Source organism: Gorilla gorilla, chromosome 4, assembly GCF_029281585.2.
Source record: "Gorilla gorilla gorilla isolate KB3781 chromosome 4, NHGRI_mGorGor1-v2.1_pri, whole genome shotgun sequence".
Classification (NCBI taxonomy): Eukaryota; Metazoa; Chordata; class Mammalia; order Primates; family Hominidae; genus Gorilla; species Gorilla gorilla.
The window spans coordinates 26,928,059-27,000,147 of NC_073228.2; the positions used below are offsets into that span (position 1 = coordinate 26,928,059).

Consider the following 72,089-nt stretch of genomic DNA (forward strand, 5'->3'; position numbering starts at 1 on the left):
GGAAGGAAGGAAGGAAGGAAGGAAGGAAGGAAGGAAGGAAGGAAGGAAGGAGGGAAGGAAGGAAGGAGGGAAGGAAGGAAGGAAGGAAGGAAGGGAGGAAGGAAGGAGAGAGAGAAAGAGAGAGAGAAGAGAGAGAGAGGAAGGGAGGGAGGGAAGGAGGAAGGAAAGGAAAGGAAAGGAAAGAAAATGGAAAATGCTGTTATTTTAAGAGAAGACTAGGTTGAGGGATGGAGGCAAAGGCATTGTAGAAATACTTCATCGTTTCTGCCTATTGATAAAGTGATCACTACTATTATTTGTTCCCTCGTTTATGTCAAGGATTAAGTAATTAAGAATAGGACCATTGAGGGTCAAATCTTTCAGGAAACAAGACATAAAATTGTTAAGTATGTAGTTTGTTTAGATTTTCCATCAGAACTCATTTTGCTCTCCTTGGTGAATCTATTGGGTGAAGAGTGTTTGTCCCAAGAGGAATTAAATAGCATCCCTTTTCCCAATTCCTTAATTGTTGTGACAAATTAGCCCACAGTCTCTGTGGATCTGTGATCCTTAGAAAACCATCTAAGGCAATAGGTGTTAATTTTTTCTTTTTCTTTTTTTTTTTTTTTTTTGAGACGGAGCCTTGCTCTGTCCCCCAGGCTGCTCTCTGCAACCTCCCCACCCAGGTTCAAGCGATTCTCCTGCCTCAGCCCCTGGAGTAGCTGGGATTACAAGCATGCACCACCACACCTGGCTAATTTTTGTATTTTTAGTAGAGACGGGTTTCACCATGTTGACCAAGCTGGTCTTGAACTCCTGACCTCAGATGATCCACCCTCCTCGGCCTCCCAAAGTGCTGGGATTACAGGCATGAACCACCGCGCCCATGCCCGGCCTGTAGGTATTAATCTTTATAAATCTGAGCACCTTGCACCTTCCACTCTTCTGAATGCCTACACTAAGCTCATAAATCATGGAGGAGGAAAAGCCTTAAGGGCTTCACACCCTACCTCAGGGTAGAACTCTCACCTCCTCTTGAAGTGTGTTTAATTCCTTGAGGGTAACTTTCTCCCTTAGCAGAAATCCAGGGTAACAGAATAACTGAGGGATAGTCCAAAATGCATTTTGTATCTGCTGTTCTATAAAGTGCCCTTTGGGTTCTTGCCCCGGGTAGTCTTGGGAAGGAGAGTGACAACAGGAGCCTCAGCAGGCTCCCACGGGAAGGGCACAGACAGTCCCCTGCCAAGCTCTGGCTACTGCATGAATCCAGTGCAATGTTTCAGCCGAGCATTCAGTGTCCCTATTGGGATCCATTTCGAGAGTCTTGGAACTTGGAGGTCTAGTTCAGCCCTGGACAAACAGGGGCAATTTAGATGCTATTGCATTATGTCTTCCCAGCCAGTACCACTCTTAGCTCCAGGCAACAGAGGCCCCTGCCCGCCTGTGCTTTAGAGGATCCTGCTCTGGCCCTCGCCTGGTGCTACCCCTACGCATGGGGCAATGCCAAGGGACTTACCAGAGCCTGTACTTCCCCTCAGACCAAACCCTAGGTACCGGGGACTACAAGGCTATTCATTCAAGCAGGCCAAGGTCTGGGTGTAGGGCTGTGCTGAGGGAGGACTGCACCACTGATGTACCCATCCTAAGCCTGAGGGCTGACCAGTGGCAGCTGCTGGGGGTGAAGGAGTGCACAGAGCATGGGCGTGCGGGCTGACTCATCCACATTCATGCCCATGAGGCACCCCCCATTGCCCATGACCTTGATGGCATAGATACCAGTCCATCAACTGGACAATAAGCACTTAGATAGAAGAAAACATGGTAACATGGATACCCTGCTCTTTTATATAACCCCTACAAAACCCTCTGAAATTATGATGTCCAGTTTCCAGATTAGAATACAAAGCCCAGGCCTGGTGCAGTGGCTCACGCCTGTAATTCCAGCACTTCAGGAGGCTGAGGTGGGCAGATCATTTGAGGTCAGAAGTTTGAGACCAGCCTGGCTAACGTGGTGAAACCCCATCTCTACTAAAAATACAAAAAAATTAGCCGGGCATGGTGGCGCACATCTGTGATCCCAGCAACTAGGGAGGCTGAGGCAGGAGAATTGCTTGAACCCAGGAGGCAGAGGTTGCAGTGAGCCGAGATCGTGCCACTACACTCCAGGCTGGGCAACAGAGTGAGACTCTGTCTCCAAAAAAAAAAAAAGAATACAAAACCCACTCCTTTTTTTTTCCCCTTTTGCGCAAGCCCCCCACCCCCTCAGATAAAAGCTCTTGCTCTTACTGTACTGTGCCAGCATCCCTACTCGAACCTCTGCTCTTTGGCTGAAGAAGTGATTCCTTAGGCTTGTGGGAATTAGTAAATCTTTCCTCTCTTCAGAGTTGAGATTCTGGATATAACCCCAAATAGGCATTTTTTTTTTTTTCTTATTGCTGCATCAGGCCCTTTCCACTAGAAACAGATCCTGTTTGGGGACACACCTGTGGCTGTGAGTGAGTCTGAGCATGAGAAAGAGAGCAACTATGTTTAAATCATAAAAGGAAGGGCTTTGGAAAGATACAGAGAGAGCATTCTGACAGTGACAACATTGCTAAACCTTCAAAGGGCTTTTAAAGAAGTTTTGTTGTTCCTTCCTCAAAAAATCTAAAACGGAACCTCCCATTTATGGACAAACACTGAGTCTGGGGGTTCTATAATTTAATCCTACAATAAATCTGTGTGTGTAACTCCCAGTTTACAGATAAGAAAGGCAAGGCTCTGTTCTATTAACTGAGTTCTCCCTGGGGTTCTCCCCACTGTACTACATCCTTCTCTGGAAAACCAAATGAATAGCAAACAATCTGATATGGGCCGGGTGCAGTGGCTCAAGCCTGTAATCCCAGCACTTTGGGAGACTGAGGCGGGCAGATCACAAGGTCAGGAGTTTGAGACCAGTCTGACCAACATGGTGAAACTCCATCTCTACTAAAAATATAAAAATTAGCCAGGCGTGGTGGCGCACATCTATAATCTCAGCTACTCAGGAGGCTGAGGCAGGAGAATCGCTTGAACTTGGGAGGCAGAGGTTGCAGTGAACTGAGATCGCACCATTGCACTGCAGCCTGGGTGACAGAGCAAGACTCCATCTCAAAAAAAAAAAAAAAATCTGATATGATCCATACTGGTTTCCACAGAAAAGTTGATTCCCTCGTTATCTTTAAAAATATATATATGTATGTATAGATGTACGTATATATGTACGTATACGTATATATTTGATATAGAGATGGGATCTCGCCATGTTGCCCAGGCTGGTCTCAAACTCCTGGGTTCAAGTAATCCTCCCACCTTGGCCTCCCAAAATGCTGGAATTACAGGTGTTAGCCACCATACCCAGTATCTCACTATCTTAAGGGAGCTTTTCCTATTATAGTTCTGTTAATTAGCAAAGAAAGGGGAAACAATCACAAATACACAATTGCTTGCCACACCCCCAGCACCTTCCTTTGTTTTTATTTTCTCCTCTTCTCTTTGGGCCTGGCATAACCTTTCCACAACCAGGAGAAAGCTAATAACTAAAGCAAATGAGGGCCAGGTGCATTGGCTCATGCCTGTAATCCCAGCACTTTGGGAGACTGAGGTGGGTGGAACGCTTGAGCCCAGGAGTTCGAGATCAGCCTGGGTAACATAGTGAGATGCTCCTCCATCCCTACAAAAAATTTAAAAATTAGCAGGGCATGGTGGCATGTGCCTGTGGTCACAGCTACTTGGGAGGCTGAGGAAAGAGGATTGTTTGAGCCTAGCAGGTAAGGCTGCAGTGAGCAGTGACCTCACCACTACATTCCAGCCTGGCGACAGAGCAAGACCCTGTTTCTAAATAAACAAAGTAAATGAGGGACCTCAGCTACCGTGCCTCATCTGCTAAGCCCTTTAATTCTGTCATTCTGACTCAGCAGTTGCTGCCTTTCCCTGAATCCTATCGTGAGCAGGCCTTTCTTTTCTGTAGCAGCTGACACAGGAGTTTAAAGAAAACTTATGATATTATTTGCACTGGGAGCCCACGTGTTATGGTCTGACAAAGGCTGCATGGACCATTTCTCAGCACCCTCTGAGCCCTTACTGCTCGATGATAAACTCAACCAGAGGACATGCCCTGGCATTTTGCACTGAGGTAAAGGCCAGGTCTACAGGCCATGATATGTGATGCTACCTGTAGACAGAGCAAGCTAGCCAGGAGTGTGGCTGCTGGAAGGGGCAGGTCCAAGCTTGCTAATCCAGTGTTCCGAGGGAAAGAAAACTGCTGTCTGCTGCCGGGTTGTGAGCAGAAGATCTTTACATGGAGGAATGAACTGAGACTGCCAACTTGAACTTCACTGGAGAAACAGAATTTACATTCAAGCATCCTTAGGCCAGGCACAGTGACTCTCCTCTGTAGTCACAGCACTTTTTGAGACCGAGGTGGTAGGCTCACTTGAGGCCAGGAGCTCAAGACCAGCCTGGACAACAAAGTGAGAACCTGTCTCTACAAAACATAATTAGTTGGGTGTGGTGGTCTGTAGTCCCAGCTACTTGGGAGGCTGAGGTAGGCCCCTTGAGCCTAGAAGTTGGAGGCTGCAGTAAGCTGTGATCATTGCACTCTAGCCTGGGTGACAGAGTGAAACTCTGTCTCATAAAAATAAATACATAAATAATTTAAAAGTATTGTTATCCGTTTCTGGCAAGGCACAGCGCATTGACAGGCAATAAAATACTAAAAATGTATCCCTCTGCTTTAAAAGCTGTAAGTAAAAATAAAGGAGAGGGGGTGAGCATGATGTTTTGAGTTTTTCCGAATCTCAGATTTACAGGCAAAGCCTTGTGATGAGTGTTACATACAGATTGCCCTTAAACCTATCTGACGCAGTAAGCAAGGTGGAAGGATTTTAGGAGTGCCAGTGTGCCTTTAAGACAGTACCAGCTTCTGACTTTGGAGGAGCTGAAGTCTCAGCTGGTCAACAGCAGCCCATAGGTCTTTTTTGGAGGCTGAGAAAAAATACAACCAATAATTAAAGTCATGTTTTTGGTTATTAACAACAACAAACAAAACCACCACCAATTTGATTCCACATGTCTAGTTTCATACAAAATTTTCCACATCAGAGGCTTATTCTGGTAAAGGCAACGTCAAATTTCATTACACACACACACACACACACACACACAAAAGGGTTTCTTTTTAAATCTTCCTTACGGTAAGTGAAAAATATGTGGGGCTTGTGCATCATACAAATAAACAAACAAACAAGCTTGGCTCCTCTTTTCTTATTTCTCCATCAGCCACCTGGAATATTTTACAAACCAGAGCCTGAGTTCAAAGTACAGAACATCTTACCAGGATCTGTCTGAGCTGGGGAACTTCAAGATGGCAGTCAGCCTGAAAGGGGCTGGAAAAATAATAAAGAAAGTACTGAACTCTATGGTGCCTGGAGGTTAAGTCCAGTTAGCTACTTGTCTCAGGTTTGAAATTTGTACACTTGGGCATTCTGGGCACTACGGCAATTTTTGTACATCAAAAAGAGCACAGTGGGCCAGGCATAGTGGCTCATGCCTGTAATCTCAGCACTTTGGGAGGCTGTGGTGGGAGGATAGCTTGTGGCCCGGAGTTCCAGACCAGCCTGAACAACATAGTGAGAGCCTGTCTCTTAAACAACAACAACAACAACAGAAAAAGTCAAGAACACTGGGGCAGGGTGCAGTCATTCATGTCTATAATCCCAGCACTGTGGGAGGCCAAGGCAGGAGGATCACTTGAGCCCAGGAGTTCAAAATCAACCAGGGCAACATATTAAAAATTAAAAAATTTGCCTGGCCTGATAGGGCACACCTGTAGTCCTAGCTACTCAGGAGGCTGAGGTGGGAGAATCGAGGCTGCAGTGAGCTATGATAGTGCCACTGCACTGCAGCCTGGGCAACAGAGCGAGATCTTATCTCCTAACAAAAAAAAAAAAAAAAAAAGCACTGGACTAAGCAGCTTCCAGTTCCAGCTCTGCAACTGGCCACAGTGAATGAGGCTTTCAGAGAGTCATTTGCTAAATGGGAGCGAGGTTAATGTTGGGTGTTCCTAGTCAGGCTACTGTGAGCAGAGAATGAGATAAAGTAGGTCAAAGTGCTTTGAGGCATTTAAAACATGACACAAATGCAAGGGATTTGTATTTTGGGAGGGCTTGGGAATTCCCTTCCTTTCCCTATGGAAGGTAAGAAAAGTCTACGCCTGTTTTATCTGTAAGGAAGGGTTAGAATCCACCTATTTTGTACTGATGGTGAGACAAAAGAGAGTTTTGTAATAAGAAGGCTGGATTAACACAAGGTTTAACCATCAAGTAATGTGACAGATTTTTTAAATAAACATATCTAAATGGGCGTTGTCTCATCTTGAGTAGTGAGTAGTCACCTTGGCAGGGGAAACACTTATTTAAATTATATTTCCCATCAAAAAAAAATTTTTAACACCTCTTTTGGAACTGTTCCTAGAGCCTTTGGCACATTCTTCTGAACATGTCTGAGGGTGACACATTTTTTGTCCTTTGTGGATGATTCTGATTTTTGTAAACAGCCCATAGTTATTTGGCACAAAGATTGGCAAATAAGCTAAGTAAGACCTTTTTTTTTTAATTGAAAATAAACTGTAACTATAAGAATCCTATCTTTCCAGAAGAGTTAGAAATAGATTTCAAGACTGGCAGTATTGTTGGAAAGAGCTTGTTTCTTTCTAAGGTGACAAGAGGAGAAAAGCTATTTGGAAATGAATTTCGTTTTTAGTCACACCTTTAATTATTTATCTTGCAAGACGGACACTGAACTGAGTTTCCAGAAAGAAACGAACATTGCAACTAATCAACTGCTGCAATTATTTTATCACAGCTCCACAGGGCATCTGAATATATTTGCATATGGATTAACTGGCTGGCAACAATACAGACGCTTCCCATGAGTTAACATCTGGGTCTGTTGGAAATATAGCATCCAGCAGATTCAATTCTAACTAGTAGACTTTACACTCCCTTAAAAAGTTTGGATTTTTTTTAAGTTACAAAACAATGTATCTGAAAATGAAAATATCATTAATATGATTACAATGTAACCTGAAGCAATGGCTAGATTTCCTTCTGTTGCAAAGAATTTCAATTGCTAGTATTATTTTGAAATAAACACAATGGCATTTGCATTCTTTGAATGTTGCACACTGTGAGCACTTCAACCTTAAATGATGCCAATGACTTTTTAAAGAAAATATTTTTCTGGCTGGGCAGGGTGGTTCACGCCTGTAATCCCAGCACTTTGGGAAGCCAAGGTGGGTGGATCACCAGGTCAGGAGTTTCAGACCAGCCTGGCCAACATGGTCAAACCCTGTTTCTACTAAAAAACAAAAATTAGCCTGCCATGGTGGCGGCGCCTGTGATCCCAGCTACTCGGGAGGCTGAGGCAGAATTGCTTGAACCTGGGAGGCGGACTAAAAATACAAAAACTAGCAGGGCATGGTGGCAGCTCCTGTGTTCCCAGCTACTCCAGAGGCTGAGGCAGGAGAATTGCTTAAACCCGGGAGGCAGAGGTTGCAGTGAGCCGAGATCACGCCACTGCACGCTAGCTCTAGATGACAGAGCAAGACTCTGTCTTGGAAAAAAATAATAATAATTTAAAAATAAAATAAAATAAAAAATATATATTTATATTATATATAATATAAATATATAACATAGATTTTTTTCCCCAATTCATTTTTTTATTGTGGCAAAATTCACATAACATAAAATTAATCATGTGATCACTTTACAGTGTAGAATTCAGTGGCATTTAGTACATTCACAATGTTCTCCAACCATCATCACTATCTATTTCCAAAAACATTCTCGTCATCCCAAAACGAAACTCTGTACCGTTAAGCAGTCTCCCCACAACTTCCCTCACCCCATCTGCTTTCTGTTTTATGGATTTGCCTATTCTGGACATTTCACATAAGTGGAACCTTATAATATGGGGCCTTTTGTTTCACTTAGCCTAGTATTTTCAAAGTTCATTCATGTTGCAGCATGTGTCAGCACCTCATTCCTTTTTATAGCTGAATAATTGCAATGTATAGATATGCGACATTTGGTTTATCTATTCATTCATCGATGGACATTTGGACACCTTTTGGCTATTCCTTTTTTGTTGTTGTGGGTTTTTTTTAACTTTTATTTTAGGTTTAGGAGTACATATGCAGGTTTGTTATACAGGTAAACTGCTCATCTCGAGTTTGGCGTACAGATTATTTAGTCACTCAGGTAATAAGTATAGTATGCGATATGTTTTTTGTTTTGTTTCGTTTTATTTTGTTTTTTGAGACGGAGTTTCGCTCTTGCTGCCCAGGCTAGAGTGCAATGGCATGATCTAGGCTCACTGCAACCTCTGCCTCCCAGGTTCAAACAATTCTCCTGTCTCAGCCTCCTGAGGAGCTGGGGTTACAGGCGCGTGCCACCATGCCCGCCTAATTTTTGGTATTTTTAGTAGAGACGGGGTTTCATCATATTGGCCAGGCTGGTCTCAAACTCCTGACCTCAGGTGATTCGCCCGCCTTGGCCTCCCAAATTGCTGGGATTATAGGCGTGAACCACTGCACCCGACCAGGTATTTTTTTTTTAATCCTCTCCCTCCTCCTGCCTTCCACCCTCAAGTAGGTCCCAGTGTCTGTTGTTCCCCTCTTTGTGTCTTGTTTTTTAGAGACACGGTCTCACTCTGTCACACAGACTAGAGTTCAGTGGCACGATCATAGCTCACTGTAGCCTTGAGCTCCTGCATTTAAGCAATCTTCCTGCCTCAGCCTCCTGAGTAGCTAGAACTACAGCTATGTGCCACCACATCTGGCTATTTTTTTTTTTTTTTTTTTTGAGACAGGGTCTGGCTCTGATCCCCAGGCTGAAGTGCAGTGGTGCAATTTTGGCTCACTGCAGCCTCCGCTTCCTGGACTCAAGCGATTTTCCCACCTCAGCCTTCTGAGTAGCTAGGACCACAGGTGCACACCACCTTCCCCTACTTTTTATATATTTTTTTGTAGACAGGGTTTCACCATGTTGCCCAGGCTGCTCTTAAACTCCTGGCTTAAGTGTTTGGATTACAGGCATGAACCACTGCAGCCGGCTAATCTCTTGGCTACCATAAATGGTGCTGCCATGAACGTGGGTATACAAGTTTTTGTTTGAACACTGTTTTCAATTATTTTTAGTATTTTGGGGGGTATACCCAGGATAAAATTACTGGGTCATATGGCAATTCTATGTTCAACTCTTTGAGAAACCACCAAGTCTCTAACTCATTTTTATGTTTACAATTTACAAGGTGTCTTGATCACCAGTTAGAAGAAGCTGGACAGCTGCAGCCAAACCCCAGGTTGGACCCAAAGAGGTCTCTTTTTCTTTCTTTCATTCATTCATTCTTTTTCTTTCTTTTTTTTTTTTTTTTTTTTTGAGACAGAGAGTCTCACTCTGTCACCCATGCTGGAGTGCAGTGGCCTGATCTCGGCTCACTGCAACCTCTGCCTCCCACGTTCAAGCAATTCTCCTGCCTCAGCCTCCCGAGTAGCTGGGACTACAGGCGCCCACCACCACACCCCACTAATTTTTGTATTTTTAGTAGAGATGAAGTTTCGCCATGTTGGCCAGGCTGGTCTCGAACTCCTGGGCTCAAGTCATCTGCCTGCATCAGCCTCCCGAAGTGCTGGGATTACAGGCATGAGCTACTGTGCCCGGCCTTCTTTTTCTTTCTTTCTTCCTTCCTCTTTCCTCCTCCTTCTTCTTCTTCCTTCATTTGACTTTCAGGTCAAAGAGGTCTCTTTTTAAAAACTACACTGACTAGAACAGCCAGACTCGATGTGAGCCAAGTTTGTTCCAAGGCAAGCTTACACGCAGGGCTTTAAACAGCTTTCTCTGCTGCTCTGCATGTCACGACGTGAACTGGCTGGGCAGGAATACCTTCCTGCCTCCTAGGCATTCTTGGTTTTCCATTGTTACACACACTTCTGAAAAAAGATGTTAACTACCTAACTTACAAGTTTCTCTCCTCTTTGTTGGAGTTCAGATTAGCACCTGGGGTCAATGCAGAAACAGTGCTCGGGGACAGGTTCTATGCCCCAATCCTGGGAGAGGCGAGTCCTTGCATGGTTAGAGAACAGGGCCTCCCAAACACTAGATGAGATGATGGAAAAATTCTCCATCCAGGGCAGGCTTTTACTATATATTTTGCCTGACAGCACTGCTCAGTGATTCTGACTCTTATCAATCCACAGATATTGGAGGTGAGCCTACTCTACTTGTATATTGTAGGTTGTCCACCCTCCGGGCTTGCCAGAGCCACAGGAGATAATCCTACTACAGGCATTGTTTACTGCAGCCAATCTACTGAGTCGAGGCTTCTCGGTCATTAACCCAACCCCAGGGAGTAACTGATTAGTACCGATTTTAAAATTTAAACCTGTTCGGGAGTTTCTTGGAATGCTGACCTCTTACCTCCGCTCCCTTATACATACGAAGTTTATGAGCCACGGGAGCCCAAAGCTACGTTGCATTGCCCAAAACAGGGACAGACCAAAGTGGCTTTTTCCACTTGAAACTAAATACTAAGAATGAAGAGGTCGGCTCTCGGGGGTCCCGGTTAAGCAGTTTCTCTGCCAACCCACAGCTGTCACTTGCGGCTTGTCTCCTGGCCTCCTTTCAGGTGTCCTGGCCTGAATCTGCTGTTAGGACAGAAAAAAAGTCCCTGGACGGGTCATATCCTCTGTAATCTGGCAGGAAAGCTAAAATTTGCGTGCTCCCATTCCTTGTTGTGTTTGTGTATCTGCTTCCTTGTTGGGAAGAGCCTACATCACAGTGTCCGGTGTAGGGGATTTTCACCATGACCTCACCCTCCTGCTGCCACTTGTACTAATTCCGGCGCGGCCAAGCGTCCCCGAAGTCACATCACAGCCCAGGTGGAATGCATATGAGTGAGCCATTAAAAGCCCCTGGTAGCACGTCTCAGGTGAACATCAACTCCAGTTCTTTCCCCACAGAGAGCCCTGGCAGGGGTCTGAAAATGCCAGAAAGAGCTGGAAGTGGGGGTGGACGACGTCTGGTTACCGTTCTGGGATTCGGAGACTAGAAGGTCAAGGGAGTCCCTTTAAGAAAACACACCAGGCCAGGGCCTGGTGGCTCTGTCTGGAATCCCTGCACTGTGGGAGGCCGAGGCTAGAGGATCGCTTGAGCTCAGGAGTTCGAGACCAGCCTGGGCAACATAGGGGGGAGCCCCTGTATCTAAAAATAAATACAAAAAATTTAGCCGGGTGTGATGGCACACGCCTGTACTCCCAGCTACTCGGGAGGCTGAGGCGGGGAGGATGGCTTGAACCTGGGAGGCGGAGGTTGCAGTGAGTCGAGATGGAGCCAATGCACTCCAGCCTGGGCGACAGGGTGAGACTCCGTCTCAAAAAAGAAAAAATAAAATGAAATAAAGAAAATGCACCAAAGGCCTGCTAGGCTCACGCCGGCTGTTCTGTTCGAATAACTTTCGAGTCCGTGGCCTCGAAATGGGTCGGGTGGGCGGTGACAGCGGGCAGCGGGCGCGCAACGCGGGAGAAAGGGAGGCTAAGTGGGAGCCCAAAAAACCGCGTCCGGGACCTGGTCTCCGGCCTCCCGGCCTTGGGGAAGGAGCCCTTCTGCCCACAAGTGGGCTCAGGCCATGAAAGGGAAACAAAAAGTCGGGCTCCCCAGCCTGGCCCACGTGACCGCGGTTCCTCAGCCCTCCCCGCGCGCGCCCGGCCGCGGCTGCGGGCGCGGGCACCCGAGCGACACATCGAGCTCGTGACTCGCCGCCCAGGGAGGGAGGCGGGGAAGCGGCCGCGGCGTGCGCGCGCGCCTCCGGGAGGCAGCGGGAGCGCGCACGCTCCGGGGCCACCGCCCCTCGGGGGCCGGGCCCGCCCTCCTTCCCTCCCTCCCTCCCTCCCCCGCTGTCCTGGCCCGCCCTGCCCGGCCCGCCCTGCGAGTCAGTTCGCTGGTTCCCTCCCTCCCTGGGCGCGCTCGGGCCGCCGCCGCGCTCCCCGCCCTCGAGCCTCGGTGCCGGAGCCGCCCGCCGCCGGAGGAGGAGGTGGAGGGAGCCGGAGGGGCCCGCCGAGGCGGCGGCGGCGGCGGCAAGATGGCGGACTTCCTGCCGTCGCGGTCCGTGCTGTCCGTGTGCTTCCCCGGCTGCCTGCTGACGAGCGGCGAGGCCGAGCAGCAACGCAAGTCCAAGGAGATCGACAAATGCCTGTCTCGGGAAAAGACCTATGTGAAGCGGCTGGTGAAGATCCTGCTGCTGGGCGCGGGCGAGAGCGGCAAGTCCACCTTCCTGAAGCAGATGCGGATCATCCACGGGCAGGACTTCGACCAGCGCGCGCGCGAGGAGTTCCGCCCCACCATCTACAGCAACGTGATCAAAGGTGCCGGGCCGGGAATGGGGGCCGGGGGTTAAGGGCAGGGGGGCTGGGGCGGCGGCGGGCGCGGGGCCGGGCACCGCCCTCGTCCGCTGTGTCGATGGCGAAGGAACGGGCCCGGCGGGCGGGCTGGCGGGAAGGGGGCGCGCCCCGGGAACTGGCCCTGCCCGCCCGGGGTGCCCTGGCGCCCCAGGCGAGGGGATGCTCAGGGTCGCCCTGCTCTCCCGCTTGTCTCCCCGGTGGGCGTCACGGCCATTCCCCCACCCCCCACCGCGTCCTGTTCTCTCCTCCTGCGAGAGGGAAGTGGGGCGAGCTGGGTGCTGCCTCGGGGTGTGGGGAGACCTCTCCTGTCCTCCCCGCTGCGGATGAGGCAGGAACACCAACAGCAGCCCTAGCCGCTTCACCCCCATCCCCTGCTCGGGCGATGTGGGCCGAACCTCGCTACCCTGGCTGGGTGACCCGAGTCACATGGGGTCGCATGCGCTCCCAACTCCCTGCTTCCTTGGCCGTCTCCTAAGCAAGCGAGTTCTGGAACCGTCGCAATAAGGGAACTTTTTGCCCGAGACTTCTTGTCAAGGGCGTAGGGTGACAGCCTCCTTTTGGGCGAGAATATGAAACTTGAGGAGTGTCAGGTTGACTGTACTGGAATCAGGAGAGAGTGGACCCATACAGTTAGTATGAAAAAGTAGCATCTGTGCTTTTTCGCCCCAGTGTCACGGTCAGGTAGGATGTTTACGTGTAATTTCTGTGCAACACGTTCCACGCTCCTTTTCGCTAAGTAACTGGGGGCTGGCAGGAAGGGAGTACCACTGCTTCTATTTACATGAAATGTAGTAGTAAGAAGACTGGCCTAAAAGTCATGTGGATCCTGTACAGATGGAGACAATGAATGAGTGTTGAGTTAGATAATTGGCTCTGCTCTTTATTGACAGTAGTTTTAAAATTAAACTTTGTTCTTAAGTGAAAAATAAACAAGTTTATTTCTGGGCATTCAAAGAAATCGAAAAGATGGTTTTTATTTTGTCATTTGAAAGATAAATAAAACTCATGTTTCTGCGTGTCAACTATGTTCTATAGAAAAGGCATTTTGGCAAAATTTAGGTGCAGCGCCTGGTAACTCAGGTGCATCTGGATTTTATTTTATCTGGGGAGCAGTTTAGGAGTTTGCTACAGATTGCAGGTCTTTTTAAGTGGGATTTTTGTTCAGGAAGTACATAAGGGACTTCTGCATGTCACCCCCCTCCCCAACCGCCTCCCGAGCTTCCAGCGTTTGGGTAAAGGAAAACTGCCTGAAGAGCCAGGCATTATGGAGTAATGGATTAGAGAGAATCACTAGACCACAGCCAGCTCTAGTCCTAGTACCTCTGCAGTTAAACTATAAAGAACAGTTGTATTTATCCCGCTGTAATGTTTAGCTCAAAACTAATTAAGGTCTCTTTCAAGGCTGCAGACTGCCTTGATAGTCCTTAATTGAAGGTACCTTTGTAACCTAATGCAGCTGAACTTAAGGAATTATGTTAATGAATAGCATCAACATGTTAACTGATTGTGAGCTTGGTAAACACCTCGTTCTTAATGTACACTGAGTTGTAAGTGTGATCTATGTTGAGCATTGATTATGAGATGATGTAAGTCATCAGGAATCTAGTTTTTTCAAGTTGACATGAAATTTGACAGTAGAACAGTTTCTCAGGCTGGGCGTGGTGGCTCACTCCTGCAGTCCCAGCACTTTGGGAGGCCAAAGTGGGAGGATGGCTTGAGTCCAGGAGTTCCAGACCAGCTGGGCTACATAGCCAGACCTCGTCTCTATTTAAAAAAAAAAAAAAAAAACCCCACCAGTTTTTCAGTTATTCAGATGACTTCCTAATAGCCAAGTGACTGTTCAGATTCATCAAACGTAATAAAAGTAATAGATCAGTGATAGGAAAAATGAGTTTCAGCTAACCTCTGTGAGTTGGAGTCCGATTTTGTATTATTTTGCAGTTGATCTTCCTCCCTTTTAGGGAAATTGAAGGCCATCCTGTAACTTAAACTGGATTGAAACTTGGGCTGGAAGAAGTTTTTAAATTTTGAATGTGTTGCTAGAAGACTCAATGTTGGGTTAGGGTGCCGAAGCAACAAACAGAACGTGGAGCTATGGTAGTTGGTTCTTAGTGTTTCATAAATGAACATCTTTTAGGCTCATAAAACCTTGGTTGTGTCTGTTTTCTTCTGAGCTTGGACATTGTTGGTCTGTGCAGCATAACTTCTTTTTCTTTCTTGAGTTAGATTCTTTTTTGACTGCCTTCTAACCTAGAAGTTATTTTATAAATTGGAACATGTTAAAAATCCTTCAGAAAGAGGAATTGTGCTAATAGTATTTGCTTTTCAAGGCTCTAATTTTAAGACAGTGAGCAACTGTTATTTTTTTTAACCTCTGAGAAGTTACATTTGTTTTCGATGTTGGTCTTCATTTTTGAAGAAGGTTTGTCTAGGTTAATTCAGAAGTATAAGGAAATAATACTGGAATAAAAACTTATGATAATATGTAATGACTCCTCTCCATACATTTTTTTTTCTTCTTTTTAAACAAAGGTATGAGGGTGCTGGTTGATGCTCGAGAGAAGCTTCATATTCCCTGGGGAGACAACTCAAACCAACAACATGGAGATAAGATGATGTCGTTTGATACCCGGGCCCCCATGGCAGCCCAAGGAATGGTGGAAACAAGGGTTTTCTTACAATATCTTCCTGCTATAAGAGCATTATGGGCAGACAGCGGCATACAGAATGCCTATGACAGGCGTCGAGAATTTCAACTGGTAAGAGATTTGCTCTTTTAAAACGTGTGGTTTTATTTTAATGATGTTTAGTAATACAGGTTGCACATCCCTAATGCGAAAATTCGAAATGCCCCCAAATCTAAGTATTTGAGATGGAGGAACAGACTGAAAGGCTAAGGCACAGACCTAATGTGTCCTAGTCTCTAATGACTACGTGTAAAAATAGTGTATAAAATTACCTTTAGGCTACATATCTTAAGGTATATATGAAACATAAATGAATTTCTAGTTTAGACTTGAGTCCCATTCCCAGCATATCTCATATGTATGCAGATATTTCAAAAATCTGAAAAAATTCAAAATCCAAAACACTTCTGGTCCCAGGCATTCGGATAAGGGATACTCAACCTGTATCTGATTTTAGCACACTTTTTTCACTGACTTCCATAATTTAATGTATCTATCCAAAATTGTAGCCTCAGAAATTTGTTTTTTTGTTTTTGGGGGGTTTGTTTTGAGACGGAGTCTCTGTTGCCCAGGCTGGAGTGCAGTGGCGTGATCTTGGCCCACTGCAGCCTCTGCCCCCAGGGTTCAAGCAACTCTCCTGCCTCAGCCTCCTGTGTAGCTGGGTCTATAGGCGCGTGCCACCACACCTAGCTAATTTTTGTCTTTTTAGTAGAGGCAGTTTCGCCATGTTGGCCAGGCTGATCTCGAACTCCTGACCTCAGGTGATGTGCTCACTTTGACCTCCCAAATTGCTGGCATTATGCCAGGCATTTTTCCCCTTTTTTCTTTAACGAGACTACCCATAAAATGCTTTGTAGCTGTTACACAGCATTGAAGACAGGTTTGGAATAAAAGTATCCAATCCAGGTTAAAGATACAGAATACAGTTGAAACAAATTTTTAATCAAGTGTTTTGTAATTTAACTGTGAATGCTGTGATTGGGTTTTATTTGCCAAAGATCAGAAAGATTCCAGCATTGATAGAAATCTAGACTGTGTGCAATTTGGAGGTAGTTCAGATCTGAAGTGTTTTACTCTAATATGATTAAAATGAAGTGACAGTTAAAAGTAAAACTGCTGGCTGGGCACGGTGGCTCATGCCTGTAATCCCGGCACTTTGGGAGTCTGAGGCGGGTGGATCACCTGATGTCAGAAGTTTGAAACCAGCCTGGCCAACATGGTGAAACACCGTCTCTTCTAAAAATACAAAAATTAGCCAGGTGTGGTGGCAGGCACCTGTAATCCCAGCTACTCAGGAGGCTGAGGCAGGAGACTCGCTTGAACTCTGGAAGCGGAGGTTGCGGTAAGCCGAGTTCGCGCCACTCCACTCCAGCCTGGGCAACAAGAGCAGAACTCCATCTCCAAAAAAAAAAAAAATAAGCTGCTTAGGAAGTTGTTTGATGATGTCACCAACATTAATCCACATTAATGGGTGTGGCTGCAAAGTGATGTACAACCAGCAGTCCTTGCTGTTATTATTTATACTTAGAAGCAGTCTTGCCTTTTAAAAGTTCCAGGAAAGTGTTCACGATAGCTTTTTATAAAACTGACACCTTAATTTTGACTATATCTGAATTATGGCTTTTATATCTGTCATTCAACTAGCATTTGATTATTTACCATCTTGTATAGTTCTCTTCTATCATGTTTGTATCTTGTCTTTTCAAGTAATGTGTTTATTTCTGAAAGGCAGGGACTGTCTCACATTATTGTTAAAATTAAGTAGCTGCCAGTATTGCATGTTGAAAATGATGAATTTAACTTGACAAATGACCTCCATCCAATTCCCAGATTTCTGGTTAGTTTTGTCCTTTGATCAATGTTTATTACTTTATTTTTGGTAGACTTGCTTGCATGAGTTCTTCCATATACCCCTTTCCATCGCCCATCACTCTACCTTCTGTTTTTTGTTTTTTTTGCGTTTTTTTGAGAGACAGTTTTGTTCTTGTTGCCCAGGCTGGAGTGCAGTGGCGCGATCTTGGCTCACCTCCGCCTCCTGGGTTCAGGCGATTCTCCTGCCTCAGCCTCCCGAGTAGCTGAGATTACAGGCATGCGCCACCACACCTGGCTAATTTTGTATTTTTAGTAGAGACAGTGTTTCTCCATGTTTGTCAAGCTGGTCTCTAACTCCTGACCTCAGGTGATCTGCCTGCCTTGCCCTCCCAAAGTGCTGGGATTACAGGCGTGAGCCTCTGTGCCTGGCCATCTACCTCCTGTTTTTAAGTGCTGCTTATTCTCCTTTCTTCTTAGTTCATTTTCTCAACAAACCACACACTTTCAACTCAATTTTGTCAGGCTCTATTCATCCTTCCAGGTCAGAGAAGAAACATTCATCTGTAATAAGCATACAGTGCATATGGATTAAATGAATAAATAAAGAACTGCATACCTGAAAGTTCTCTGTGGGGAAGTTCCGTATTTGCCCTAAGTCCATTTAATTAAAGTTGTGTTTCATGGACAATTTTTTAATTTGGAAGCTGACATCTAACTGTCTCACGTCAGGACTGTCATGTCCTCATTGTTGAGAAAGCATCCCTAAGTATATCTTTGTGATTAAGAACGAATAGGTAAAACCACTCAGGATGAGGACCTGCTTGTTGTTGACTCGAGCCAGTTGATCCTTAAGGAGCAAAGAAGTCCTCAAAGATGAGGAGAGATAAGTTCCAGAAATACTTTTTTCCATGATGAAAAGTAGCGACAAGAAAAGAGGAACAGAGCAAGACCTAATTTTAAACTTCTGGAGGACAGAGATTCTTTTTTCCTGAGTCTACGCTCAGCATTGTTTTTTGTTTTTTTGTTTTTGTTTTTTAAGAGAAGGTCTCACTGTTGCCTAGGCTGGAGTGCCCTGTTGTGATCATAGCTCACTGTAGACTCAACTCCTGGGCTCAAGTGATTCTCCAGCTTCAGTCTTTCAAGTAGCTAGGACTACAGGTGTGTGCCGTCACACCCAGCTAATTAAAAAAAAAAATTTTGTAGAGACGGAGTCTTGCTATGTTGCCAGTGCTGGTCTTGGACTCCTGACCTCAAGCAGTCCTCCTGCCTTGGCTTCCCAAAATGTTGGGATTATAGGCATGAACCACTGTGCGTGGCTTCAGCATTGTTAATAGCACCTGACACATATAGATGCTCCATTATGATGTTGACTTAATGACTCTTAAACTCTTGGATGTGCTGTGGTGCTTGGCATAGTGTCAGGCACTGAGAAGGCACTTGGCTTACTTAAAATTTTCCTCAAAGTCATCATCAATTCCATCTACTCATCTACATGCAGCAGCTCCCCAACTTCTGATTTTTCTACCTCTGTAACGTCTCTTGCATTCATTCCCTCCTTTCCTCTATTTTGTGTCCTGCTACCTCTTGCTTGGACTCCAAGGCAGTCTTGTTCAAACACGGCATTGGTTTGCTCAGAAAGCTTTGGTGGCTCACCATTGTCTTCAGAACAGAGCTCAGCTTTTTTGTGGGAGTCAAGACTCTAGCTAGCTTACCTGTGATTCCAGCAATATATTTCATTAGACCACTGGACATACTCTGTAATCTCTTGATTCCCACATACCCTAATTTTTTGCTTCTATAGCTCTCGTCATGCGTAGTCCCTCTGCCAGAATTATTCTTTACCCTATCTGTTACTAGGTCTTACCCTTCACTTAATGTAGTGATAATCACACTAAGTGTGGCCCATGGACCCCATGGACTGGAATGCTTGTTAAAACAAACAAGCAGATGCTCAGACTTCATACCTGAGGATCTGATTCTGGATTCTGGGATGGGACCCAGTGATGTGTGTTTTCAGCAAATAGCCATAGGTGGTTTGGATGAATTTGCTCCATGCCCCCTCCCTTTCCCCAGGAACAGTGCCTCAGGGGCTGTGTCTCTTTATTTGAAGCATCTCCAGTCTTCTTGGCTAGAATGGAGATCTCCGTGTCCTTTGCTTTCCCTAGCATGCTTACTCCTGTCACTCCTCACAGTACCCATTATGTATGTTAGAGTCACAGCTTTCATGTGTGGCTGTCAGTCATGTAGAAGTCCTTTGGTATGCCTAGTTTGTCTTTTTCTCTCCCACTAGCATAGTGCCTGACACTTTTATTTCCTCATTTTTCAGACATTCTTAATTACAAAGATCTTCTAAAAAAATAAAATACCTGTAATCCCAGCTCTTTGGGAGGCTGAGGCAGGCAGATCACTTGAGGTCAGGAGTTGGAAACCAGCCTGGCTGACATGGTGAAACCCCATCTCTACCAAAAACCAAAACCAAAACCAAAAATTAGCCAGGCATGGTGGCATGTACCTGTAGTCCTGGCTACTCAGGAGACTGAGGCACGAGAATCGCTTGAACTCAGGAGGTGGAGGTTGCAGTGAGTGGAGATCATGCCACTGCACTCCAGCTTGAACGTCAGAGTGAGACCCTGTCTCAAAAAAATAAAAATTAAAAAATATATAATATAATTTAATTCTACATTAAGTTCCTTCTGGGAAATATGGATTATTTCTATAATAGTTTCCTAATTTTCTAGGAAGTGGACAGTTCTTGTGTAATTATTTTTATTTGGGGGGGTTGAAATGTGTTTTTGTTATGTTTAGCAACATATTTTTGAATTTTGGATAGGAAAGGTAAACATCAGAAGAAATAGAGGTTAGCAGATAAAGTAACTAAAATTAAAATTAACCTTTTCGTTTTAACTAATGATTTGATTATTAAACTTATTAATGCAAATTAAAAACTGACAGGTTTTAAGGCCCTACATGACTTAACATTTTGCCTAAGATGAACAACTGCCCTTTAATCAATTTCGGGACAAGGGATAGGGTGTTGATAACACAGCTTAGGTTTTTAGCAGACTACTCATTTGTTAGTAATAACTTTGGGTGTAAACATGAATGTTTTTCTTTCTAAGTTCCCGAAGGCAAACATTTCCTTTTTTGGTTAGTTCCATCATGGGTCAGCTAAATAGCTTACTGTGGAAAAGAAAAATATAAGATTCACATTCTTGTTATAACTTAAGGTACCTTTCTAGTTATTATAAATTAGCATACTGAGGATAATAGATTGTAAGAAGTGGCCTGTTTTGGTACTGAATTAAATATTTGAAATACTCTACTCTGGCTGTACATTCAACATAGCCTGCCACTGCACTTTTGAGTTACCCTGTCTTTAGAAAACCTTCTTATGTGACAATAGCTAGATAATTTGGTAACTCAGATGAATAAAGAGATGGGAGTCAGGGGTTGGCTGGATGATACAATTGGAGATATGGATGAAAACTGACAAAATGGCTAGGAGTCATTTCCAACTATTTTTTTTTGTTTAATTTGTATTCACTTATTGAGAAATATAAGCAACACTTGTTACGTAGGACAGGATAGTGTGTGTGACAGTGGGAGGAACATCCCACAGCTTCCTACTTTCTGTAAACAGTTTAACATTGTCAGCATTAATACAACTTCCTGTAATGGCCAGTCTGTCTTTGCAATTCCTGAAACCAAAGTGTTTTTGCTAATCATGGTACCTTCAGTTAGACTTAATTCTTTTCTTTTTGTGCTTGAGGTTACTCTTCTTGAAGCCGATAAGATAGTGTACTACCTCAATCTGTGTAACAAAGTAACCATTTAGCTCCATGATTAGCCTGTAAAAAGGGGAGGTCCAACTAAGTATTCTAGAAACTTCAGTTTCAGCTAATTTTATTTATTTATTTGCACTGCAGCATGTATTGGAAATATAATACAATCAAGAGTCATTTGAAGCTCCTGTAGTCCCAGCTTCTGGGGAGACAGGAGGATTGCTTGAGCTCAAGAGTTCAAGTCCAATGTGGGCAACATAGTGAGGACAGCCCCCTCCCTCTTAAAAAAAAAAAAAAAAGAATCAGAGTCATTTATTAATTAATGCTAATTTGGATTTGCTTTAAATATTAAAGAATTGCTACTTTCAGTTGTAAAATACTATGTTTCTTTTGGATGATTGGTCCATTTTCTCTATAAGTATAGTCAAGCAAGGACTTTGAGTTGCTAAAAACCTATTGGGTATCTTTTGATTCTAGGATTAGTGTTAAATATTTCATCCCATATAAAATAAAAGATTATATATAACATTAGAGATAGTAGAGGTTTTTATCTTACTTTATTAATATTTTTTAGAGACAGAGTCTCACTCTGTTACACAGGCTGGAGTGCAGTGGTGTGATCATAGTTCACTGTAACCTTGGGACTCCTGGGCTCAAGTGATCCTCCTGCTTCAGCCTCCTAAAGTGCTGGGATTACAGTAGTGAGCCACCTCACCCAGCCAGAGATAGTAGAGATTTTAAAGTTGAGTTTAATTTCCTTTTGATGAAATTGATCAGATGTCAGAGTGGTTACATTTTATCCAAATCTTGTAAACCCCGAGCTTTATGTTTATTTACGTTAAAAATGAAGTTTTTTTCTTTTTAATTAATTTCTTTTTTAAAATTTCCATCAGTTCCTTTAAGTTTACACTTATAGTTTTAATACAACTTTGTGAGGTGTGTGTGCATGCACACATAGGTGGTATCACTTGTATTCTATTATGTTGAAATTTTCATGTTCGCATTTTTTTGGGTGAAAACTTGACTGGCTGTAGGATGTCTGGGTTCTTGGTGCTAAGGCGGAATTGGAAAATACTGTGCTGCTTTCTATATTACCTTTTATTGCTAAACAAAGCTAGGGGCACAATAATTTATGATTCTCTGGAAATGTTTATTAAACAACTAAGAGATGGAACAAGTAAATAGTTTTGTTATGAAAAGTAGACTTTAGTTTCAGAACTCTTTACCTAGAGTGTGGACCTAACCCAGGAAAAAGGTTTGTGAGCTTACTTTAAAGAAAAGCATAATGGCCAAAGGACTCCTTGGATTGAATGTTCCCGCTTATCTTTCACAGATATGCGCAGCCAACCAAGTTGGGGTATCCAGTCCTATTAGCGCAAAACAGGTGCCAATTTCTTTCTTCAGAAAATTAATTCAGGCTGAGGAATGCTTGAGGCCAAGAATTCCAGAACGGCCTGGCCAACATAGCAAGATCCTGTCTCTACAAATAATTTTAAAAATTAGCCAAGCGCAGTGGCACGTGCCTGTAGTCCCACCTACTTGGGAGGTTGAGAGAAGGAGATCGCTTGAGCGCAGGAGTTTGAGGTTGCAGTGAGCTATGATAGCACCATTGCACTCCAGCCTGGCCAACAGAGTGAGATCCTGTCTCAAAAATAAATAAAAATAAAATTAATTCATAGTACTGATAATTATAATAATTGTTTAATATAATTATAATAATTGTTTGATATCTTACGTTTTATAACAACATTTGCTTTGCACTTTTCAAATCCCTATCACATTCATGATCATATAGTGCTATATTTAAAAAGGAGAAAGAATCCTGAAGTGTCAGGTCCACAAAAAAGCAAAACAAGATATATTGTTATCCGCATTTCACAGATTAAAAAATGGAGACTCAGAAAGATTCCTTGAGATGCTTCAGTTCACAGACCTAGTAAATAATAATAGAATAGACATCGCAGTCCCAATCTACTGACTCCTAGTCCACTGCTCTGGCCACCAAACCATTTTACTAGCACTCAGACATGGCATCTGTGGAGCATTCTTCTTGTCTTTCATTCCCAACTTCTTCTGACCACCACCCATACATACAAATAATTAACACTCCCCTATTAAGTTTTAGCACATTATTTTAAGTGCATGTAAGGTTTTATTTAAGAATGTTTGGTGTTACACTGATAGTCACATAGTTATTTTTATATCCTGAACTTTCCTAATATGCTTGTACCATTTCTTCTTTCTTTATTATAGTAATGATATAAGTGATCTTAAGCAATGTTTAATAGTAAATTTACTAACTTTGAATGGTACATTTTATCCTAATCACTATTCAGCTTGGTAAAGGTTCAGTTTGAATCTTTACCTCCTTGCAAACTAACTGTAATAGTGATTCTCAACTGATGTTTCATCAGTGGAAACAGTTTGTTTTTTTTGTTTTTTTGTTTTTTTGTTTTTTGAGACAGAGTCTTGATCTGTTGCCCAGGCTGGAGTGCATGATCCCAGCTCATTGCATCTTCCACTTCCCAGGTTCAAGCCCTGACCCAGCCTCCCAAGTAATTGGGACTACAAGCGTGCACCACCATACCCAGCTAATTTTTGTATTTTTAGTAGAGATGGGGTTTCACCATGTTGGCCAGGCTGGTCTCGAACTCCTGACCTCAGGTAATCTGCACGTCTTAGCCTCCCAAAGTGCTGGGATGACAGGTGTGAGCCGCCGTGCCTGGCTGAACACAGTTTTTAATGTATTCTGAAAAATAGAAGTTTAATGGCAACCAGTTAGCTGAAAGAGATTGCCAACATTTTTCTAGGACAGTGCCATCTTTAGTGCCTGTCTTGTATGTAATTGGTCAGATTTGCTTTTGTTTTAGAGAAGGGGACACCAGAACACTTTTTCTTTTCTTTTCTTTTTTTTTTTTTTTTTTTGAGATGGAGTCTCACTTTGTTGCCCACGCTAGAGTGCAGTGGCGTGATCTTGGCTCACTGAAACCTCCACCTCCCAGGCTCAGCCAGTTCTCCTGCCTCAGCCTCCCGAGTACCTGGGATTACAGGTATGGGCCACCATGCCTGGCTAATTTTTGTATTTTTAGTAGAGACAGGGTTTCACCATGTTGGCCGGGCTCGTCTTGAACTCTTGACCTCAAGTGATCTGTCCGCCTTAGCCTCCCAAAATGTTGGGATTACAGGCGTGAGCCCGGCCTATTGTTAACTTTTTATGAACTCCTTTGAAATGCTTCTCATGTAATCATGTCACAGTTTTCATACTGCCTGTGAGCACTCGAGATTGCAGTTTCTCACAGAGTTTTTTCTTTTCTTTTTTTCCTTTTTTTTTAAGAGATGGGGTTTTTGCTGGGTTGCCCAGGCTGGTCTTGAATTCCTGGGTTCGATTAATTCTCCCACCTTGGCCTCCCAAAGTGCTGGGACTACAGGCGTGAGCCACCACCGTGCCTGGCTTGTCACAAATTTTTTTCCAGTTAAAAGTGACCTAATTTTTTTTTAAGTGTGTATTTCTGGAAATTAGAAGTGATTTTTATTTCCCTGCTTGAAAGTATTTCGTTTTTCCCTAGCTATATACTATTCACCTTTGTCTATATTGTGAACCTATCTTGTTTACAAGATGCCTTTTATTCAAAAGAACTTGTTATAGCCACATTAGCAGAGCAGTATTAGAATGAGCTGATATGGATCAAGAAAATAGTTTTGTTTTGAGAACTGAACTTTAGTGCACTTGGCCAAAGTACCAGTCTGTTGCGTTGATGGTAGCTATTTATCTTAATCTTCCAAATATAATCACTCTTCCTTTGGCAAAATGAACTGAAAGTATTTTTTCTTTTTTTTTTTTTTACTTTTTGAGACAGGGTCTTGCTCTGTTCCCCAGGCCAATGTGCAGTGGCACAGTCATGGCTTACTGTATGTAGCCTTGACCTCCCCAGCTCAAGCAACCTTCCCACCTCAATCTCCCGAGTAGCTGAGATTACTGGCTCATACTACCACACCCGGCTAGTTTTTTTGTTATTTTCAGAAATGAGGTCTCACTGTGTTGACCAGGATGGCCTTGAACTCCTGGCCTCAAATGATTCTCCCATCTTGGCCTCCTGCAGTGCTGGGATTTCAGGCGTGACCACTGTGCCCCGCCTCAAAAGGATTTTTAAATCCATGCAGTGGGTAAACTTTTTCATCCCCATCTACTCTGCAGTAGATCCAGAATACTTTAGTGGAACTCTTCATTGATTTTTGTTTTTTTTGGTTCTTGTTTTCATTTTTTATCAGTCCTGGCCTACAGATATTTTTGTTTTTTAATCTAAATAGTAAAATCTGCGTGCTTGGTTGTGCTATCTGTGACTTTTTAAAAGCTTTTATCTTCCATACAAATTAAAATGAACCACATTCAGTCCAAGCGCAGTGGCTCACACCTGTAACCTCAGCACTTTGGAAGGCTGAGGTGAGCAGATTGCTTGAGTCCAGGAGTTTGAGACCAGCCTGGGCAACATGCTAAAACCCTGCCTCTACAAAATACACAAAAATTAGTTGAGCATGGTGGTGCACACCTGTGGTCCCAGCTACTCGGGGGTCTGAAACAAGAGGACTGCTTGACCCTGGGAGGCAGAGTTGCAGTGACCTGAGATTGCACCACTGCACTCCAGCCTGGGAGACAGAGCAAGACCTTGTCTCAAAAAAAAAAAAAATTAATAAACATGTTCAAACTTAATGATTGTATATATTGCAAAACATTTTTACATTTGGTTTCATGTGATGGCCTTAAAAGATTGGATTTGGTTTTGTGCCATGCTGTGGGATAAAGTGGAGTAAGGCAGCAGCCAGAGTTCGTCTTCCGGCTGCCACTTGCTGTGTGAGCTCAGGCAAGTCCTTCGGCCTCTGAATTTCTAATTCTGCAACTGTAAAATGAGAATGATCTATTATTAGGGACCTACTGTTATTATTGTGACAAGGACATGAGATAACCCATGTAAAGCCCCACAGTACCTGACTTGTATTAACCATATTATTAATATTAGTTATTAATATTCCTAATGGGCTTTATGCACCTAAGTAGCTGCATAGAAAAATAAAGCAGTGTAAACTTTGATTTGATTTACTCTCTAAACCTGATTACCAACATAAAAAATTCTGAATAATGTAGAATATATTACTTGTGTTTTCTTATTAGACTGTATGTTGTCTCTAGGACCACATGTTGAAGAGAGATTTGAAGTTTTCCTTGTTACATTAGTTCTCTTTTTTTGAGATGGAGTCTCGCTCTGTTGCCCAGGCTGGAGTGCAGTGGCGTGGTCTTGGCTCACTGCAGCCTCCCTCTCCCGGGTTCAAGTGATTCTCCTGCCTTGGCCTCCCAAGTAGCTGGGACTACGGGCCCACACCACCATGCCCGGCTAATTTTTGTATTTTTGGTAGAGATGGGGTTTCACCGTGTTTGGCCATGCTGGTCTGAAACTCCTGACCTCGATTGATCCGCCCACCTCAGCCTCCCAAAGTGTTGGGATTATAGGCTTGAGCTACCGTGCCCAGCCACAGTGTTACATTCGTTCTTATTGCCTAGTGATACCGCTTTGCTTGATTTTTAGATCAAAAACTTATGATGTGGTTCTTCTTTTTTTTTTTTTGAGACGGAGTTTCGCTCTTGTTACCCAGGCTGGAGTGCAGTGGCGTGATCTCAGCTCATGGCAACCTCTGCCTCCCGGGTTCAAGCAATTCTCCTGCCTCAGGCTCCCGAGTAGCTGGGATTACATGCATGTGCCACCACACCTGGCTAATTTTGTATTTTTAGTAGAGACAAGGTTTCTCCATTTTGGTCAGGCTGGCCTTGAACTCCTGACCTCAGGTGACCCACCTGCCTTGGCCTCCCTAAGTGCGGGGATTACAGGCGTGAGCCACCGCGGCTGGCTGGTTCTTCATTTTTTCACAGTACCTTTTTAAACAAGTGAAAACATTTTACAAACAATGGGTCTATATTTTTATGGCTAGTCCTTGTATGTCTTTGTAAATGTAAAAACTTACAACTCTAAAGAATCAAATGTCATTTGAAAATAATAGAGTGTTATATAGATGGTTGGTGAAACTAACCAGTATTGATCCTTCTCATCACGATGACATTTGTAGCCAGAATTATTTGATTGTTTGGAGAATGTGTTCCTGAAATGCCTCAGATGTACCAGAGTGAGACAAGTCATTTATCTTCCTGCTGGAGGCATGGGGAGATAACCTCTGGCTCAGGTGCAGAGTGCTCACCACTCCCACTGAATGTGCTGCTTTCATCCCCTCTTCCTTCACCTTTGTCTCTGAGGTGCTCCCCACACCCCTTCCACACGCACACACAGACGTACTCTTTCCCTTTCTGTCATTTCTCTGCCCTGTGACTTAGCAGAGGCGTTGAGAGTACTTAGTTAAAGAGGGTGTTAGAGCTTCATTTCCAAGGTAAAAAAATTCATATGTTCACAAAATACATATTTTTTTTTAGATTCCATGTTTTTTGTGAGATATTAAAACTTCTGACTATTTTGTATAAAAACCAACTAAAAAGTCTAGAGAATATCTACTTTTTCTCATGGAGCAAAATTAGCAAATTTCAAATTTGCTCCCCTCAAAGAAAAAAGTATTGATTTTAGCATTTAAAAACAAAACTCTTCTATACCACCTCCCTCTCCCCAAAAAACATAAAACAATGTCATTGGGTTATTTGAGCCAAGGCAGCTATATTTAGCTTGTAAATAGGCCATTCCTTTTCTCTTTAAACTCTTTTGGAAAGATTAAAGAAAAAGAGCTGGAATAATGAATAATTGGGGTGAGAGACTTTCACTTTCCTTTTCAACATCTTGGTTACTGTTTTCTTAGTCTCTTTTTAAAAAATTATTTTTCTGCTAAATAGGATGAATTGGCTCAGAAGTTATATAGAAAATCAGATATATCATCATGTGATTTTTATTTAAGCATCATGATGTGAAATGTGGTTGTATCTTTTCATTGATATTAAATAAAAGAAACATTTATGGAAGCTACTAGCAATGAGCAGCTGCCCCAGAATTTCCATGTTGCTAGAGAGTTGCTCACAAGTTATTGCCTGGCCAACTGCTACAGTAAGCCTAACACATGAGAGAATGTACGGGGGTATACTTTAGACAGATAAAGTTGCTATTCAACTAATGGGTTTTTAAAAACCTAAATTATTGGCTGGGCAGAGTGGCTCATGCCTGTAATCCCAGCACTTTGGGAGTCCAAGGCAGGCAGATCACAAGGTCAGGAAAGTGAGACCATCCTGGCGAAGATGGTGAAACCCATCTCTACTAAAAATATAAAAATTAGCTGGGCGTGGTGGCGGGCACCTGTAATCCCAGCTACTTGGGAGGCTGAGGCTTGAACCAGGGAGTTGGAGGTTGCAGTGAGCCAAGGTCGTGCCACGGCACTCCAGCCTGGTGACAGAGCAAGACTCCGTCTCAAAAAAAACAAAACCTAAATAATACTGTATGTTCACAAAGTTGCAAATACCGTTTATCCTAATTGCAGATTTTAAAAAGAAAATGTGATTTATCCAATTCAGTTAAAAATATTGTAATACAAATGATTTGCTATTTTTAACTGTTACCAGCTTGCCACATTTACTGTTAAACTATTTGCCACAGCTTCAAACATGGTAGGGACTTTAAACTGTTTCCATAAAGATAATATACATTTCAACTCTAGACTAGAACAAGGAGAATTATACTTGCTTCCATTTTTTCTTGACTTTTCCAATTATGGTATGTTATGATTAAATGTTGCAACCAATTTTAAAGTTGGTGTTTAGTTTAATAGTTTAGTAAGAGAACCAAGGTTCCCCTTGTTGTACAGTATTTTGCACAGTTGGCCTTACTGTGTCTTTTTTTTTGAAAAAGTGTTTTATTAAAAAGCTTCATTCTATAGAAATACTTTTTCTGGTAAGAATATGTTCATGTGATATTTGTATATGTAATTATATTTTGTTCTATATGAAAAGTAACTAGCGAATGTAAAAAGTGGTGAGGAGACAAGAAAGCCCTAGGTAGTGGATTACAGGAAATGTGTTATTCTGAAACAGGTCTGGTAACAGTTCACTGGTAGCTTTCAGCAGCCATGCAGTCACGTGTTACTGAACACCTATTAATGAGTCAGTTACCTTTTTGTGGGCTAGGTGTTTGCTAGTGAACCAAATGAAAGTAATCTCTGCGTTGACGTTAGATGCTAGTCGGAGTAGTCTACATGAAATATGCAAACAAATATGTAATTACACATGTGGTAAATGCTGTGAAGGAAGAGAAACAATGAGAGACCAAGAGGATGGTCTGAGGAGGCAACATTTAGGTTCAGATCCCATGGATGAGAAAGTCCTCCAGGAAAGGAGGGGGAAGAATGCTCCAGGCAGAATGAGCACCATGTGCAAAGTTGGAAAAAAACTTACTGCTGGTCAGAAAACATGATCCAGGCCAGGGTGGAGGAGTGAGTGAGGGAGAACTGAGGTGGAAGAGGCAGGCAGCAGCCTGTGACTGCCAGGCCTTGTAGCCCATGTTGAGAAGTTTGGGGTTTCTCTGACTGCCCTGGGAAGCCACCAAAGGATTTTAAGCAAGATCACTCAGGCTGCTGTGTGGAAGTTAGAGGGGAGTGAGGGAGAACCTTTGCACCAGATACTGTTCTTCGTCCTAACCAGTTCCAGAGTTTGGAGACTATTGCAGAGCAAACAGCTTGTCGTCAGGTGGTGGCTGTAGAGATAAGAGAAGAAAATGGATTCAGGATATACTTTGTAGGGAAAATCATTGGGATCCGCTAGATTGGATGTGGGGTAGGGAAGAAAGGCATATATTAAGAGTGACTCAAGTTTCTGGCTTTATCAACTAGGTGGATATTGGTGCTATTTACTCAAATCACAGGATCATGGGAGAATGATATTTCAGGGGGATGATTAAGAGTTTAGTTTGGGCATACAGACAGTCCCTGGTTTACTGTGGTTTGACTTAACGATTTTTTTACTTTATGGTGGTGTAAATGCGATACACATTTAGTAGAAAACTGCACTTCAGGTACCCATACAGCCATTATGTTTTTCACTTTCAGTATGGTATTCAGTAAACGTTGTGAGATATTCAACACTTTATTATAAAATAAGCTTTGTGCTAGATGATTTTGCCCAACTATCAACTGATGTAAGTATTCCAAGCATGTTTAAGGGAGGCTAGGCTAAGCTGTGATGCTTGGTGGGTTAGATGTATTAAATGTATTTTTGGGCCGGGCACAGTGGCTCACGCCTGTAATCCCAACACATTGGGAGGCCAAGGTGGGCGGATTGCTTGAACTCAAGAGCTCGAGACCAGCCTCGCCAACATGGTGAGAAACTCCCCCCCGCAACCCCGTCTCTACTAAAAATACAAAAAAATAGTTGGGTATGGTGGTGTATGCCTGTGGTCCCAGCTACTCAGAGCTGAGGTCGGAGCATCCCTTGAGCCCAGGAGGTTGAGGCTGCAGTGAGCCATGATTATGCCACTGTACTCAAGCCTGAGTGACAAAGCAAGACCCTGTCTCTAAAAATAAATGGTTTTTTTTTTTTTTAGATGGTGTCTTGCTCTGTTGCCCAGGCTAGAGTGCAGTGGTGCAATCTCGGCTCACTGCAACCTCTGCCTCCGAGCTTCAAGCGATTCTCCTACCTCAGCTTCCCGAGTAGCTGAGATTACAGGCACGTGCCACCAGGCCCAGTGAATTTTTGTATTTTTAGTAGAGACAGGGTTTCACCATATTGGCCAGGCTGGTCTCGAACTCCTGACATTGTGATCTGTCTGCCTCGGCCTCCCAACGTGCTGGGATTACAGGCATGAGCCACTGCACCCGGCCATAAATGTGGTTTTGACTTAACGATATTTTCATCTTAAGTGATGGGTTTGTTGAGGCATAACCCTGTTGGAAGTCAACGAGCTTAAGTACTAGGTTGAGATCTCTGTGAGATGTATGGGTGGAGATACCAGGTTGACAGCTTGATACATGAGTTTTGAATCCAGAACAGTTTGGGGCTAGAGATAGAAATTGAGGAGATGTTTGTATCTAGGAGATATTTAATGTCTGTGAAATAATTACTGAGTATAATTTTTCTGATATGATTACTCAGGGAAAGGGGGTAAAAAGAAGAGATGAGGGCTCACGGTAGAGTCTTTTTGTCTTTTTTTTTTTTTTTTTTTTTTCATTTTTGTAGAGGCCGGGTCTCTCTCCATGTTGCCTAGGCTGGTCTCGAACTCCTGGGCTCAAGCAGTCTGCCTCTCTCGGCCTCCCAATGTGTTGGGATTGCAGGTGTGAGCCACTGTGCTCAGTCTGACAGTAGAGTCTTGAGAAATCTCCACATCTTTTGAGAATGTTCAGAGGAGGAGATCCTAGCAGAAGTGGCCAGAAAGGTAGGAGAAATGTAGGCACATGTCACGTCATGGAAGCCAGGAAAGTGTTTCAAGAAGAAAAAAGTGGTCAGTGGTGTCCTGTGCCATTGAGAGGTCTAGGAAGAATGACATGTTCATCGATGTTGGCACAGGAAAGTTGGATATGCTGACTATGGCAGCAGGTGCCCTGGTGAGGGAGAGGCCAGCCTAGAAGGGCTTAAGAGGAGAGAGAGGCGAGGAAGTGGAGAAGATTCAGTTGAAGTCAAGCTCACTGTTCTCTTTTCCCTTTTACAGTACTTTCAACCCTCTGGCTTAGTAAGTTGTGGTTTTTCTGACCTTTTTAAAGTTTGAGAGGACATTGTATTTATATTAACCAATTTATTTGAATTTCAGTCTCAGAAGTATTAAATATTAGTTCATAAGATTGTTAATCTGTTAGGCAAATACAGAAGAGTTTTTCACTTTATTCTTGATTATTTTACTTATGATCATTTCCAATTTAGTTGGGGTAATAACCTGATCAGTTATATACATTGCACTCATTCATTCTTCAGCAAACATGTACTGAATACCTGCCCCTAGTATGTTCTTGGCCCAGACTAGGCCCTAGCAACCCAAGTGAACTGCCTGTCTGGCTGCCTTAATGGGGGCTCCCAATCTAGTGGGGAGCAAATGAAATGAACAGTGCGATCATTTACTGCACTAGCAGCTGTTCTGCCAAGAGTGTGCAGAATCACTCTTTATTAACCTAGAAATGACCTGAGAGAGCATGTAGTCGAGTTCTGTTCATTTTGTAAGTAAAGCATATGGCCACAGAGGTGAAGGACACATAGAGGCTAAGGTCACAGCTAGTTTTATTTATTTATATGTTTATTTATTTGGGACATGGTCTCACTCTTTCACCCAGGCTGGAGTGCAGTGGCATGATGTAGGCTCACTCCAACCTCTGTCTTGTAGATTGAAGCGATTCTTATGCCTCACCTTCCTGAGTAGCTGGGACTACAGGCACGCACCACAACACCCACCTAATTTTTGTAGTTTTAATAGAGACAGGGTTTTGCCATGTTGGCCAGGGTGATCTCAAACTCCTGGCCTCAAGCAATCCACCCACCTTGGTCTCCCAAAGTGCTGGGATTACAGGCGTGAGCCACCGTGCCTGGCCCAGCTAGTTTTAGTGATAGAGCCAAGATTCAGACTCCGGGTTGTAGGATTCCAAAGCCCGAGGCTGATACTCAGCTGCCTTGCTTTATTGCTTCCTTAGTAACAAAATTGACCAAATCGGGACTTGGGAACAGGAACTGATGTGCCAGTATACATTTTGAGCTAATTTTCACATTCATCAGCTTTTGAAAATATTTACAGGTTGGCTTGCTTTGCTGCCTGACTGTGAAGGATAAGAACGGGAAAGTATTTAGTGCTCCTTATAGGCTGTGTGGAAATTTTCTGCTGGAGAGAGTTTGGTTGGGATAATGATTGAACTCTAAACTGGGAATAAAGTCATCTGGGTTTTCCTTTCACCTGTTTTTGTGATCGTAGGCGTAGAATTACCTTATTAATTAGTGTTGATTATTGTGTAATATTTGAGTTATAGGGTATTTTTTAGCACATCATCACAGCAGAATTTTCCACCTGGAGTGCATTCACGAGGACTGCGGGGTATTATGAAGCGCTCTTATAGGCGCCTCTGTTTAGATAGTGGAGGAATTGAAACTGTATTTGGGAAGTATGTCCTGTGTTGGAAAACAGCATATACTTTTTTTCTGTTTAACAGTTGAAGTCATTGCTTTTTGGGAATCCAAAAAAAAAAAAAATTTACAACGAAGGGTTCTAGTTCTGACAAAGCTAACTATTTCTTGATATGCTGATGGGATTATATATGATTGGCCCTTTTCGAAAAAGTATTTTAACCTTGAGGGATTTTTCAAGGCTCAGAATTCTTAAGCTTTCTGTTGTTATCATTATGTGAAAACTGAAGAGTAGGAAAGTGGTTTGTCTGTTCATGACTTACAGGCTCCAGAACCTTAATTAGCTTGTTTTTTTTTAAGTTTAAAATTTTAAAACATACATGGTTCATTGTAAAATATCATCCAGTTAGCCACTATCCTACCACCTCAGGACATCTCCACTGACATTTTGGTGTATTTCCTTCCAGTATTTGAATACGATATTGGATGTTGAGATAAGCTTGTTTGTACTTTCTGTACAACTTTATATCCTGTTCATTTAATGTTGCATCATGAGCATTTCCTGGAGGAGGTGATTTTCTCAGAGGAACAGCAAGGCATTTTTTAGAAATAGATATGGATTTTTTATTTAAATGGAAAATTCTTCCCGCTATATATGTATTTTTTTAGCCAACAGAAGATAGTGGTGCTAAATGGTAACATGGAACAAATATGGGGTAAATATTACCATGTTGCTACCTGATCAGCAATATATATGATGTCAGAGCTGACCCATTTCTGCAGTATTAAACTCCTTTCTCACATTTAAAATTTGTACTTAATTTTGTTAAGTACCGTGGCTCACGCCTGTAATCCTAACACTTTGGGAGGCCAAGGCGGGTGGATCACCTGAGGTCGGGCGTTCAAGACCAGCCTGACAAACATGGAGAAACTCCATCTCTACTAAAAATACAAAATTAGCCAGGCGTGGTGTTACATGCCTGTAATCCCAGGTGCTCAGGAGGCTGAGGCAGGAGAATCGCTTGAACCAGGGAGGCGGAGGTTTCAGTGAGCTGAGATCGTGCCATTGCACTCCAGCCTGGGCAACAAGAGCAAAACTCCATCTCAAAAAAATAAAATAAAATAAATACTAAACATATGGCTAAAACTTTTTTCTCTGTTTCTCCACGATGAAGCATTTTAGTAAGGTCCTTTTTTTGTGACTTCTGTAGTAGGAGAATTACTAAACTGCGTTGTACATTTTGTGTTAACATTTGATAGGACTACGGGAATACTCCTAGAACACTTGGATCATTAAGATTATTAGCCTTGGGCCAGGCACGGTGGCTTACGCCTGTAATCCCAACACTTTGGGAGGCCGAGGCGGGTGGATCACAAGGTCAGGAGATCGAGACCATCCTGGCTAACAGGGTGAAACCCCGTCTCTACTAAAAATACAAAAAATTAGCTGGGCGTGGTGGCGGGTGTCTGTAGTCCCAGCTACTCCGGAGGCTGAGGCAGGAAAATGGCGTGAACCTGGGAGGCGGAGATTGCAGTGACCTGAGATAGCGCCACTGCACTCCAGCCTGGGCGACAGAGCGAGACTCCATCTCAAAAAAAAAAAAAAAAATTATTAGCCTTAAATTATTTTTGTGATAAGGCCAACACAAAAACTTGATATAAAGAGGAATTTATTAATTTGTGAGCAGCAACAAGAAAAAGGCAATTTCTAGAATAATGTAATAAGTTCTTTCCAAAAAAGCTCTTATTTCATGTGCAGTAGTTTATTTTTGTAGCTTATATGCTAGAAAACATTGAAATAACTTATCTCAGTGAGATAAAGGTAGTATTCTACTTATGCTATTATAGACTGTCTTACATTGGTCTGGAAAGATACTTAGTTTGAAAAAGAAATTTTCAAATATTGGAATGGTTTATGATGTAACTGACTAATTTTGGTTCTTTTGGATTTTTTTTTTTTTGAGACGGAGTCCTGCTCTGTTGCCCAGGCTGGAGTGTAGTAGGTTGATCTTGGCTCACTGCAACCTCCGCCTCCTGAGTTCAAGTGATTCTCCTGCCTCAGCCTCTCGAGTAGCTGGGACTACAGGCGCCCACCACCACGCCCAGCTAATTTTTGTATTTTTAGTAGAGACGGGGTTTCACCATATTGGCCAGGCTGGTCTCAAACTCCTGACCTTGTGATCCGCCCACCTCGGCCTCCCAAAGTGTTGGGATCACAGGTGTGAGCCACCAAGCCCGGCCTCTTTTGGAAATTTTAACTGATGTACATAGAAATTGCTGGCAAGAAATTTGGAACTGTGTATTCACTTGGAGTCTGCTTAATTTTTATGTATCTACACAGCAAAGGAAAATGGCTTGTCAGCTATAAGTTTTGTTCCTCATGAACTGAACATTTTACTCCTCCTGAACTAAACAGAAAGGCATGACTGGTGGTACTTTGAGTATGCTGTAATTTAAAAAAATTTTTTTTTAATTATTTTTTTTAAAGGCAGGGTCTCATTTTGTCACCCAGGCTGGAGTGCAGTGGTGCAATCATAGCTCACTATGGCCTTGCACATCTGGGCTCAGGCAATCCTTCTGCTTCAGCCTCCTAGTAGCTGGACTACAGGTCTACCACACACCCACACCCAGCTGATTTCTTCTTTTTTTTAGAGATGGGGTCTTGTTTTGTTGCCCAGGCTGGTCTCGAACTCCTGGGCTCAAGTGATCCTCCCACCTTGGCCTCCCAAAGCATTGGGATTACAGGTGTCAGCCAGTGTGTCCAGCCTAACTATGCTCTAATGATAATGATGACAGTATTACCCTCATTGAAAACATATCCTATACATCACATCAAGTACTGTGATTTTTTTTTTTTAATGGAGTCTCGCTCTGTTGCCCAGGCTAGAGTGCAGTGGCACGATCTTGGCTCACTGCAACCTCTGCCTCCTGGTTTCAAGCAATTCTCCTGCCTCAGCCTCCTGAGTAGCTGGGATTACAGGTGCCAGCCACCACGCCCGGCTAATTTTTGCATTTTGAGTAGAGACGGGGTTTCACCAAGTTGGCCAGGCTAGTGTAGAACTCCTGACCTCAGGTGATCCACCTATCTCAGCCTCCCAAAGTGCTAGGATTACAGACATGAGCCGCCACACCCAGCCTAATACTGTGTTTTTTTCCAGAGAAAAATGGAGTCATAGAGAAAGCCATGGGGCAGAAAAGGCAATATCAAAGATAAAGACCAATAGAATAGGTCCCTTGTGACAACCAAGCAAAATGAAAATGTTGGAAAGGCATTAAATAAAAGAAGTGAAACTGGTCCATGGTAAGCTCTGAGAACCAGGAGGAGAGTTTTGTATGCTGTGTGTAAAGCCAGCCTCTGGACTGGGAAGACCTTCTCAAGTCATTCTTTATCACACTTAATTTGAAATAAAAATTAAAGGGAGAAAGACCTAGGATAAGAGGTAGTATATTTCAAATGTTTGAAATAGGATGGTTCCAAGATTTTTTAACTTTAAAATCATTTTCAAAGCTGTGAATAAACTTAAAATGTAATCAGGCCTGGTTTTGTATTTACTGTCTTTAAGGAATTGCATGTAATAGATTTCAGATAGTGTGGGCAGAACAATATCATGGTATATTTCATATTTTTATGTTAATATGTGGAGAGACGAGAGAGAAAGGACAGATAGGGTGGGAAATTGAGTGTAAGTACTAATAAATATTACCTTCTGTCTTTTTACTAGCCATATCCTCGGGTTGAATCGAAAAGTCTTGGTTGATTAACCAGCCTTAACCCCAGAGTTTTCCATTTTGTATCTATTTATGTTTGGCATTTAATTCTTGCTGAAAACTATGTAAGTACATGCTAGATGGAATGGCTTCTGAGTAGACTTCATTATAAGCCTACTGTTATAATGAACAGCTCCTTATTTATATATGACTTTATCAAGATGTTTCCAGGACTGAAATTATTAGTGTATACATATGCGAATTATTGATAAAAGCCTATATCTAGGTCTCTTTTATACACACACACACACACACACTCTCTCTCTCTCTCTTTCTCTCTCTCTCTCTCTCTCTTTCTCTCTCTCTCTCTATGTTGTCCAGGTTGGTGTAGAACTCCTGGGCTCAATAGTTCCCCCTACCTCAGCCTCCTGAGTAGCTGGAATTACAGGCATGCACCACCATGCCCAACTCTTAGGTCTCTTTTAAAAAAGCAAGTTAATAAGTTTGCTATTGAATAGCTTTCCCCAAGCATATTCTTAATGAGTCCTGCCTAATAAATATTTAGAAAACGTTTTGACCTGGATTTGTTTTGGGATTGTAACACTGATGGAAATTAAAAGTATATTATAGGTATATAAAAACCTTACGCTAATAAAAGTAACTCACAGTTGTGATTAAGTATGAATAAACTTAGATTTCCAGTTTTCTCTGATATCACTTGATTCTTTTCCCTCTTTGAAATGTTCCAAACTTGCAAAACAAAGGACTTATATATGCATGGGAAGTGTGTAAACCATTTAAACCATTGGGCTTAGCTATTTTAGAACACAGACATTTACAGTCGTGTGCCAGGAAGATGTTTTGGTCAAGGACTGACTGCATATAAAATGGCGGCCCTGTAAGATGATAAGGGAGCTGCCCTATACAGGTGTAGCAGTTTTAAAATCTTTTGTAGTATATCTTTACTGTACCTTTCCTATGTTTAGATACACGAATACTTACCATTGTATTACAGCTGCCTACCCTATTCAGTACAGTAACGTGCTGTACAGGTTTGTAGCCTAGAAGCAATAGGCCATGCCATATAGCCGAGCTATGTAGTAGGCTGTGTATGCTAGTAATTAAGATGTTCTGCTCTTTATAGCACTTGGTTGGTTCTCTATAAAGAAAAACTGGATATTAACTTTGAATTATACTTTCATTTTTGGAATCACATGTATACTTAGGTTTCAGAAGAAACTCTACTTAATTATCTTGGTAATATAGATTTTCTTTTACTTTCAATATTTTTTGAGTTGTTTACTTTTAAAAGACACTTGTAGGTGATGTTAGCCTCATAACTAAAGAGATCTCAACACATAAAAATTGGATACTTTTTAAAAAAAATTGAGATGGGGTCTTGCTATGTTGCCCAGGCTGGTCTTGAACTCCTGGGCTCAAAAAGTCCTCTGACCTTGGCCTCCCAAAGTGCCAAGATTACAAGCATGAGCAGCCATGCCCAGCCAAAATTGGAAACTTTTTAATTCACTTTATTTTGTCCTTTATGGTTGGCTTGTTTTTTTCAAAGTGAAATTTCTGCCATTTACATACATTCTTAATTGGCCTGCAATTAAATTCTGGACATTTTACAAGATTAAGCAGTGATGTTTTATTTTAGTAGCAAACAAACTTTTGAATAGCCTACTTGAGTGTGATAGTCTTCTGACCTTCATTATAGTCTATAAAATCCAGTAAAATGAAGTTAATTACATGTGTGATGCATATTATTACCTAACATTCTCATTATCAGAATTTGTCCTTTGTCAGATTTCCGGTATTAATCATTAGAACATATACTATCTATGACAAAAACAAACCTTTCAAATTCTGCATGATCTGTGATTCTTCACCAGCATCTGGAGATCTAGTCTTGGAGTAGTTAATAGCCCTGCTTGGTCATTACTTTGAATTTGGATCTGCTGAAACTTCAGGATTATAAATATTCTGAAAGTTTCTAAATCTGCTCAGAGAAAAAGCAGTTAGGAAGATTTGTCATCATCTTTGCTCCTTCCAAATTCTATCTTTATATTATTCTCTTCGAACTACCAGGATACTTTATCACCTTTATGGGATGTCTTTTTGATTGATGTTAACACTGAATGGTTACTTACATGCAGTAGGAGCTTCCCATTTTGTCTTAGCATCTTCCCGTACCACTGCCTACAGTGCTCTTCAAAGCATTCAGACTTATTGAAAAGAGTCACGCACTTTATGCCACTGAAGATCTTTGCCATGTACATTTGAGTTGATCTCTTTTCTGTCTTTAGCATTTACATTTATAAACAAGTGGAATTTAGTGGCAGAAAGTTGCCTTTAAAAAAAAAACCTTCCCGTTCAATGTATTATGCTTGTGACAACTCTGACATTTGTAGAAATAATAAGATGGAAACAGGATGTCATAAAGGGGAAGTTATAATACAAAAAATTCAACAGATGTTTATGTAGCTATTGCTCTGTACAGGGTAAAATTGCTATCCTAGGATACAGGGAGGTGTAGCAAAGAGATTTCGAGTCTAAATTTGACATGTAGGACTACATATAAAAATAAAGAAGTGCCATGAGTGGTATAAACCATAAGTGCAAAAGATATTGAGTGAAGAGTATGATTACCGAGAGTTGGGAAGTTGCAGTGGAGGTAGGGGAAAAATAAGAATCAGGATACATTAAATTCTTGGTTCTGCCACTGAAACAGTTTTGTTGGCTAAGCCACCTAACTTCCCTGACTCTTAGGCTTCTCATCTGTAAAATGGAGCATAAGGTTACTTGTTCTCCAAGCTGTCTTCCAACTTAAAATTTATCTTTGCTCCCTGTATAATAGTAAGAACTCCAGAAGGAGAGATGGAAGCAGAGGCGTGTGGGGGAAATGGTGTTAGGTAGAGGAGGTAGGAATATGCACAGAATTTTCCAGAAGCATGGGGAGATGGGCATGGAGCTTGTTTCATAGGGAAAAGTAGGAGATAATGTTGGAGATAGTCAGTTGGGACTAGCTGGAGACTTCAAACACGAGACATGCTAACTGCATAACTAATTCAGCATTTTATCAGATACTATTATATTTCTCCTATTTTAGGTAGTTCTTGGTAAATACTTTTTGACTCAGCAGCACAACTGAACAGTATCCTTGATCCTTCAGTGTTCACCAAGTTTTTCCCAACATCCTTAATGTTTTTCATTCAGGTGAACTTCTCAGTATTATATCAGTAACTCTGCCTCCTTTTTTTTTTCTTTTTGTTTTTACCTCCTTTTTAAGAAACAAAATCCATAGTATTCCTCTTTAAGGAAACTGTCACCTAGTTGGGGAAGGCTAGATTCTAGAGACTGCATGTAGAGGCTGTAGCTCTCTGGAAGGTGTGTAGGTGGGGGAAGTGGAGGCTGCAGATTGGAAGAAGAAGGTGGTGTGGAGCTGAAGAGTAAAGTAGGGAGGCAGGAATTAGAGATAGTTTGATCTGTATTCCTTGACTTTCATCTTTCTTGATGACCTGAAAGTTGCTTAAGGTTGTGGCGCTATCATCCTAGTGTTGAGGCCAAGACAAGTGATCTGCAGTCATACCTCTCATGACACATGAAACAGTCTTCTTAGGCTCAAGTATTTCATGAAATGCCCTAAGTACCAGTGAGCTAATTACAAGAGGCAACTGCTACCATTTAGGAAAATTATAATTACAGTGGTTCTTGCAAGTAGATGATGAGCAACCTTAAGAATCACCTGTGAAGTGGGGGGTTTTTTTCCACTTTCTTCCTTATATGGTAGGTGGTTTTTTTTTTTTTTTTTTGGAGACAGTCTCACTCTGTCGCTCAGGCTGGAGTGCAGTGGCGTGATCTCAACTCACTGCAACCTCTGCCTCCCGGATTCAAGCAGTTCTCCTGCCTCAACCTCCCTCCCAAGTAGCTGAGACTACAGAAGCCCATCGCTATGCCCGCCTGATGGTTGTACTTTTGTTTTGTTTTGTTTTTTGAGACGGAGTCTCGCTCTGTCACCCAGGCTGGAGTGCAGTGACGCGATCTCAGCTCACTGCAAGCTCCGCCTCCCGGGTTCACGCCATTCTCCTGCCTCAGCCTCCCGAGTAGCTGGGACTACAGGCACCCGCCACCGCGCCCGGCTAATTTTTTGTATTTTTAGTAGAGACGGGGTTTCACCGTGGGCTCGATTTCCTGACCTCGTGATCCGTCCACCTCGGCCTCCCAGAGTACTGGGATTACAGGCGTGAGCCACCGTGCCCAGCCTAATGTTTGTACTTTTAGTAGATGGGATTTCACCATGTTGGCCAGACTGGTCTTAAACTCCTGGCCTCAAGTGATCTGCCCACCTTGACCTCTCAAAGTGCTGGGATTACAGGCCTGAGCCACCACGCCCAGCCTTGTTTTCTTAACTGATAGAAGTTTTGAATATTTGGTTTTGTTTTGGCCTCTCCCATCATTCTTAGGAAAGCCTTTTGTTGTAAAGGAGAAATTAGCATGTCAGTGTTCCTAGTTTCAAAGAGAGTCCAATTCTGTGATACTCACTTTTTTCAAACATACATATTATTTAACACTATATGCAAATATTTAGAGGGATACAGTGACTAAGAAGGCAAAAACTGTCCCCAGGAACAATACACTGTAGAAAAGGAAATAAAACAAGTACACAGATGATTGCATACGAGGTAGAAAATGACTCACGCCATAGGAGGTGCTGATAAAACCACTATGGAAATTTAAGCAAAAGATTTTCTTAGATTTTTAAAGGGCCCCCAGTGGCTGCTTGTGGTGGTACGCCTGTAATCCCAGCTACTTGGAAGGCTGAGGCAGGAGGACTGCTTGAGCCCAGGAATTTGAGACCAGCCTGGGAAACATAGTGAAAACCTATCTCTTTAAAAAAAAAAAAAAAAAAAAAAAGGCAGGGGAGGGGTGTGAGGTGGGAATTTGGCTTTACTATATAAATAAATCTGGATGATTTGAGAAAGACAGGTGCACTTTGGATTTCTGAGGCAAGAGAAAGGACACAAAAGTGCTAGTGTTAAGATCAGAATTGTAGAAAAATTATTAGGAAGTCAGTAAACTAGATTTTCATAAAATGGTTTCTTTCCTTCTGCTTCAGGAAGTAGTGAGCCTTAAGAATATGCTGGGAAAAGAGGCCGGGCGCGGTGGCTCACGCCTGTAATCCCAGCATTTTGGGAGGCCAAGGTGGGCGGATCACCTGAGGCCGGGAGTTCGAGACTAGCCTGACCAACATAGAGAAACCCTGTCTCCACTAAAAATACAAAATTAACTGGTCATGGTGGCTCATGCTTGTAATCCCAGCTACTCGGAAGGCTGAGGCAGAAGAATCGCTGGAACCTGGGAGGCGGAGGTTGTGGTGAGCCAGGATCCTGCCATTGTACCCCAGCCTGGGCAACAAGAGCGAAACTCCGTCTCAAAAAAACAAACGAACAAACAAAAAATCGAATATGCTTGGAAAAGGTTCATGTATATGTCTTTATAACCACTGTTACATTTTGATGAGTTTCCTTATAATCTCATTTTCTATGCAATTTTCTTAAAAGGGGGTTCATACTGTATTAGATCTTGAATGATCTAGAAGTTCTGTATTTTAATGAACCCCCTCTGCTTCATATTTTTTGATGAATTTGTGATTCTTTAGTGTAAGATTCATTTGGCAAAAAATTATTTCTTTAATTATACTTACTTTGGAAACGGCTTTATTTTACAGCCTATATAAACTTGGCTTATGATTTGTGAAAATGAGTACTGTTTTGTTTTTGTTTTTAATGGAAAGTCTTACATCTAAGCCATAGAGTATTTTCTAGTCATGGCTTCCTGATATAACTATAGATCATCATTCCCTTTGGGGATCAGATGATAAAGTGATAAATTGTATTTGTCAATTATGTTGGTATTGGGACTCTGACCTGACTCAGAGGGATAGTGTAGTCTTGATTTGAAGGATTTGAGGTTTGTTTAAGGGTTGGATGTGATTTTTGTTTTGTCTTATGGTTTTTTTTTTTTATCTTGGTGGAGAGTAGTGATTTGGTCTTATTTTGGGAGTATAAAATATAGAAAATTGTATAGTTTTTGGGTTTTTAGTGATGATTAACTAATATATAAAATCATAATAATGTTTGGCAGAGTAGGCCTCTCATTTTAACTCTGAAAATTAAAACCTTATACATTACTTATTATTTTTTTTTGTTGTGTCTTATCTGCTGTTTTCATCATAGTGCAGTTTTTTTACCTGTTTACCACGTAAAACGATGGAGAGTGCTGCTTTTTAGTCGTGGCTCACTGCAGTCTTGAACTCCTAGGCTCAAGTGATCCTCCCACCTCAGCCTCCCAAATAGCTGGGACCACACGCATGCACCACCACACCCAGCTAATTTTTTTTTTTTTTTTTTTTTTTTTTTTGTAGAGATGGGATCTCTCTATGTGTTCTAGGCTGGGTCTCGAAATCCTGGGCTCAGGCGATCCTCGCTCTTTAGCCTCCCAAAGTGCTGGGATTACAGGCATTGAGCCACTGAACCTGGCCAGGGAGTGCTGCTTATTAAGCATTTTTAATTGCTTATTTACCTATCATGCAATGTTTAGGTGTCTATTATAGAAGCAAATTAATTTTGTAAGTTTAATTGAGGTTTCAAGTTCCTTAGAGTCCTATTGCTAAAATATAAGTAGCACTTAACGATAACTTTTCCCATCCGCGCTTCTCAGCACGTTCAGTAATGTTACATCTGGAGTATCAGGTCCATTAATTTTTAACCACAAAATCTGAGTTAGCTTGAAAGCTGTGGACTATGGTGAACATTTGAAAATAGGCTCTAGGGGTATAGACAAGTAGGCAGCTAGAACTGTAGTACAGTAGGAAATAAAGTTTGTCAGAATTGTCAAATAAGTTTTTTTAAAAGAGGAAGCTATATATAGACTTAATTTTGTTGTTTATGATTCAGATATCCCAAAAGAAGGCCTGATAGTTTCTTGTGAGACGTGGTGAATTATGAAGAATGCAAATACTGCTTGAAATCCACTTTTACAGCTGGGTGTAGTGGCTCATGCTTGTAATCCCAGCACTCCCAGAGGCCGAAGTGGGTGGGTTGCTTGAGTCCAGGAGTTCGAGACCACCCTGGGCAACATAGTGAAACCCCATCTCTACTAAAAATACGGACAATTAGCCAGGCATGGTAGCGAGTGCCTGTAATCCCACCTACGCTGGAGGCTGAAGTGGGAGAATCACCCGAGCCCGGGTGGTCAAGGCTACAGTGAGCCTTGACAGTGGCTACATTGTGCCACTGTACTCCAGCCTGGATAACCGGAGTTGAGACCCTATCTCAAGAAAACAAAAAACAAGCCCACTTTTACAGTAAGATAAAACTAAACTAAATTTCTTATCTTGGCATTTTTAGACTTTAAAAACAGATTTTGTGTAATTGATCCTAAAAGATGAAATTAATATGAAATCTAGTTTTGAGTAAAATATATATCCAGATTTGAAGTAATGCTAGGGCTGGCTACATCAGAATCACTTCTCTCAGAACTTGCTAAGATTTTGATTGGGTGGATTTGTTTGGAGACCTGGGAATCTGTATTTTTAATAAGCACATTAGGTAATTCTGATAGATTACCAGGATTAAGTTCATTGGTCTAGAAATGTGTAAAGGGTCAGATAGTATAATATTTTAGGCACTGCGTGCCAAGGGAAGAAATCAAGGGCATTATGTAGGTATTTATATAAAAATTTTTATTGAGATTAAAAATATAAACTTGTGTGCAAGTTTTTGTGGCTACGAATGTGAAAAAAATTGGATTCTTTTGGAATAACATTTTGTTTATTGGGATTCAACGTTTTAGCATTTTTTTGTCAAAGTCAGGTGCAAATATTCCTCCATTCTGATCTGTAATGAGATTTTACACATTTCATCCTTGAAAATATATTTTCACACAGATACTACCAAATGAGCATATGATTTTTTATTTTTTGGAGAAGGTCTTGCTCTGTCGCCCAGGCTGGAGTGCAGTGCCATGATCACAGCTCATTGCAGCCTCAACCCCCGGGCTCAGGTGATGATCCTACCTCACCCTCCCTAGTAGTTGGGACTACAGGCACATGCCACCACACCCAGCTAATTTTTTAACTTTTTGTAGAGATGAGTCTCAGTATGTTGCCTAGGTGGGTTTTAAACTCCTGGGCTCAAGCAATCCTCCCACTTTGGTGTCCTCCCAAAGTGCTGGGATTACAGGTGTGAGCCACCGTATAGGCATATGATTTTTATTGAGCATAGTCAATGCTTGAGAGATATTTACAGAATCCTGTTAGATTCTTCTCAGCGTTTGCCTCTTAGCATGTCATTACATTGCAGATTAACCACTTGAAGGTTAGGTAGAAGCTCTTCATTTGCATAGTTAAATGGATTTTGAAATATGGAAATTTCCTTTGCACTTACATAGGGGTCTGAAAGATGCTGTTGGAACTGTAGTTAGAGTTTAGAAATATTATGTCCACTGGAAATTTGTATGGGAATGGAAGTCTCACTTCTTGTTTTAACTTTTGACAGCAAAGAAAGTATATAAAGCAGTTTGACATTGTTTTGATTAAAACTATGCTAGCTGTCGAAATGACTTTACCAGAGTGTAAGTTTCACCAACAATGCCGTTTTGCCTTGTAATTTTAGGTTCAATTCATTCAGAAATCAAATCAAGTCTGCCCTAAGGCTAATTTCCGAAACCATTCAGTGTTCAACAATAGTGGTTAAGGGTAGTTCTTGTTCAGGAAAAGAAATCAGTTCCATCCCTGTGCTCAGAAAAAAAGTCAGTAAAACTTTAGCGCTGCTAAGACATCGAAGTGTGTCAGAATTTTCACTTTTTGTTTCTGACAGAAACTCATGACCTGCTGATGGTCAAGTTCACAGGAGCGTGTTAAATTCATCACTGACATTACTCGTTCATGAGCACAATAGATTCATGTGTTTCCCACAAGGTACATGCTCATGAGTAATGCAGTGAGTAACCCTTACACAGGTTTTGCATGTTTGACCCCTTTTCTGTTCCACGCATTTTTACCACCATCAGTTGTAACACAGCCTAGCATATTCCAGTTTAGGTTGTACTCATTTAGTGTTTTCTCGGCTTCTCTGAAAATACTCTCACACGTAGCTTTTCCACATGGACTGTTCATACAGGCTGGTTCTTCAGTCACTTCAAACTTGGCATTGATTCCCTAAGTAAACAACAACTGAGCATTGTGGTAATAAACTCAGCAAGAGCCAAGGAAAACCACTGAAATAATTTGCCATGTTTCTTAATTGACAGTTGATGGTTGTTCTGAGTGTCCTCAACTCTGAGCACCTGCTCTCACTGAAAGGCTAATAGTCTTAAACAAGGTTATTTTCTCTGGCCATATTTCTTCAGCTGTTACAATCAAACATGAGTTACTCACTCACTTGGTAAATGGCATTCCTTGCTTGTCTAACAAAAACTTTGAAAACTTGAAAACACTTTGGTTGCAGTCTCATTTCATTTTTTGTTTTGGTGAAGAAATTCTGCAGTGATAAGCTATTCCATTTTAAAATTTTGCATGTGTTTTGTTTTTGTTTTATGACCGTTGCTTTTCTGTGGGTTGGGAGGATTGAAGAAAGCTTAGTCTGTAAATGTTGGCATACATTGTATTCTTCTAGCATAGCTATAGTGTCATTGCATAATAAATAATGCTTTACCATGGAATTTGATAGCAAAATTATTTACATCCCACTGTGCCTTAAAAGTGTGGTATTCAGGGCCTTCTTTTTATTTGGATGGATGTGTATTTACTCCCTTTTTTTTTTTTTAATGTCATGGTGTGGCAATACTGGTGACACTTGGAATATTTTCAAGTTATAACTGTGCCACTGCAGTTTGTGGTGCACCAAGCAGTGGTGCAGGGTGATGCGAGTGCAACACACTGCCTCAGTCTCCACTCCTCACCTCTGCTGTTGTAGCCTGGAAGTTCCCATAGACGATACACCAACAGGTGAGCGTGGCTGTGTTCCAGTGCATTTTTATTTATGGATATTGAAGTTCGAATTTCATATCATTTTTACATATCATGAAATAGTCTTTTAAGTTTTTTCCCCAACCATTTAAAAATGAGCCATACAAAAACAGGCGTTGGGTTGGATTTGGCCTTCAGGCTATATAGTTTGTGGACAGACCCCTGGTCCAGAATCTAGATAAATATAAGGAGCAATCCATTTGCTCTCAACCAGCTCTTCCTTCTGCCATAATAGTAATTCACTAGCACTGTTGTAGTTGTATATACTTTTTCAGTGGTACTGTGTTGAGGATCATTTGAAAGATCTTAATACATATTGCCAAATTGCTTTCTAGAATATGTTTACCTTGCTTTTTATTAGAAAATCTATATTTGATACCCATCTCTATAAACCTTATGTTACATTCTTAAGGCATGAATCAGACTTTGAATTAAAAAACTCTACTCTTTACCTATTTTCTATAAGCAGAGTTGCCCTTTTCTTATTTACATAAAGCCACTGGTGTTTTTGAGTATGTTCTAAAACAGCAGATCAGTTCTTCTTGTGTGTTCTTTGGCTATCCAGCTTAAATTCCATATCCTTTTAAAGAAGTGCATTCTAAATCCTTTCCTTTTAATATTTTAGCTGTGCAGAAGAGAGCATTGAATACAGATGTCACTTGTTCAGTAACTGGGTCGATAAGCTGCTAAGCCTCTCTCTGTATGACTATGAGTTTAATAGACATTATTTTCTAACTTTTGTTCTTAGCTTTTCTGTTACCTTCAAGCTTAGGACTCCAGACCCATTTTGTCTTTACAAGCAAAGGATGTTTATAACAAAGTATTGTTGTGAAGTGGGGGCAACATTGAAGCCATTCCCAGCTTAGACACCATTTTGTAAAACTCGTAAGAAATATGGTTCGTGGAACCTCATAGACTTCTAATACTCAAAGGGTAACTGAAGCTTACCTAATATTGTTCGTTGACTTTGTCAGTAATAAAGTCTATCTTGGGGCTGGAACCCAGGTACACTGGCTGGTATGCCATTTAAATGGAGCTGAAATATCCACAAGGCTAAAGAAATATTGGAACACTTTTCAGAGTGCCATGCTACTTTTACTCTTCAGCCTTACTACAGTAACCTAGAAACTTACCTGTAGTGTTCTGAACAGAGAAAAAAGAGCTAAGGGCCGAATAAAATAATCTTAAGTTTTTAAAGTGTTAACTGTGAAATGAAATTTCTTTAAAATTTTATTTTTAAAATTTCCAGGCCGGTCATGGTGGCTCACACCTGTAATCCCAGCACTTTGGGAGGCCGAGACGGGTGGATCACCTGAGGTCAGGAGTTCAAGACCAGCCTGGCCAACATGGAGAAACCCTGTCTCTACTAAAAATACAAAAATTAGCCAGGTGCGGAGGCACACACCTGTAATCCCAGCTACCCCAGAGGCTGAGGCAGGAGAATGGCTTGAACCCGGGAGGTGGAGGTTGTAGTGAGCCAAGATCGCGCCATTGCACCCCAGCCTGGGCAACAGATTGAGACCCTGTCTCAAAAAAAAAAAAAAAAAAAAAAAAATTCCCTTCAGTAACATAAAATGAACTGGGAAAAATATGAGAGCCTCAAGTTACAACCAGCAAAAAGTGAGTCTTAAACCCATAATATTCTTGCACAATACATTAAATCCTTTATTAGCAAAGAACGTGGAAGCAACACCACTTGAATGAGTCACAACAAAAGCAGATTTAGGATTAACAGACACATGGCCTATGAGGAAAGGAGAACTTAACTTTAAATCAGTGGAACTAACTGAAATTGTTGCACAGGGCAGAACTTAAGTGGTTGGTTATCCATTGAACCACTGAACTTCTTCACGTAACTCTGGGGGAAATGGAGGCCTGGAGGAGTTTAGAGACTTGGCCAGATCACTCCTTGTTGGAGAAAGGACTGAAATTCACATCTGTTCCTTAACATTAATATTAGAAAACAAGAAGACTTTGATCACTTCTGAAATTGTTAGGAAAAAAATATTGAAGGGTAGCTTTCTCCCAGTAATTCATATTTTATCTGCCAGACACTTTTGGAAGGTAGGATGAGAGGATACCAGTTGCCTCGTACTGAGCTTTGTATAAAATTTGAACGAGGACACTAAACACAAAAAGAAGTGATCAGAAGCTGTTGAGCTTATTGAGTCCAGAGACATCATCATTTGTTTCCATGTCTTCCGTTTTTATTTTTTTAATTTTTCTGTTTTTAATTTTTGTGGGCACATAATAGGTTCATATATTTCTGGCGTACATGAGCTGTTTTGATAGAGGCATGCAATGCGTAATAATCACTCATGGAAGATAGGGTATCTCTCCCTTCAGGCATTTATCCTTTATGTTACAAACAATCCAATTATACTCTTTTAGTTATTTCTAAATGTACACTTAAATTATTAGTGACTATAGTCATCCTGTTGTGCTATCAAATACTGGTCCATATTCATTCACTTTAACTATCTTTTGTACCTATTAGCCGTCCCCACCTCCTGCCACCCCAACCCTTGCTGCCCTTCCCAGCCTTTGGTAACCATCCTTCTCTCTATCTCCATGGGTTCAATTGCTTTGATTTTTAGCTCCTACCAATAAGTGATAGCATGCAATGTTTGTCTTTCTGTGTCTGTCTTACTTCATTTAACATAATGACCTACAGTTCCATATATGTTGTTGTAAATGACTGAATCTCATTCTTTTTTATAGCTAAATAGGACTCCATTCTGTATGTGTATCACATTTTCTTTACCCATTCATCTGTTGATGGACACTTAGGCTGCTTCCAAATCTTGGCTTTTGTGAAGAGTGCCGCAGTAAACGTGGGGGTGCAGATATCTCTCTCCTCCATATACTCATTTCCTTTCTTTTGGGTATATACCTAGCAGTGCCATTGCTGGATCATATTGTGTGATCTTGAGACCAAAAAATTACAGAACTGCTACTTTCAAGCTTTGTGACTCAAAGTGTGGTCCCAGGCACTCCTTGAATTGCAGAAACTGGGGTCCCACCCAGACCTACTAAACCGGAGCCTGCAGTGTGAGGAGATCTTCACATGATGCCCAGGCATACTAAATGAGGTGCTGCTTCAGGAACACTTGGAAGTAGCTTCAGGCAGGGACAGTGCTGCAGCTGTAGAATCCCGCGGGAAAGTGAAACGCAGGGGGTGAGGACTAGGAGACTCGGACACAGACCCCTTCTTTCCCAAAATAGTTCCCCTCTTCTCTGTGTCCTCTGGTCAAGCGTTTTCATGTTAGGAATGTATTCTCGTACAGTTTAGATGTTTGAAATTGCTTGGAAGTTTTGTAGAGAAAACTGGGCTCAGAAAGGATAGGCCACTCGGGAAAAGACCTGTTGGAGATGTGAAGCTGGCAGCACTATCCAGGGCCTTCCTGAGCAAGGCACGCCTGTCCATGCCTGTGGTTGGGGGATTTTGTACAGTATTCTTACCTCATCTCTGGTTTGCTTTGTCTCTGAAGATAACTACCGTCACTATTAAGCTAGAAAATGTAGACAAAAAGACTGTCACTTAAATTTTATATGTAGATTTATGTTTTATCTCAAAAGCAGTTTTCATCTTCTAATTATATGTCTTCACTGTGGATACGTAGTTATAGCAAAAAGCATGCGTGTAATCCTGTCGAAATAGATGATCACTTGGGATATTGATTCTATTAAGCATTTGTGAAATCAGCCTGCCTTTGCAGATTTAGCACTCTGTGACAGAGCAGACGTTTTATATGTTTTTAGGAAGGTTAGCTGTCTGAAATTGGTGACTAAACAAAGTCTGTTTGGGTTAAGTGTACAATCAGACAGTATGATATAAACTGTTGTAACAAGATCTTCCATTTCTAAGCCCTAATAACTGTTTGTTTTCTTCTTGTTTTTAGGGTGAATCTGTAAAATATTTCCTGGATAACTTGGATAAACTTGGAGAACCAGTAAGTGTTTATCCGAATGTTTATGTTTAGTGCCATTTGAAAGCAGAAGTCAGGATATCGATGTTAGGAAATTTAGAAAAATTATGTATTAAGCTATTTGCTTCTTTCTCTCTCTCTTTTTTTTTTTTTTTTAATAGTGGTGGCGTTCTGATTCTTCCCTGCTTTATTTAGAGTGATTGGTAGCTCAGAATATTGAATGATTTTTATTTTTTCAAAATGAAAGTATTTTTATTGTTTAATCACGGCACTTCTTTTTTCTCCCTCTAACTGTCCAGGTCTCTACCATTTTCTTGAGGAATGCTTTATCTGCTATTTCTTGGAAGTAAAACTGTTCAGAGAAAGAAGTTCGTGTTTGAAAATGATATTGTGCATTATCTGTTATACTTTAGTATCTTTAGAGGTTTTTGTTTGTAAACAGAAATAGAACACAGTGGGTTGACTGATTTCCAAATCTTTTGACAAATGACATTTTCGAATTCATGCCCCCTTTGTGTCGAGTCACGGAGTAGGAGGGCTAGATTTTAAAGGCTGAAGAGACTCCACGAGGTAGGGGGAATCGCCCTTGAAAAGAGAGTTTATCATTTTCCTGTAGGTATTCCTCAGAGCCAGCAGCTCTAAGCTGGCGCCGTGGCCAGCGGGGCCCACTGCAGGCAGAGCATCTCGCTTGTTTGACCTCTGTATTGGGCGTACACAGAAGAGTTCACTGGGAGAAAGGTTTCTGCTGCTTAGGAAAATTTTGAAAGCCATTGCGTTAGAGTCATCTGTTACTCTCTAAATGTAGCACAGCTTCATTTGCCTCCTCATAAGGCAGGTTTCTTCTTCTTCACACAGCTAGTATGTGTGTGTCCTCATCAACATACTCTGCTCTGCCAGACTATTTAGCACTCGATTGCATGAAGTTCTGTGCTTCATGTGAAGCAGCCTTTAGATTGCTAACTAGATTATTAGCTTTAATAGAGACAATAATAGAGAACTTTTTATTTTTATGGAATTACATTTTTTAAAGGTCAGGGCCCGGCGTGTTTCTGAAGGAGCTGGCATAGGTGTATGCTGTAAATTGGTATTGCCTTCTAGAAAGCAGTCGGGTGTTAAGTATCCAGAGCCATTAAAATGTTTGTAACCTTTAACGTCATAATCGTATCCCTGATTATTTTAATCTTAGGAAATAGTCCAAAAGAAAAAAAAATATGTGCATGAGAATTTTAATTGCAGTATTTCTGTTAATTATGGCTAAAAATTGGAAACAACCTTAATGACCACTAGTAGGGGAATGTTAATGTAAAGTACAGCACATTAATGCATTTGGTGTATTTTCTTGTCTTTTAAAATGAGGTATGATTGTATCAGCATATGGAACAGTTCACAAAATATTAAGCAAAAATGCAGAGGTAGGCTGAACGCTGTGTGCATATGCTGATTATAAATAAAGCAGGCATGTATGTGAACAAAGCTAGAAGAAAACATGGAAAAGCTAACACTTGAGTCCTAGAGTTATTTAATGAATGGCTGTTGGTTGCCAGTAACTAAGAACCCACCTACTTTTAAAAAATTCTAAATTCTGGCCGGGTGCAGTGGCTCACGCCTATAATCCGAGCACATTGGGAGGCTGAGGCGGGAGGATCACTTGAGGTCAGGAGTTCGAGACCAGCCTGGCCAAAATGGTGAAACCCTGTCTTTACTAAAAATACAAAGAATTAGCCGGCTGTGGTGGTGCACACCTGTAATCCCAGCTATTCGGGAGGCTGAGGAGGAGAATCGCTTGAATCCGGGAGACGCAGGTTGCAGTGAGCCGAGATTCCGCCACTGCACTCCAATCTGGGCAACAGAGCAAGACTCCATCTCAAAAAAATATGTATATGTATATGTATATATTCTTAATTCCATTGCACCATTTTGAGACAATGAGTATTCTTGTAATGAAATTTCAAAATCGTATGACACTATTCAGAAAGGCATAAAGTGCAGCATTGTGAATAACAGCATTGTTTTAAATCCTGCCTTGATTTTTAAAATATTTTGACCTTGATGACAAATATTAGCTGTCCCGTTCATGTATTACCAGAAAGTTGTGTTGTAGCTTTGGAAAAATGCAAAACTGACAAGGAGGAACCAGTTACATCGCATAAGGAAGTGTGCCATCACTGAGTAGCCGGTGACTTGTGTGACCAGCAGCTTCTGTTTGTTCAGGGTCTTAGAGTTCACTGACCAAGAGTGCAGAGAAGAGCTCATTTGATCCTTGCAGCAACCCTCCCTCCCAGGTAGATAGACCAAGTGTGATCACCTCCATTTCACAGACAGAGGTGCTGACACTCAGAGTAAGTGACTAGTTTGAGTTCTTGGGTCAATAAGTAAGAAAGCTAGAATATAGTTAATTATAGTAGAGAAAGGGTTTTTCACACATGTAGTATAGCAGCAATGAAAACATAGAAGTTTTAAGTCATGAGTGGGGTTACACAGTAAAAGAACTTTTAGAATAGGTTAGAGAGAGGTGGGCAGAACTTGGAACTGGGAAATGATCCTTGTGAATTGGCACTGGAATCAGATCCCATTGGTTTTTGGTTTTTTTTTTTTTTTTTTTTTTTTTTTGAGACAAAGTCTTGCTCTGTCACCCAGGCTGGAGTGCAGTGGCGTGATCTCAGCTCACTGCAAGCTCCACCTCCTGGGTTCACACCACTCTCCTGCCTCAGCCTCCCAAGTAGCTGGGACTACAGGCGCCCGCCACCACGCCTGGCTAATTTTTTTGTATTTTTAGTAGAGTTGGGGTTTCACTGTGTTAGCCAGGATGGTCTCAATCTCCTGACCTCGTGAGCCGCCCGTCTCGGCCTCCCAAAGTGCTGGGATTACAAGCGTGAGCCATCGCGCCCAGCCCCCATTGCTTTTAATAGAGGAGCAAGGAGCAGTGTGGAGAAGGTGGATATGCAGACAGGAAGATCACTCTGGCTAGAACCAAGAGTGGCTGATAGTGGGGAGTAAGATTGCAGGTGGATATATAGCAGTGAGGGTGGGTGAGAACAGTTGATAAGACTTCAGCTTAAATTTTGAGTAGTATTGCAGGGGTGAAAACAAGTAGATTCTGGCCATTTGTAGTAAATTTTGAACCCGTCCTGCTAACATTTTAATGTATCTTGGCTTTTGTTGTGGGGAGCACAAGTGGGGTCTTGCTATATTGCCCAGGATACTCTCAAACTCCTGGCTTCGCAAGCGATCCTCCTGCCTCAGCCTCCCAAAGTGCTGGGATTATTATAGGCATGACCCACCATGTCTGACCAGTCTTGGCATCTTATAATAAGCATAATCTATCTGAAAATGTCACTTAAAAGATGATTTTGTTTGCATATCTATTCACTAGTCCAGTTAGTAGTCCATTAAAAATTCGAATTACTTCGGGATTACTAGGTATAAGACAATTGTTTTCTTTTCCAGGATTATATTCCATCACAACAAGATATTCTGCTTGCCAGAAGACCCACCAAAGGCATCCATGAATATGACTTTGAAATAAAAAATGTTCCTTTCAAAATGGTTGATGTAGGTGGTCAGAGATCAGAAAGGAAACGTTGGTTTGAATGTTTCGACAGTGTGACATCAATACTTTTCCTTGTTTCCTCAAGTGAATTTGACCAGGTGCTTATGGAAGATCGACTGACCAATCGCCTTACAGAGTCTCTGAACATTTTTGAAACAATTGTCAATAACCGGGTTTTCAGCAATGTCTCCATAATTCTGTTCTTAAACAAGACAGACTTGCTTGAGGAGAAGGTGCAAATTGTGAGCATCAAAGACTATTTCCTAGAATTTGAAGGGGATCCCCACTGCTTAAGAGACGTCCAAAAATTCCTGGTGGAATGTTTCCGGAACAAACGCCGAGACCAGCAGCAGAAGCCCTTATACCACCACTTCACCACTGCTATCAACACGGAGAACATCCGCCTTGTTTTCCGTGACGTGAAGGATACTATTCTGCATGACAACCTCAAGCAGCTTATGCTACAGTGATGTACAAAAGACTTGCTGTTTTAATATCTTTTTGTGTTTTTGATGTTTTCTGTTTGTTTTGTTTTTTAAAATAGCAGTTTACAACCAGAATTAGAACAATCTTAATTCTACGTTTAACTTCTTGAAAATCTTAGTACTTTTTCTGCGGCCTTTGGTTTGTGGCTGAAAGCTGTTGAGTGACACATCGCCAAGATTTGCTGTAATGCAGGCTTTGATCTGTTTCACCATGGCTTCTATTCAAGTCCAGTTAAAACTTCCCAGCTGACCTCAGACTAGGCATATTTCAGGCTTTAAATTATTCTACTTTTCAAACTGAATTCTCCTGCAGTGCCAAGTATCAAAGGTGTCCTTAAATACTTGTAGGGATGAGGTTAGGAATATTCAGTTCCAAAACAAGATATCTTCTGGCTGCCTTACACACAGCAGTGACACTTGTTGCCTAACTTTATGGTGACCTCCTATTGTGTAAGGGCTGTTAGAAGTTCGATCTAAGAAGTGGCATTCTGTAGACTTATAGAAGGTTTAGCCTTCATATTTTAATTGCTTGTATACACAACAGCTGTTTTGCTTTTAGATTTCTGTGTTTCTGAAGGTAATGTTCTTCCTGTTTTCAAGTTTACATAAGGATCTTTGGTCTGATGCTGATGAAGAGTTCACAGGTGGTATGGGAGAGCAAAAGGCAAGCTAATGCTGTTTACCGTGTTTTGGCCAAACGTAATGAGTGAAACAGAATTTGCCTTTCTCATATTTAATTATGATGTAGTTTAATGTACCATATGTGAAACATTCTGGCCATAGCAGCAACTAAAAACTGCAAGCAACTTGGTAACAGAACTTTCTAAATAAACTTAACCTGTTCCAGAATGTCATGTATTTGACTTTTAAGCCCTATCTCAGTTGGTCAGTAAAGACCAATCCTTACTGTAGGAAATCATTGTTGTATCATCACAAACATCTATCTTTTGCTGTCCTGTCCAGTCCCATCAACTCCACGCTGTGGCATTTGTGGCATCGTTTTGTTTATTTGGAGTTTGCTAAGGGCAGTATTTTTCTGTCAAGAGTATTCAAGAAGGCATTATTTGAGATTCCTGTTCATTCTTGGTGTGTCTCTAACAGATACAGTATGTATACATTTGTATAATTGTTGTTGTTGAAAGTCCAGCTTTTTTGAGGTATATTTTAAATGTTTTAAGGATGCTTCTAAGGATCAGTAGTAATTTTTTTAGTTCGCACCTAAAGATGATTACATTGACCTCCCCCCACTGCTTACCAAATTAAAATGTGTCCACGAAGTAGCTTTGTGATCGCAGATACATTCATAGTGAACTCATCAGAATGGCTGGTTTGCAGTACCGAAATACTATCTTCTAGGCTGTATGTAGTGCTACAATTAGAGAAACAGAAGTCCAAGGCTGGCGACAGCTTGAAAAGTCTGACAGCTTTTCTACTTTTCCTGAAAATTTTAAGACTGTGATATCTGTCATTTTACTGTGTAGCTGACTGTGTACTCAGGTATTTTATTGGTCCTTGAAAGATTGGTCGTTATGGATCACCCAGCCTTTCCAAGTCAGTGGCTGTTGTTCTGTCTTGCTGTCTGATACGAGAGTAGGGCTTTTCAGTGAACTAACCAGGGATTGTTCTTGACATACCTGACTTTTCTCACATTTGAACTTCCACTATCATTGTATCCATATAACTTCTAGCGTTTTCATGCCATGGTAATCCATGAGCTACACATACGTAGCCTGGCACTGTGATGCATGTTCATGGTATCATGCATGTTCATGGTGTCATGGTATCATGGTATCATTCATGCATGTTTGAATAGTTCTACATCTAGTGCTTCTTGCCAAAAAGAATACATTGTTTAAATTCACAAAATTAGCATAATTGCAGTGCTAATGAATATCGGAATATGTGCACAGTAACATTTGGACTATTCATTGGAGAGTTTACCCATATATTTAGCAAATTGAATGGCCAAAACATTTGACTCCAGTGAGGGCTCAAGTTAGATCCCTATAGAAAGAGGACACTTCATCTTACTTAAGTCATAGTTAAGATCTGTGATACGAACCATAGATATTGCCTGACAAAGCAGAAATCACCAAGTTTCCCCCTTTTGAATTACCACCAAGAAGTGTTGAAACACCAAATAGATATCATGTTATTTTGGGCATTTGCAGTTTTCTTCCCTGCTGCATGTAATGTCTCAGAATCAACATTCTTTTAAAATCTAGACTATATTTTGAGGCAGTGAATTACTTATATTCAACTTAGGCTTGTTTTGACATTCAGTAGAACTTTAAGTTCAATCTAAAGGCTTCAGTCCACATTTTTTTATGCGTTGTATTTTAAAAACGTTTGAAAGGAGTGTTATACCTGTATCATGAAAACTGAATCCTTTTGAAATACCACTATATGAAGAGAGAGATGAAATTTAGTGAACAGAATTGAAAAGGTGCTTATAATTTCACTATGCCAACTTACCCCAGTCTCTAAAAAAGTAATTTACATTTAAAGTTCTTTGATGTATTTGATTTTCTAAATCTTTATGGTTATGATTTGGAATAAAATGTGCCTAATCCTGTATTACATTCTGTTCTTAAATCTGAATGCCTTCTCATTTAATTCTGAAGAAATATCACACAAGTGTCTTCATTGATCTTGAAGAAATGTATACACAGTTGCCTTATAAAACAACATAAATTTAGACCATAACTTTTATAGAGAAAGGGTTTTGTCAAATGTTTTCTGAAAATCTGAATAATTCAAAGCATGCCTCTGCCCCTTTAATATTTTTAATAACCTGCATTGTTGCTGTCTGCCAAATATTAAATTGAAATCTTCATTTCAATTTTATTATCTGGAAAGGGCACTGGATTGCTCTGCAACCAAAGAAAGCAATATGGAATGAAAAAAATCATTCACTTTTGTCTTATTTTCTTTTAAGGTGTATTGGCATGTAATTTGCATAGAGAAGGTCCTCTGGTTAGTCTCTCAAATTGAGGCTGTTTAGGGAAATCCTTATTCAGTTGGTGGCAGTGGTTGGTTTAAAGTAGAAGGAAATAAGATCGCCTTAATACCAGAAATGATTAGAAGTGCTGATTTAGATTCAACAAATACCATATGTCCTTATCATTTTTTGTAAGAAGAAATTGGTTAAGTCCTAACTTTCAATGTGTACCCAAATACTTGTATTTATGCTTTTGATAAAATGTATTTTCAGCATTATTACACATCCGATTATGCCTTATTTATATATGAAGAATAAAGTTACCATGTTATACTGTTATGTCCTAAAATTCAAATCACTATTTGAGAAACCCTCAAATTGGTGCTTTCATTATATAATGATACATTTAGACAAAACCCCAAACTAAGCCATTTGAAACAAGATTCTCTCCATTGCAATTTGTAGCAATGTTATTTCTGTGTATGTCATGAGAAGGCTAAATATCAGTGTTAATTTCTTGTTTGAATCCGTGAAATCATGCCTGTAAAGCCCAAACATTTGTAACAAACTCCCTAATAAATTTAGAGAAAGTCACTCTGTTACCATTTCATTTATTTTAGTTTTATTTGAGAAATTAAGACCAGAAGTTTTGCTCATGTCTTTTTCACTTGGAAATCTGACTTAGTACCTAATTTGTCTCTCTCCCGTCATTTTAAGGTGTTCGCTTCTGTTAATCACAGATGATCTGTCCTTGTGTTGTGCTGCTTGACTAAAAGCACTGTTTTGTTTGTTTTGTTTTGTTTTGTTTTGTTTTGTTTTGTTTTGTTTTGTTTTGTTTTTTAATGATAGGATACAGGGTGGCTTTTCAGTCTAGTAAACATGAGGAGGGGAGAGATTGTGGGTGGGTGTGGGTGTGTCCGCATGTCCCAAATATAGCACATGCCCATTTTTTTATGGTACGAGGTTAGGGCTTATTAATAAATGTACACTAGATCTTGAAGTGTAAGTCTAAGTCTGAACATTTTAAACAAGTTGGACTTTATGGCTTTTTCAAGTTCCATCAAGTAGATACTAGTCTTAGGCTGGTAGGTGATTAACAACATTATTTGGAGTACAGTGTTTGTACCACTAGCATTCTTATGTCTGTACTTGAACGTGTAGTTAGCATTTAAGTTATGTTCACTCTTGTAGCATTCAGGTCTTACCATCTGGTTTCAAATGCGAGAGCTTATATGAACATTGTTTTGAAAGCATGAATGATATGGCAATATTTTATGGCTTGATAAGGAGAGTTTTGTGACATATACAAATCTGCTGTTAATGATGAAAGTTTACAGTGGATCAGAGTATGCTGGAACTCAGTGTGCATAAATTTTCAGTCAGTGAATATCACTGAACGTCATATACTACTTGGTATGTGACTTTGGTTTGTATTAAGAAAGCTTGTATGTAATATTTTTTGCCATAGTAAGTGAGAAATTGTCCTTAATCATGCCTGTTTGATGGTACTAGGAAAGAAAGGGGTAGAGATTCATTCTTGCACAGTATAAGCAACAGTGCAACAAACTATGCCATTTACCTTTTACCTCTTACTTGAAGGCAGAATCGCAAAACGTTTGAAATGGCTTTTCTAAACTACTCTACTCTGGTGAGAGCTCATTCACCACAAGAAGCCTTATAAAAAAGTATATTTTGTAATAACCCCGTAGATACTGTACCTAACAAAACATGACTTGTATTAGCTCTATAAAATATTTGTGGCTTAGGATTTTTTTTTTACATATATCTTTTTATAACTTTCCAGGAACTAAGCACATTATCTGATAATTGTTGTACATTTTTTTGTCAGTGCTTTAGTTCAGGATGGGCAATAAATTATTTCTAAAGGAGGTGTAAAAGTGGAAAGAATGGTTTGATTTTATAAAATGAGTTGCTAGTTCATTACAGCTTTTTACTTTTGTACATATTTTGCAAAACATTTGCCTCTTGCTATTAATATTTGCTTTGTAAAAATTATTGACATTTAATAAACACTTGTAAACAATTCAATACTATGATGTTATTTAACAGTTTGGTAATTGTAAAGTGTAAAGCAGGTACTAAAAGTTTGAAAGCAAAAGTTTCATCTAGGGACTGAGTTAAGGCACAAATCTACTTCAGCAGAATCCCAATGCCACTTGGCTTGAATATTAGTCTGGAAACTTCTTACTAGAAATGGAGATGTGGACTTCTTCCAAGGAAGTTCTCAGACACTTAATATATTTTGACAAGGGAATAGGGGAAGAGAAACCACTTGTTTTCTCTGCTCCTCTTATGGCCACTGAAACTGTATTAGGGTGTACCTGAACTCAGTTCGTCCAGCTGCGACAGTATTAATAATTCTGTTACGTCTGTTGTAATTAATGTTTGGAGACAAACCAACATTGACCACTCATCTTTTTTAAAAAAATAAACTTCATGTTAGATTATGATTTACAGAAAAATTTCAAGACAGTACAGAGTTCCCCTATACTCCACACCCCTTATAATAGTTCCCGTAGTTACCGTCTTGCATTACTTTGGTACATTTGTCATAATTAATGAACCAATACTGATAACATTATTCACTAAAGCCCATACTTTGTTCTTGTTTCCTTAGTTTTCCCCTAATGCCTTACTTGTGTTCCAGGATCCATCCAGCACACAACATTACATTCACTTGTCATGTCTCCTTCAGCTCTTCCTGGTAATTAACAGACTCCTGTTTATCTCAGACTTTCTGTTTTTGATTACTTTGGCAGGTGTTTTTTGTTTTTGTTTTTTCTTTTTGAGACAGGGTCTCACTCCTTTGTCACCCAGGCTGGAGTGCAGTGGCCCGATCTCAGCTCAGTGCAACCTCCACCTCCCAGGTTCAAGTGATTCTCCTGCCTCAGCCACCCAAGTAGCTGGGATTACAGGTGCATGCCACCCACACCCAGCTACTTTTTGTATTTTTAGTAGAGACAGAGTTTCGCCATGTTGCCCAGGCTGGTCTGGAGCTCCTGAGCTCAAGCGATTTGCCTGCTTCGGTCTCCCAAGTTGCTGGGATTACAGGCTTGAGGACTTTGGCAGTTTTGAGGAGTACTGGTCAGGTATTTTGTAGAATGCCCATCTGTTGAAATTTGGTGTTTTTCACATGATTAGGCTGGGTTATGGGTTTGGGAACCAGAGAGATAAAGTATCATTATCAAATAGTGTCAAGCACACCTTCTGTGGTTACTACTCATCTTTTCCCTTTACGCTTTCCTGCTAAGTTAGCAGTTGTCAAATCACTTGGCATCTTTATGCCTTTTCTTACCTGGCGTGTATTGAAAGCTATGGCTGGGCGTGGTGGCTCACGCTTGTAATCCCAGCACTTTGGGAGGCCAAGGCTGGCGGATCACTTGAGCTCACGAGTTCGAAACCAGCCTGGGCAACATGGTGAAATCTCGTCTTTACAAAAATTAGGTGGGCATGGTGGCATGGGCCTGTAGTCCCCCAGCTACTCGGGAGGCCGTGGAGGTTGCAGCGAGCCAAGATCGTGCCACTGCACTCCAGCCCGGGGGAATAGATCCAGACCTTGTCTCTAAGTAAATAGATAGACAGACAGACAGATAAAGCTGTGCTTGTACTGTTCTTCCCCTAAACAGAATGAAGGGCTTTCTCTTGGTGTTGCAAAGCAGGTGTGAGGAAATGGCTGGAGGTAATGGCTGTGCTCCTAGCTGCTCTGGTTCCAACCTCTCTGGCAAATAAAAATTCTTTTCCAGGTTCTCACCTCTAATGTGAAATTTTACTGTTGATCTCAAGAGAAACTGGGTTAGAAAATTTGGACTTTGAGTCTAACTATTAACATCTAAAAATCTGTGACTTTGGAAACAGGTATTTCTGGGAGAGATTTAAGATCTTTAAAAATTGAAACTAGACTCACTTGAGCATTTGAATCCCCAAACAAACCAAGAGGTCATTTAAAAAACAAAAACACCTTTTTTATGCTGTTGTTGGAACAAGGGAATATTTATCTGTGTAAAAAGAAACAATACAAACTATTGTGTAGCAAAGTGGGCACAATCCTGGTTAATTGGCACTGTGGGATGTCATGTCAGTACAGGATGCTCTCCCAAAATGACCTGTTTCATTGCCCACAGAGTGGGTTGTTGAAAACGAAAAGGGAGACTTTTTGGTCCTGAGAATATAGGAAACTCAAGGTTTACGGGTTAAACAAGAGGTCTGTTTTGGTGACTTGGGAAATTTGACAAATCCTCAAAAAGTAGATGGCCCAGGGCAGTGTTTTAAAATACATGCTATAGGCCAGGCGTGGTGGTTCCCGCCTGTAATCCCAGCACTTTGGGAGGCTAAGGTGGGCGGATCACTTGAGGTCAGGAGTTCAAGACCAGCCTAGCCAACATGGTAAAACCACGTCTCTACTAAAAATACAAAAATTAGCCAGACCTGTGGCGGGTGCCTGTACTGCCAGCTACTTGGGAGGCTGAGGCAGGAGAATTGCTTGTATCTGGGAAGCAGAGGTTGCAATGAGCCAAGATCGCGCCACTGCACTCCAGCCTGGGTGACAAAGCGAAACTCCATCTCAAAAAAATTTAAAATAAAAATAAAGGCCTGGAGCGGTGGCTCACACCTGTAATCCCAGCACTTTGGGAGGCCTAGGCTGGCGGATCCTGGCTAACACTGTGAAACCCTATCTCTACTAAAAATACAAAAACTAGCCGGGTGTGGCGGCATGTGCCTGTAGTCCCAGCAACTCAGGAGGCTGAAGCAGGAGAATCACTTTAACCCGGGATGGGGAGGTTGCAGTGAGCCAAGATTTTGCCACTGCACTCCAGCCTGGGCAACAGAGCGAGACTCCGGCTCTAAATAAATAAGTAAATAAATAAATAAAAGTACATGTAATTTTTCCTCAGAAATTAGTGGGGCCTCTGAAATACGGTATTGTGGTTGGCATAAGGGGTATCCATGAAAATGCTGTGCAAGAATATTTCACAGTGTTCCTTTTTCTTTGAAGTACACCAAGAAAACAAAAGGCTCAAACAAGTATGGGATACAAATTAGCCATTCAAGGAGGCTGTGTTCAGCTTCCCTGTTTGCCACAAGAATACTGAGGGAAGTTGTGTCCAGAATTAACATTTATACTGAGTGGAGGAGTATGTTGCTTTTTCTTTTCCCCAGGAAGGTTCATGGTAGGAAAACAGAAGCTATCAAGTCTTTTTTAAAGTCGATGATTCTTCCGTAATGACCTAGACTGCCGCTTTAGACACACTTGATTTTCTGCCCCTGCCAACTGTTGAAGGGGAGACGGAACGTAAGATGAACTGAAGGCTAAGCACTGCTGACCTTGGGGGGAGAAAAAGTCGTTTGGTTTTACTTTCACATTATTCTACGTGGAAAATCCCCAGTTCTTGTAAGCTTTGTAGGATTTAACTAGCTGATTTTACCATCAGACTTAGTTGAAATTTGTTCTGAAAACAATGAACCTCCCTGGGTGCTGGTGGCTCACACCTGTAATTCCAGCACTTTGGGAGGCCAAGGCGGGTGGATCACCTGAGGTCAGGAGTTCGAGACCAGCCTGGCCAACATGGTGAAACCCCCGTCTCTACTAAAAATACAAAAATTAGCTAGGCGTGATGGCACATGCCTGTAGTCCCAGCTACTCGGGAAGCTGAGGCAGGAGAATCGCTTGACCCTGGGAGGCGGAGGCTGCAGCGAGCCGAGATCGCCACTGCACTCCAGCCTGAGCGACAGAGCAAGACTCAATCTTGAAAGAAATAAAGAAAAAATGAACCTCACAGCACCCACAGCTTGGCTCTATTAATGAAATTACAGATCAAGGCTAATTTTCTGCAGGCAATCCTTGCATTTGTAGCAGGTTATAGTCTGGGGGGAGATGCCATACATTGATATAAAAGGGGAATATATTCTAGATGAAGAGCCGGATGCCCAACTTAATGGAAATAAGAAGCGTTAATCCAACACAGGAATACCGGATATTATTCCTTTCTGTAGTGCGTGAGACAGAAGAGGGTTCCAACTCCCTGCACGGCATCCACACCATTCAGGACCCAGCATCAACCTTTTTCTTTCTCTTTTCAGACGGAGTCTCGCTCTGTCACTAGGCTGGAGTGCAGTGGCTCGGTCTTGGCTCACTGCAATCTCCGCCTCCCGGGTTCAGGCGATTCTCTCACCCCAGCCTCCCCACTAGCTGGGATTACAGGCACGCGCCACCATGCCTGGCTAATTTTTGTATTTTTAGTAAAGACAGGGTTTCACCATGTTGGCCAGGCTGGTCTCGAACTCCTGACCTTGTGATCCGCCCACCTCAGCCTCCCACAGTGCTGAGATGACAGGTGTGAGCCACCATGCCCAGCTGCATCAACCTTTTTCTAACCAGCCTTCCCTTCCAGCTTCCTCCACTCTAGCTAAACTAGATGGCTTCTTTGCCCCACACCTCTCACCTCTTCTGTCTGGTTCTGTTTGCCACATGGCAAATCCTACTCATCCTTCAAGACCCAGTTCAAGGGAGGATATCCCAATTGCTATGCATCCTGGGCTAGAAGCAGTTCTTTCTCTGAGTACCTATCCCATGTTACTGCTTTTTCAGGGCACTTAAATCACTCTACATTACTATTATTATTATTATTATTATTATTATTATTATTATTTATTGAGATAGGGTCTCACTCTGCCACCCAGGCTGGAGTGCAGTGGCACAATCATAGCTCACTTTCGCTTTGACCTCCCAGGCTTAAGTGATCCTCCCACCTCAGCCTCTCAAGTAGCTGGGACCACAGTTACACACCACCACATCTGGCTAATTTTTTTTTTTTTTTTTTTTTTGGTAGCGATGAGGTCTCACTATATTACCCAGGCTGGTCTCTAACTCCTGAGCTCAAACAATCTGCCCACCTCAGTCTCCCGAAGTGCTGGGATTGTAGGCATGAGCCACCTCGCCTGACCTCTGTACCTTATCTTGAAGCTATTATTGTTCATAGATTCTTAGCTCCTCCACTCCACTGTGCTGTGAACTCGACATTGCTACACAGATGCTCCTGTTAAGCTCTTTCAGTGCCCATCGGACTCAATCTAATTCAAATCTCAATCAAATTGTGATGAGAATCTGACTGTGGAGGAGTGGAGAGAATGCCACCCTGCCAGTATGGAGACTGGCTCTCCAGTTTTATAGCCTATGAATTATATCTCAATAAGGCTGTTCAAAGAATTTGAGACTTCAGTCACTCCACAAAGTTAGCAAAGAGACTAAAAGTAAATATAGCAAAATGTTAGCTTTTCTGAGTGATGGGAATCACAAAGTATTTTGTCCTCTTTACACTTTTCTCTTTTCCAAATTTTCTACGAAGAGGATTGGTCACTTTTATATGAAGAAAAAACTTAATAAACATTTAGAGGCAGAAGATCAGCCCTGCATTTGCCCTGCACAGAGTACACCTCCCCTTGCTTGCTTTACAAGAGTTCACCTACTGCATTGATCTCGGTCATCATATGTGTAACTATTTGTCTTCCAGTCTGACTTCTAGATTAGACTGTAAGCTCCCGGAAGTCAGAGATCACTGTATTTGTCTCATTTGCCTCTGAATCCTCAGTCTAGTAGCTTGATGGGTATATATAAGTGCTCAAAAAATGTTTGTAGAATTTAACTGAATTTGTTAAATGTCTACTACGTCACCCATGTGCTGGACACTTTGGGTGATAAGAAAATGATCCACTTATGGAGTTGAATTTAAGATGTTTCCAGTCCAGCAGGGGAGAAAATAGAGGTGCATAAATACTTAAGCCAAGATACCATTAGAGGGGATTAGATAAAATGCTCCAACCCTTCAGAGAAAGGCAATTCCTTCCATCTAGGTGGAATCAGGGACACTTTTTTCTTTTTCTTTCTTTTTTTTTTTTGAGATGGAGTTTCACTCTGTCGCCCAGGCTGGAGTGCAGTGGCGCAATCTTGGCTCACTGCAACCTCCGCCTCCTGGGTTCAAACAATTCTCCTGCCTCAGCCTCCCGAGTAGCTGGGATTACAGGCACCCGCCACCACACCCAGCTAATTTTTTGTATTTTTAGTAGAGACAGGGTTTCACCATGTTGGCCAGGCTGGTCTTGAACTCCTGACCTTAGGAGATCCGCCCACCTCAGCCCCACAAAGTGTTAGGATTACAACCATGAGCCACTGTGCCCAGCCTCTTTTTTTTCTTCTTCTTTTTTTTGAGGCACAGTCTCGCTCTGTCACCCAGGGTGGATTGCAGAAGCAGGATCACAATTCGCTGCAGTCTTGACCTCCTGGGCTCAAGTGATGTTCCTGCCTCAGCCTCCCAAGTAGCTAGGACCACAGGTGCATGCCACTGTGCCCAATTATTATTATTATTTTTTTTTGTAGAGTCAGGGTCTCACTGTGTTGCCCAGCCTGGCAGGGATACTTTTGTGGAAGAGAAGGTGTTTGGGCTGGGGCTTTAAAGATGTCTTAAATTTACCTAGACCTAACACGCAGGAAAGGCTGCATGCCAGATGGTGGAACATTGTGTCAGTAAGAAAGCCGGGAGTTCTTTCATTATCTAGCTTTGATCGAGCACCTTTCACTGAATAGCCTTCTGTAAGGTGATGAGGGTAAGGAGGAGAAACAGTTCCCTGATCCCCACCCCCAAAAGTTCACTGTTTAGTAAGGGAAACAAAAATATGAAAGACTATGATAAAAGATGAGTCAGACACAGGTATGGAAGGGAGTCCTAGACAGAGGGTACCGCACGTGCAAAGGCACTGAGGTGTGTGGGGCTTACAAGTTGGGTAGCAGCAAGAACCCTAACCAGTTGGAAGATAGAAAGGTGGTGGATGAGTAGCAAGAGGTAAAGCTGAGGAAATGAGCAGTGAACTTGTCATGGAGGTCCTCACGTGCCAGCTCAACACCGTTGGCTTTTATCCCATGGGCATGAAAAACCAGTAAGCATTATAAGAAGTGGAATGGGGCCGAGTGCAATGGCTCATGCCTGTCATCCCAGCACTTTAGGAGGCCAAGGCAGGCAGATCACTTGAGGTCAGGAGTTCGAGACCAGCCTGGCCAACACAGTGAAACCCCATCTCTACTAAAAATACAAAAATTAGCCAGGCATGGTGGCGCATGCCTGTAATCCCAGCTACTTGGGAGGCTGGGGTGAGAGAATCACTTGAACCTGAGAGGCAGAGGTTGCAGTGAGCTGAAATCACGCCACTGCACTCCAGCCTGGGCGCCAGAGCAAGACTCTGTCAAAAAAAAAAAAAAAAAAAAAAAATTAGCCAGGCATGGCACACTCCTGTAATCCCAGCTACTAAGGAGGCTGAGGCAGGAGAATCGTTTGAACCTGGGAGGTGGTTGCAATGAGCTGAGTTCGCACCACTACACTCCAGACTGGGTGACAGAGTAAGACTCCATCTCAAAAAAAAAAAAAAAGAAAGAAAAGAAAAAAAAACAAGAGGCAGAACGACATGACCTCAGCGGTATTACAGTAATCCCAGTGAGGGTGACAACTGGCCGGAGGCGAGAACTGAAGTGAGGGCTGCTGAGGTACAGGAAAAGCAAGATACCTGAGCTTATACATTAGCAATGGAATTAGAAGGAGGTGAATGAAAAGGATACTTCAGGCAGAAAACTGGACGGAGCACTTGGAAGCAGCAGGTGGAGGGAAGAGGGTGAAACCCAGCAGGCTGCCCAGGTTTCTGGTGGAGCAACTGGATGGAGCCATTCCTGAAATAGGACGTCTGGGGGGAGAAACAGACTTGGGTGGGCCAGTTAGGCTCTGAGGGACATGCTGAGTCTGAGGTCCCTTTGGGGTATCTAACTGCAGCTGGATCTACAGGTCTCAGGCTCAGTGGAGAGGTCTGATTGATAAAAGCACAGAATGTAAGCTACACGCACAGTGGCTGAAGCTGTGGGTTGTAGGGAGTTGGTTCTAGGGCAGTGGTTCCCAACCTTTTTGGCACCAGGGACCGGTTTTGTGGAAGACAATTTTTCCACGGACCAAGTGGGGATAGTGGGTTTGGGATGATTAAAGCATGTTACATTTATTGTGCACTTTATTTCTATTATTATTGCATTGTAATATATAATGAAATAATTATACAACTCACCATAATGTAGAATCAGTGGGAGCAGTGAGTTTGTTTTCCTGCAACTAGACAGTCCCATCTGGGGTTGATGGGAGACAGTGACGGATCATCGAGCATTAGATTCTAATATGGAGTGCTCAATCTAGATCCCTCGAATGCACAGTTCACAATAGGGTTTGCGCTCCTATGAAAATCTAATGCCACCGCTGATCTGACAGGAGGCGGAGCTCACGGTAATGCGAGCAATGGGGAGTGCCTGTAAATTCAGAGGAAGCTTCCCTCATTCACCCACTGCTCACCTCCTGCTGTGTGGCCCAGTTCCTAACAAACCATGGACCAATACTGGTCTGTGGCCCAGAGGTTGGGGACCCCTGTCCTAGGGAACTGACTGCCTAGAGTCAGGAGAGAAGTGGGCTAGCAGGAAACCTTGCCTTCAAGAGGAGGACAGAGAACTGTCCAAGAAGGAGCATCAGAGAGGCGGGTGCTCTCGGAGGGAGGGGTATCAAGGAAGCCAAGGAGGAAATCGAGGAAGAGAGAGAGACAGAGACAGAGAAATAAAGCAAGTGTTAAGATATTAATTGTCCATTATTCTATTCTTAGGTGTTCCTGATTCTCTTCTTTCAAATTTTGTGTATGTTTGAAACTTCTCATCATAAAAAGTCAGAAAGAATAAAGAGATCATGCCCTCATTGGGGAAAGGTTGTAAACATAATCAGTTTCAAAGCCTGGGCTTGAGTAGGGTCCACACCAGAAGGAAAGAAGGACTGAGTTATGCTGGATCCATGACATCAAGATCTTTCATCTCAGCCAGAAGCCCCTCGTGGCCTCATTATAATGAAGGCCTGCGGGGCAGCGCTTTCTTGCCAGCCTTACTGTGCTCCATTTCTTTAATGGCCTTTTTGCTCAACAATACAAGAGATCCAAACTGCTATTCCAGCATAAGACATAACTCACTACATTTTCTCCCTCAAGCTTTCAACTCTAACTAATGGATTTTCTTTTCTTTTTTTCTTTTTTTTGAGATGGAGTTTCACTCTTGTTGCCCAGGCTGCAGTGCAGTGGCATGATCTCAGCTCACTGCAACCTCCGCCTCTCGAGTTCAAGTGATTCTCCTGCCTTGGCCTCCCAAGTAGCTGGGATTACAGGTGCCCGCCACCATGCCCAGCTAAATTTTTGTTTGTTTGTTTTGAGATGGAGTCTTGCTCTGTCACCCAGGCTGGAGTGCAGTGGCGCAATCTCAGCTCACTGCAGCTTCCGCCTCCCGGGTTCAAGCGGTTCTCCTGCCTTGGCCTCCTGAGTAGCTGGGATTACAGGCGTGTGCCACCACGCCCAGCTAATTTTTGTATTTTTAGTAGAGATGAAGTTTCATTATGTTGGCCAGACTGGACCATGTTGGCCAGGCTGGTAATTCCTCTATTTTTAGTAGAGACGGGGTTTTGCCGTGTTGGCCAGGCTGGTAATTTCTCTATTTTTAGTAGAGATGGGGTTTTGCCATGTTGGCCAGGCTGGTCTTGAACTCCTGACCTCAGGTGATCCACCAGCCTCAGCCACCCGAAGTGCTGGGATTACAGGCATGAGCCACCGTGCCCGCTAATGGATTTTCTAGAGAATTGCTGTGCTGCTTTTTTCTTTTGTTTTGTAAGATTCTTTAAGGAATGAGAGTAGGGTGCTTCTGTGATCAGTAAACAAGAACATGGGCTTTACCATAAGAGGGACTTGGATTCAAATCCAGGCTTCTGTGTTTCCTGAGCTGTGTGGCCTTAGGCAAATGCCAGCCCCTCTGCGTGTCGCTTGCCTTACCTGTAACACCTATGTGGCAGTTTCAGTTTATTGTTAAACATCAAATGCAGAAACTGCTACAGTGCCAGGCATGGGATAGGAATTGGGGGTAGCTTTTTTTCTTTTTCCTAGAGACAGGGTCTCACTCTGTTTCCCAGGCTGGTGTACACTGGTGCAGTCATAGCTCACTGCAGCCTGCTGGGCTCAAGTAATCTTCCAGTCTCAGCCTCCCGAGGAGTTAGGACTACAGGTGCGTGTGACAACATCTGGTTAATTTTTTAAAATTTTCTTAGAGTGGGGGTCTTCCTATGTTGCCCAGGCTGAGGGGCAGCTATTATTATTTTTATCTACTTTTTCACTCCCTTTGCTTTGCCTTCCTTCTTTCCTCTTTCTCTATCATCTTCTTCGTTTCATTTGGGTTTTGCCTTGGCAATTTTCCCCCAAAGAAACTGGAAACCAGGCTGGGCGTGGTGGCTCACACCTGACACTTTGGGAGGCCGAGGCGGGTGGATCAACTGAAGTTGGGAGTTCAAGACCAGCTTGGCTAATATGGTGAAACCCCGTTTCTACTAAAAAAAAAAAATACAAAAATTAGCCGGTCATGCTGGTTTGCACCTGTAATCCCGGCTACTCAGGAGGCTGAGGCAGGAGAATCGCTTGAACTCGGGAGGCGGAGGTTGCAGTGAGCCAGGATGGAGCCACTGCACTCCAGCCTGGGTGAAGGGAGACACTCTGTCTCAAAAAAATAATAATAAAATAAAATAAACTGGAAACAAATGTGTGAAATTGTTGGGCTGTAGCATCACCTTTGCCACCCTGCAGTGACAGTGGAGCTAAAAGTCCCCTGAGAGAGGAGTCGTGTTGATGGTGGTTGAAGTGGGAGGGTGGAAATGGAGAAGTTCAGCCTTATATTAATAGGATCTGCAAGTAAAATTCACAAGCACCCCAACCGTGTGGTTGGCTGAGCACCACAGGTGTAAATTATTATTAACTCCATACCCAACAGAATTCAGTTCTCCTCTATTTTTACTATAGGAAAACACACAATAGCTGTTTTTTAATTTTTTTTCTTTTTCCGTCTGTGACTCGAGCCAAAGAGCAATAGCTATTTTTTAAAGTTAGCATTGTGTTCAGGCATATAGTAAACATTCCTCAGTGGTGAGTGTTTTAACATTCTTTACTTTTCTCTTTTTTGGGGGTGGGGGGACAGAGTCTCACTCTGTTGCCCAGTCTGGAGTGCAGTGGCGTGATCTCGGCTCACTGCAACCTCCGCCTCCCAGGTCCAAGCTTCAGCCTCCCGAGTAGCTGGGATTACAGGTGCCCACCACCATGCCTAGCTCATTTTTGTATTTTTTTAGGAGAGATGAAATTTTGCCATGCTGGCCAGGCAGGTCTCGAACTCCTGGCCTCAAGTGATCCGCCCACCTTGGCCTCCCAAAGTGCTGGGATTACAGCATGAGCCACTGTGCCCGGCCTTAACGTTCATTTTTCAACACGTAAATTCAGGCAAGACTAATAGAAAGAAAATGGGGTCCCAGATTGCCTCACCCCAAGCCCATCTTCTTTTGGCTTTTGGAGTATGAAAAGGGGGATGTGCTGTGGTCTCCGCCTGAAGCTGGCTCGCCCGGGAGCCCTCCTGGACCCGTAAGGAGGAGAACAAACCCTGGCAAATCCGACTGGCCCGAAGTGGATTTGCTAGAGTGACAGGCAGCAAAATTAATTCAGTAAGGCATTCGTAAGTGTATCACTTCACAAAGGAGTCAAAACTGCAGGAATCTGAACGCAAAGATGCCAAGCAAAAGGACTGGGAGAAGACCTGCCTACTGTGTACATTTGACTCTGTTTTGTGCCTTAAGAGTTATGTGAGAGGCTGACTCTAAAGTAGTTAGAATGGAGAACCCAGGGAGGCTTCCTTCAAGATGAAGAGTGAAGAGGGAAAGCTGCCAGGATGCAAGGCTGCTCTGGCGACAGGGTCTTCCCTTCTGCCCCCCAGCCCCTGTGTCTCTTTCTCTGTTGTCCAGTCCTCTACAAATTGTCCAGCCCACTGCAGGGAGCCAGTCTGATGGATTCAATAGTTTGCCCCATTGGAGGGAGTCCTCATGGGCCACCTGTCAGCCAATGGACCTATTCTGGTCAAGTGTCCTCCCCTGATCTCCAGTGACCTAGGTGGCACCCAGTCTGGCTTGCCTGGCCACCTTCCACCTCTCATGGAGGGCAGGCATCTTGCATGTGTTTGGAAAATACATTTGATTTTAGAGTTTAATTCTGGACAATGGTCTTGGGACTGTCTTCAATAGCAAGGATCATGTGACCAAGTCCCCATTTCTTTTCACATTTCAGCTGCCTAATTTACCCCTAAAATGTACTCTGTGTGCTGGGTGGGGAAATTCTGAACTGGCTTCTGATTCTGGCTCTAACATCAGGGGACCAGCCTTAAGACTTGGAGCAAGCCGCCACTTCTTAGGGTCTCAGTTTGCTGCCCTGTGGCACAGCAGGGTTAGGAGGGAGGAGCACAAGCTAACCTGCCATCACCCCGTGGCTGAGTTGGGATTTTGAACTGCTGTTGTTATACATAATAACTTTTATGACTTCGGGCACTGAGAGAGGGAGGCCCTAATTCCTTTACCAGAACTCGAACCCTTGTGTACATAACATTTTTAGGAATCTATGTTCATAGCTGGGGACAGAGTGGCAGAATGGTGAAGTGTTCCCACTGGTGTCACACCCGTCTCAGCAAGAATCAGCCTTTGTCACAGACCTGCTCCGTGACCTCGGG

The 72,089-nt window shown here is 42.2% G+C and overlaps 1 protein-coding gene across 2 annotated transcripts; it reads left to right on the forward strand.

Moving 5' to 3' along the window:
* The first annotated feature begins 11,925 nt into the window (after window positions 1–11,925).
* Window positions 11,926–58,036, forward strand: GNA13 (G protein subunit alpha 13). Of its 2 annotated transcripts, none has more exons than XM_004041109.5 (4): window positions 11,926–12,421; window positions 14,990–15,216; window positions 50,440–50,490; window positions 53,914–58,036. In XM_004041109.5, the coding sequence occupies exons 1-4, from the start codon at window positions 12,139–12,141 to the stop codon at window positions 54,484–54,486; spliced, it is 1,134 nt and encodes a 377-aa protein (XP_004041157.1). In that variant the 5' UTR covers window positions 11,926–12,138; the 3' UTR covers window positions 54,487–58,036. The 2 variants fall into 2 exon arrangements, with proteins under 2 accessions (XP_004041157.1, XP_018883772.1); XM_019028227.3 differs by lacking the exon at window positions 11,926–12,421 and adding an exon at window positions 13,021–13,138.
* Window positions 58,037–72,089: the final 14,053 nt, after the last annotated feature.

Bases quoted from the DNA above. Each gene is read 5' to 3' on its own strand.
- GNA13 (XM_004041109.5), top strand. From the start codon at position 12,139: ATGGCGGACTTCCTGCCGTCGCGGTCCGTGCTGTCCGTGTGCTTCCCC. The intron at 15,217-50,439 runs GTAAGAGATTTG...TCTTGTTTTTAG, and splicing joins GGCGTCGAGAATTTCAACTG to GGTGAATCTGTAAAATATTT. The intron at 50,491-53,913 runs GTAAGTGTTTAT...TTTCTTTTCCAG, and splicing joins TGGATAAACTTGGAGAACCA to GATTATATTCCATCACAACA.